Source organism: Pristis pectinata, chromosome 8 (assembly GCF_009764475.1).
Source record: "Pristis pectinata isolate sPriPec2 chromosome 8, sPriPec2.1.pri, whole genome shotgun sequence".
In the NCBI taxonomy this organism is placed as follows: Eukaryota; Metazoa; Chordata; class Chondrichthyes; order Rhinopristiformes; family Pristidae; genus Pristis; species Pristis pectinata.
The window spans coordinates 54,228,417-54,300,505 of record NC_067412.1 but is presented as its reverse complement, the minus strand read 5'-3'; the positions used below and the strand labels follow the sequence as shown (position 1 = coordinate 54,300,505).

Here is a 72,089-nt window from a genome sequence, read left to right as displayed (position 1 = left end):
CGGAGGAGACCCCTGTGGCCATACCCCTCTCAAGCAGATGGACTGTGTAGGACACAGTTGGGGGATGGCCCTTCATGGGAAAGCATCAATAGCAAAGTTTATGGATGTACAGAAGGTGAAGTAAAAGTTGATGTGAGCAAGAGTTATGGGGGACTCAATTATAAGGGGATCTTTCTCTATCCCCACATGATGGCACATTACACCCCTGGTACCAGGGTAAAAGATGTTACAGAAAGGCTTCAGGTCATTCTAAAAGGGAAGATAAGCATCTTAAAGTCATAACCCACATTGATATAAACATAAATATAAAGAGACGAATGCACAGCACAAATTCAGAGAGCTAAATCAAAGAGCAGGATCTCTAAGGTTGTAATCTCTTGATCACTTCTGGTGCTGGATGTAGTAAGTATAGGAATAAGAGGATAGATCAGAAGAATGTGTAGTTAAAGGGATGGTTTATAAGGGAGATATTTAGATTTCTGGACCACTGGGACCATTTCTGCAGAAGGCAGGACCTATGCAAGCAGGATGTGTTTCACCTGAACTAAAACTGGACGATCTTTGTTCTGGGAGAGTTTGGCCAGTTCAGTTGGAAATTGGCTAAGCTAATTCGGCGATGAAATATGGCACAGAGTATAGAAACAGTTGAAGGTCCGGTGCAGTCAAATGTTGAAGAAAAACTAAATCAGTCCAGTCGGCAGAACGGCATGAGAATGATGAGGCATGTGGGAAGAATGCAAGGCTAAATTGCATTTACTTCAGTGCAAGGAGTCTGACTTGTAGGGGAGATGAATTAAGCGTATTTGAGTGTAGGATATGATGCTGTTGCTTTCGCAGAGATATATTTGAAGTAAGGGCAGGATTGGCAGCTCAACATTGCTGGGCATAGCGTCTTAAGGCATAATCATGTTAGTGTGAAGGAAGGAGAGGGGGTGGAACTTTTACACTGCATGCCGGGGAACTCTGTGAGCCACTAATTAGATAATTCTATCAGACTAGGAACAGCACTAGATTTAGTCTCAGGGAATATAGGCAGGTAGGCATTTGAAGTTTAAGGTGGTGACCATTACGGAGATAATGGCCGTAAACTTGTAAGTTTTCAGGTAGTTATGGCAAAGACTGAGGATGGTTTGGAAGTTAAGGAAGTTTGGATTTTTGGAAGGCCAGTTCATAAGACAGGATCTGGGCAAAGGCAGACTGGGAGCAGGTTCTTGCAGACAGGTCTACAGCCGACGTGAGAGTCATTTAGAACTCGAATAGTGAGAGTTCAGGGGCAACGTATTCCAATAGCGAAGGTATAGAACAGCAAGTTCATGGAATCCTGGATGTCAAAGGATATCGAGGGATGGACTTAGAGAAAATAAAGAATGTGGCAGGTAGAAGGAAATGAAAACAGGAAGGCCCTTCAGATGTCTAGAAAATACAGCGGTGTACTGACCAGAACTTTCTGACATGGAATAACCTCAGTCTGTACCCAATTCTTCCACATATGGGAGTCTATGAAAATCCTAGCTGTCTTTAACTCCTTGTTGGATGCATAGAATACCGACCCCAACAGGTGATCCTGCAACGCCAGAGACCAGGATATCTATCTTCAACTTCCAGGTTCTAACAGTATCACAAATCCTCTTATGGCACTTCCGCATGAAACTGCAGACGTTGCTGAACTGTATTTCTGAGAGAGGTAGCGATTCACTCGATCTTCTAATGTAGTCAAATCCATTCGCAGTTTACAGTGTAGCCTCCTTGACAATAGTGAAGCCAAAATTATAGTTTACGTCATCTCTTTACAGAGCACCTGCTGTCATTCCACAGGGGTCACCCGGTGCTTTTGATAATTGCCATTTTTATTTACCATCCCATTCCAATTCTCAGTTTAGGACCTTCGATTTATAATGAAAGCTTGAGTAGCAACACCTGGGCATATTGCAGTTTTCTGCACTCAATATTGATTTTTCTAACTTCAGATAACTCGTTCTTTCTGTTGGTCTGTATCAGAACTGACCATATTTTCCTGTCACAATCCATGATTATGGTTCAGTCTTTCTCTCCCCATTAGTATATCACATGTCCTGTAACTAGAAACACATAATACAGACAAAAGCATAACCTTATTTTGACTACTGCATTATATTATTTGGCCTCACTCTTTTGAGATATTTCCTTGCTTTATCCTTCGCTCCCCAGCTTCTCTGCAAAAAAAAAAGTCAACTCATTTTTTAAAAAAAGATCTCTTTCCCAGTCCGAAAAGGGATCTCGGACTTGAAATATTAACTCTGTTTGCTTGTCTTCCCTTAGCCACCTGACCTGCTGAGTTTTCCCATCATTTTCTACTTTTATTTCAGATTTACAGAGTCTGCAGCTTTTTTCTTGCTTTTGTTTTCATTTAATGCTACAAAGGCACAGGAATGGACATTCTCTGACATTCCAGGATAAGCTACATATTTTCCTCGATAACAATGGAGTTAGGTTCGTAATGAACACTGTTGTGTGAAAATCATATCACTGGAGGTACAATAAGCCCCCACATTTGACGGTGGATGCCGGGTATAATAAGTAAAGGAGTTAGAGGCAAAGACAAGGCACTCCTTTTAATGCTGTAGTAAATTAAAAGCAAACACTGGCAAGCTTTTGACAAGCTAATCCCTACAGGTCATTTATTTTGTTATGTACCAGCAACAATAGAAGCACAATGAGCCATGTTTAAATGTTAGAATCTATTTATTAATAACTACTTGTAATAATAAGAGAAATAAAAACGTTCGATATCAGACACTGACCCCAAAATAAACCCGAAGTGTGTGTGTGGCACGTTCCCATACCCAAAGTCTAGGAATAGTTCTCAAAGTTCAGTTCAGCAAGTTGTGAAGTAGAACGATGAGCAAAGGCTTCTGAAAACCATAGTAGAATGCAGAAAGCATGTAGGGAGAATGTACAGAGAGGGAATTTACGAAATGCACAAGTTCCACGGTAGAACAATACGGCGCCTCAATCACCGAAGATCTCCATTGCTTTGTTCCGAAGTATCTGCCAAACCGAGGGCACTCGATACGTGGCCGTCCACAGATATACCTGCTTTCCAGTACAGGATAACGACAAAGTGGACTCCACAGATTGCTCCAAAAATCCATACATGGATTATATAGTGACAGTCACAACTATTGTGCTTCACTCGTAGATACAGAGACTGGCAATCTGTCCTACCAACTCTCTCTCTCTCTCTCTCTCCCTTCGTCTGTCTGTCTGTGCAATTGCCAGCACTTCCAGTTACAGTCGTTTTTTTTCACTCGCAGTAGTCAGATAAAGCCACGCACACTACAATTCAGGCATCTTAAAGGGACACTCATCAAGTAGCAACCTGGGCTTGTAACAATCTAAATGTCTTTGCATCAGATGGCAAAGTACAGGTCGTCAAGAGAGTTTCCTCTGATTTTTAGTTTAGTTTACAAACTCCGTCCCATCAACCTGACGAAAACGCATTTATCTAAATGTGACTTGATTTGAACGGAGCTGTGTTCAAAAGACAGTATCCCATTGCGTTCCCTGCCCTTCATTGTTGAAAACTGACCCCTTATGGAAATAACGTCGCAATAAATAAAGCGTATATTTTGTAGTGGAAATTCATTTAGTGAATCGGAGAACATTGCATTTCAAAGTCCTCCTGTGAACGGAATAGGTCCTGTAGTAATTTTGGGGGAATTTCGTATGGCGGGGTTTAGGAAGAGATATAGCATTTCTGCACTTCCTGTCTAGAGTGACATCAGTGAGTACGCAGACATCACCATCAACCTCCATTAGATCTGCAATACACAAGCAGTATTCCAAAAGGAGCTTTATGGATCTCATGAGCCCACTACAGAGGTCAATGTGAAGCCATCAATGTATTGTAGGAGGAGAGAGTACGCTACAGGACCTGCCGATCGTCCAGCCATACTAAATACCCTCCGCACTTCCATGTCTGCACTCTGTTCACGAGTCCCCGAAGGACATCGAAGACAGTGTAATAGAGCTTCTAGTCTCAGGATAGTGGGAACTGCATGTGTTAAGTTATTTATGAGCAGGCCAGACAGATATATTACTGAACACTGGATATTGGAAGAGGGGTTTTCTGTGACTGTGAATGAGACACATGGAAACCGGAGCTGAAGATGTAAAGTCTTTATTCGGCAAGACAAAGATATTCTGGAGAATCTCTCTGTTTGAGAAAATCTGCAGTACAGTGACTTCTTATACTCTTTGAACACAAAGACAACAACAGCTGATTAAATACAGATTGTAAGGTTATAATTACCAAAATCAACTTCAACATTTTGGTGTGGACAGGTAACTTTGTAGAATTAGATTTTTATAATGGAAACACATCTCAACTGACAAGGCACCTTTGAATATCTAAACACAAGTGGATGGTTCGAAGGGTTCTAAGGACAAAACAACCAACACTCAAACTAAAGTTCTTTCAATGTGGTTTTGCGATATGACCCTCATGGATATACAAACATAGAGAACATTAATTGACAAAGCAAAATTTAAACTATGTGTTAAATGGAAGTGGCATATCTTCAACTGTGAGTTATTATATGTGATAACCACTTAATATTTTACCCGGTCTTATCCTGGGAGTGTCAATGAGGGCTGATTAACATAAAAACTCAGTTATTGTCTTCCCTTAAGTAGTTACCATTGTGCAGAATCAAAATGCCCATGTATGTTTCAATTTCCTTAAAGTATTAACAGCTGTTACGTTGTGAACAGGTTGTTTTTGAATACAGATTCTCTTTTGTATTAACCGGCGGCTACACCTATTCCATTCCTAACAACCACAAACATGGCTAATCTGGGTCCACGATGATATTTCTCTAGACAAAAAACACAGAATGAGTGTATTTCTTCAAACACCCTTGGCCAGAGGAATTCCCCCAACCAGATGGTTTTCCACAATAAATAAATTGTTTGGGAGTAAGAGGACTTCGGTGTGGAGGGTCATTGGGATCTTCTTAACACAGGCCTTTTATTGGACCGCGTGATATTGGTGTCAATCACGTAGGTGAGTGGCGAATATCTTTACGTGTTATAGTTCATATACTGTGGGAAAAGTTTGGTTTACATTTCAAGGGTTTTTTATTCATTAAAACTCTGCTAGGTGAGCTCAGTCCTGTCTATTGCATGGCTTGTATCACAAAGGGATTCTGAATATCTCATGGAAATCTGGGTGATTTCAAGTGCAGGAGGCCCTCCAGCTTGATCTGTTTGAGTACGGGTTATAGAGCTTGAGCACCGCCTGGAGATACTACAGTGCATCGAGGAGACTGCAACTTCGGAGGATAGCACATTTTTAGAGGTGGTCACTAATACGTAGTCAAAACACGTCACGTAAAAGCAGTCAAGAAAGGAATGGATTACCACCAGGTCGAGGGAAGGAGGCAGGTCGGTGGTCACGAAAGTTTACGAGTGCATCTCATTGCATAACACTTCTTTGTGTCAGAAAACCGTGGGGGTGATTGTATTTCAGGGAAGACCTGCCGAAGCTAAGATCAGTGCACGACAGATGGCTCAGCTATATAATGTGAGAGGAGCATGAGTTCAAGGATAAACGATGCAGGCTATTCAGTAGTAGGCAGAACAGTCATGAATCCAGGATGGCATGTTGCCTCCCTAATACGAGGGTCAATGACATATAGATCGGTTAGAAGTCATTCTAAAGAGGAGGGTAAGCAAACAGAGGTCGTGATCCACATTAGTACTAACGAATGCAGGGTTCTGCAACATGAATTTAGGAAGTCAATAACATATTAAAAGGCAATACATCAACGGTTGTAATCTCTGGATTGTAGTAGAAACGGGAGGATAGGTTATATGAATGCGTGTATAAACATATGGGGTAGGAAAGAGGACTTTAGATTTCTGGATCACTCGGACCATTAATGGGGTAGGTAGAGCCGCACAGACTGGATGGATTGCACTTTTACTGAAATAGGTCCAACATCTCTGCAGGGAGGTTTGCTCGTGCTGTTGGAAGGGTTTAAACTAATCTGTAATGGGAATGCGATACATGGTAGATGGAAGTGCGGATGGAAGTGCAATCAAATACGAAAGAAGAATTAAGTAAGGTCAGGAGGATGATCAAATATGGACATTATGAAGCACTTGAAAGACACTCAAAACTACATAACATTTGTTTTGATACAAGGAGTCTGATTGGGAAAGCAATTGAAGTTTGGATTATCGATTTGTATACGGGAGTATTACAGTGATTACAATCACTGATATATGGTTGAAGAAATGGAATGAATGGCAACTAAACATTACGGAATATAAAATCTTCTGGTAAGCCCTGGGTGGCAGCGGTGGGAGGGGGTGGAAGAAGGGATGGGTGTTAAAGAGGAGGTGCCATTTCAATATGTATTCAGGAATCCATTACTGTGGTAAAGAGGTAGGATATCCTGGGAAACTCTTCCATTAAGACCAAATGAGTAGAATTTAGTAACAGTAGGGAGCACTCAGTTTGCTAAGGATATACTACAAGCTTTCTGACAAACAGCATGAGAGAATGGAGCAGAAATGTAGATAAATCATAGGGAGACCTAAAATAATAGGGCACTTTTGGCAGGGAGTTTCATCTCTTCCAATATAACTGGGCCTAGTGCAGTGTGAAAAGTGTAGGGCCAGGTGTGAAAACTTTAAAGCGTACTCGTGTGCTTTATGGAGTCTGGACGTAGATAGTCTGACCAGAGAAGGTACAGATCTGGCCTCATCTAAGGGTATGCAGCTGGACAAGTGGTTGATGTGTCAGTGAGAGAGCATTTCGGAGATGGTGTTCCTAAAGCCCTCAGTTTCAAGGTAGTTACGGAAAGCGAAAAGATGACCTTCATATCAAGGGTCCGGATTGGGGGAAGACTAAATACAATATTGTTGGAGAAAATCCTGCATAATTGGACCGGGACCTTTGAATATTTGAGGCAGTTCTACATCTGATAAATGTGGATATTCAAACGTAAATAATGAGAGTTCAAGGCCAACGTGTTTCTGTAAAGATGAAAGATACAGACAACATCTTCAAGGAACCATGGTTATGAAAGGATAATTGAGAGATAGATAAAGGAAACGGAAACACGGGAAGTGCAGATAAATACAAACAGGGAAGTCCGTTCAGGAGCACAGAAAATGTAGGGGACTACCTGCACAATTAGATGGGCAAAGATGGGGCATTAATTATCACTGGCAGTCAAGATTTCTGCAAACCCCAAAGCATTTTATAAATATATTGAGGGCAAAATGATGACCAGGGAAAAAGAAGGATCCATCAGGGATTAAAAGAACAATCTGTGCATGGAGCCAAATAATATAGATGATGACTTCTTTGTGTTCACTGAAGGGAAGGACATTATAGTTGGAGAATCCTGGGGCAGGGGTGGTTAAACTATGGAAATTATTACAACACAGGAGAAAGTATTAGATGTCTCATTAAAATTAAAGTTAGGTAAATCCCCAAGGCATGATGAGATGTATTTCGTGCTCCTTTGTAAGGCAAGTGAGGAGATTGACGAGGCTCTGAGGAAGATGTTTAAATCTTAACTGACTACAGGTGAGTGTCTGGATGGCTGGAGGACAATACATGTGTTACCCTTATTCAAGGTGGGCAGCAGGAATAAGCCAAGAAATTACAGGCCTATGGGTCTAACCTTAGTGGTGTTGCAGTAATTGGAAAACAATCTCAGGGACAGGATTAATATGCACTGGGAATGGCAGGAATTCATCAAAGATGATCAACTTAATTTTTTTGGGCAGGGACCCTGTTCGGCCAATTTCTTTCCTCCCACAGATGCTGCTAGATCCACTGAGTTATTCCAGCAGTTTGTTGCTTCTGTCTGACCAATTTGATTGGATATTTCGAAGAGTTAACAAAATGTGTTAATGAGGACACTGCGGTGGAATTAGTACAGATGGACTTTAGTAATGATTGGTCAAAATCCCAAATAGGAGTCTGGTCCAAAAGGTTAAAACCCCATGAGACACAAAGAAAGTTGGTAAATTGCAACCGAAATTGGCTTAGTAATAGGAAGAACAGGGTGATGGTGGATAGCTGTTTTTGTCATTGGAAGCTTGTGATCAGTGGTGTGCCACAGGAATCCGTTCTGGGACACTTCTCATTTTTCTGTATGTTCAAGAATTGCATATGCATGTAGGAGGTATGATTAATACGTTTTCAGATGACACTGAAGTCTGTTGACAGATGGAGAGTGACCAATTCATCTCCGCTTCTCACTGATTACAATCTCACGAATATGTATGGATTATTGTGGGTGTGCTGTCTGACAAACAAATTATGTGGCTGTTTCTCTCCATGTAAGTCCAATCTTTAAGCAACCCCTCACGCTTCACTGACTGTCACAGGGACACCTCCATGTAAGGAGCAGTGGGTAACACCGATTGACTGATATTTTTGCCCGAAGTCGTTAATGGACAGGAGGAGGAAATGTGGGTCGTGGCAGGAAAACAGGGAAAGGAATTCCGTGTGTATACTGTAATAACATAGAACAGTACAACACATGAACATGTCCATCAGCCCACGATGTCTGTGCCGTCCAGCTTGCAACTTTGCGATCTGCATGGATTTGAATATAGATCCCTCCATTCCCCGCCTGTTAATATGCCTATATAAATGCCTCTGAACCATGCTTTTACATCTGCTTCCACCACTTTCTCTGACAGTGGATTCCAGCACCCTTCCATTCTTTGTGTAAAAAAAAACTTGCCTAGTATATCTCCTTTAAACATTTTCCTCTCTCGCATTAAAGTTACCGTCTCCAGCATTCGATATTTCTGCCCGGGGAAATGTCTCCAAATATCAACCCGATCTTTAACTATCATAGTTTTATCTCCTTCTATCAGGTCGCCCCTCAGCCTCCGCGCTCCAGGTGAACAATTAAAGTTCGTACAAACTCTCCTTATTGCTAATAATTTGTAATCCAGGTAACATCCCAATGAACCTCTTCTGCATCCCTCCAGAACCTGCACATTCTTTCAGTAATGTGGCGACCAGAACTTCACACTGTACCCCAAAAGTGGCCGAACCAAGATTTTGCACAGCTGGAACATCACTTCCCGACTTTTATACTCAATACTCAAACTGATGAAGACAAATATGCCGGATGCCTTCTTTACTACCCAATCTACTTGTGTTGCCGCTTTCAGGGAACTATGGACTTGCTGTAAGATTACTCTTTACGATAATATTCTTAAGGATCAAGCCACGTAATGTATACGGCCCTCCTGCATTTTCCCTCTCAAAGTGAAACACCTTACACTTGTCCGGATTAAATTCTATCTGCTATTTCTCTGGCCACATTTCCAAACTAGTCTACATCCCACTTATTTTTGTTATCCTTCCTTACTATCCACATCCCCACTACTTTTTGTATTGTCTGAAAACTTATGAATCTACCCACCAAGATTTACAATTCAGATGCTTCTATGCTTTACCTTATAGCTCCAACTATCTGTAGACAATTGCATTATGCTTAAATTAGCTGTGCATTCCAGATTAAGTTTTAAACTATTACATTATACTGCAATTCAGTGTAGGGCTGTGATGCTCAACACCAACAAGACAGTCACAGTGATACACAAAAAGTGCTAGAGTAACTCAACAGGTCAGATAGCATCTATGGAGTATTAAGAGTCTAAGTTTTGGGTCCAGATCCTTCATCAGTCACAGTGACAATCCAAATCACTGAGATCCCAGGTAATATTTCCACTGGCACATTGATACAACACTGCATGTCTAAAATAGTGGATAGAGAACTGTGGCTTCCGCTCGACCAGTGGTCAGACCACGTGATCACACTTCATCTTTTTCTGCATCTTTGCTCTCATCCATTCTTCTCCGAGACAATGTGGTCCTATGATCCTCACCTTCTACCCCCGTCAGTCTCCGTGATCTGTTTTCGGAATTTTCACAGCACCAACAGAATTCCGCCACCAGATACACACTCCTGTCCCCTTTCTGCACATTAAAGAGATCGTTCCCTTTGCGTCTCCCTGGTCCACTCTTCTGTCCCAATCATTCAAGTGGCATAGTGGCAGATTTGGTAGAGTTGCCTCCTCCCAGCTCCAGAGACCTGAGTTCAATCCCGATCTCAGGTGCTGCCTGTGTGGAGTGTGAATGTACTCCTGGTGAACGTGTAGGTTTCACCCGGGTGTTCCCGTTTCCCCCTACATCCCAAAGACGTACTGATTGGTAGGTTAATTGGCCACTGTAAATGGACCGTAGTGTGTTGGTGAGCGGTAGAATCGGGGCAAGTTGATGGATATGTGGGAAGAAGAAAATAGGATTAGTGTAAATGTGTGTTTGATGCTCCTCATGGACTTGGTGGGCTGAAAGACCGCTTTCCATGCTGTATAACTCTACTACTCTCCACATACCTTAGCACTTCACTTTACCATTCAACTGCAGTAAAAGCTAAACCTGTCCTTTTAACTCTTTCCTTCCCACAATCCCGGACTCAAAAGTGATTTTAGGTAAAGCAGCGATTCACTTGCACTTCTTCCAGTCTGTGTGTACTGCATTCAGTGTTCACGTTGAACTCCTCTACATTGGAGGATCCTCTACAAAGGCAGATCAACTGATTGAGTTACAGAGCACGTGCTCACTCTGCAGGGGAAACACTGATTTTCCATTTGTCTGCCACTTGCACTTCGAGCTCTCTGTCTGTGGTCTCCTGAACTATGACAATGAGACGCAACATAAGTTTTAGGAATAATAACTCTTCTTCCACCTGGGAAGAAAACTCTAGTGAAAGCCCTGTGTCTATAGAATGGTCTATAACTCCATTGTTAACCAAAATGCGACGGTGTTCAATAAATTAAACTGCAGTAAAACCAGAGAATGCTGGAAATGACCAACTGGTCAGGTAGCATCTGTGAAGGACAAACAGGGTGAGCGCATCAAGTTGATGACCTTTTATCAGAGGGCCAGACGCCATGAAACATCTCCTCTGTTACTCTCTCACAATTGCTGCCGCACGTGAAGAGGGTTTCCTCCATTTTCTGTTTTCATGGCAGACTTGCACCACAGAAAAGATGGGAAAAATAGCTTGTGGAGAAAAATAGAGGAATGAAAGAAAACAATACCAAACAACTACTTTACAAAGGAGACACAAGAGACTGCAGATGCTGGAATTTGTTGAACCAAACAATCTGCTGGCGGAATTCACGGGGGTGTGCAGCATCTGTGTAAGGAAATCAGCTGTCGGCACTTAAATTCGAAACCCTGCATCATTACTGAGAGTGGAGAGGCGAAATGGCCAATGTAAAGCAGAAAAAGGGAGTGGTGAGACAGGAGACCGAAGTGATTGGTGAACTGAGCAGGAGGATATAAAGGAGGATATAGTATGCAAAACGATGGAGATGTTGTTCGTATTAAAACACCAGTCTGGGACATGTAACTCATGCAAGATTCTCAAGGAAACCTACTTCCCGTGATGCAGTCCCTGTCGGTAGAGAATGAATTTGTCTTTCTGTCGATTCTGAAATGGTTTGATTATGCCAGTGTGGGGTCACAGAGATTTGCCACAGATGTGTCAAGGGGTTCCTGACATGGCTGTCAGGGCACAGATAGTGGGTGTAGGGAAAGAATTACATTTTCTAAAAGAAATATTTGATTCCTCCTTAGTATGTGTAAAATTGTTGGTAGAAACGTAGCTTCTGAAATGGATTGCAATATCTGCTTGTCCTTGCTGGATATTGAATAATTGGTCAGTCCTGTACTATGCTGTATGCATTGTGATATTTTTCTAGGCCGAACGCGCACAGATATAAAAAGGTACCACCTGGAACCATTGAAAGGTACCAGGATAAGGGGTTTTACGGGTAGAAAAGGGGCAGGGGTACCTTCGCTTTAGGCTGGCCAGACTTGAGGGGAAAACTGAAAGAGGTAGAGGGTGTGTGTGTGTGTGTGTGTGTGTGTGTGTGTGTGTGTGTGTGTGTGTGTGTGTGTGTGTGTGTGTGTGAGAGAGAGAGAGAGAGAGAGATTTCTAAGTAGATCTTACATAATTCTAATAAACAATTTTTGTAACCTTTAACGCTTGTATAATTGCCTCCTTTGCGAATATATCTGCTGAATCAGAAGAACAAGGAAGGGATTTTAAAATATTTTTCGTTACAGTGGGTACCGTGGGCTGTTATTGTCATCTCACGTAGGTTTTGTGTGTTTTCAACTCAGGTACGGATGGTTGCAAATATCTGAGACCGGTCTTGGGACATGGATTCCAACAAGTGAAATCGGGCTACCAGTCTTTCCTTTTAATATTGTTCTTTTGCGACTTCCAATTAATTCGTTTTTAGTTATTCATTTTTGAGGCTTGGGTGGCACGACCAAAGCCAGCAGTTATTGTCAATCCATAATTGTATTTGAGAAGGTGTAGGGTGAGCTACCTTCTTCAATCATTGCAGTGCTTCTGGCGAAGATGCTTCTACACTGTTGACTTGCAGGGACTTCCAGGATTTAGACCCAATAATGATGAAGGAATGGCGATATACTTCCAGTTAAAACAGGTAGTAATGATCCCTTATGGCTGTTGCTTTTGTCCTTTTTGGTGGTAGAAGTAGCAGGTTTGAGTGGTTATAGACAAATTTGTCTGGGTGTGCAATTGCTGTTTCTTTTCAAATATGTACGCACTGCGGCCACCGAGTAATCTTGGTGTAGGAAATATATGTTTAGTATGGTGGTAGGAGTGGCAGTCAAACAGGCAGCTTTGTGCTGGATGGAATTAATGTCCTTGTGCTCTGTTGGAAATATTCAGGCAAGTGAGAATGTTTCATTCCACTCCTATCTTGTATCTTGTAGATGGTGGAGAGGTTTTCGGGGGTCAGGAGATGAGTCACTCACCTCGGGGTACCAAAACTCTGGACTGCTCTTGCAACGGGGCTTCTTATGTTTCTGTTCCAGTTGAGGTTCTGGTCAATGGTAACTCCCAGGATATTGATAATGAGAGATTCAGAAACATTAACGCAGTTAAATGTCAAGAAGAGGTGGTCATCAACCGCTCTCCCTCCACCCCCCTCCGTTGATGGAGCTAGTCATTGTTTTGCTACTTTATCTGCAGAAGTGTTACATCCATTTATCAGTCCATGTTTGTGTTGCCAAGGTCTTGATACATGCAGATATATTCACTTGTTCAGGAGTTGCAAATAGAATTGAACATTGTGCAGTCATCAGCGAACATCCCCAATTCTGACCTTCTGCTAGAAAGATGATCACTGATGAAGCAGCCAAAGATAGTTGGGCCGAGGATACTGCCCCATGGAACTCCTGGTGTAAGGTCCTGGGACTGTGGTCATTGACCATCAACGGCAGTCGCTGGAGTGTTTTCCCCATGATAACCATTGAGCTCAGTTTCACCAGGGTTGCGTAATGACACATTCGGTCAAATGCTGCCTTATTTTCACTCATGCCTCATTTCTGAAAATCTGCCTTGTGGTCTTGCAGAAGGTAACCCCAGAAAAATGTAATCTGGGCACAGCTGACCAGGTTATCAGTGAGTAACCACCACTATGATCACCACTATGACTGCATCGTCAATGCCACCTTCCAACACTTTGCTGATGATTGAGAGCAGACCCAATGGGGGCTAATTAGCCAGACTGGATTTGAGCTACTTTTTTTAGAAGAGTAATTTGGTAATTTTCCAAATTATCGGGCAGATTTCAGTGTTTTGTGCTGAGTTTTGGGTAGTTCTGGAGCGCAGGTCTTGATTACTACAGCTCGAATGTTGCCTCGTTTCTGTTAATATCTGAGAACACTGTAAGTGGGAATATCCTCTGGAGGGATCAGTTCTGGGAAGTGTGACCTTAACAGTGAAGCTCACAGCATCATGTACCCCTTCAGTCCAGTGTCCAGAGTAGAATTTGGGTCCAGTGACATGTATTGGGGATTTCAATAGGCTCTGTTTCAGAGCAAGGACAGCCAACGCTTAGAGCAAAGAGCACAACGTCCATGTAGAATATTTCCAATTCCACAATCGCCTGGGTGAAGTTATTCCTTAACCAATAACGTGTTAACAGTAATGGAAGGGCCTCAGTTAAAGAACCGATGGAGTCACTGATTGGGGATAAAAAAGTGAAATAAGCAACTGCTCAAGAAAATTCGGGAGAAAACAAGTCACTCTTGTTGCAAAATGTCTGTAGTTCCAGGAACTTGAGACCATCACCTGGCTTTCACTAAAGGAAAACCACATCGGGCCTTGGCTGTCGCATGGTGCGGCTCGCTTCACTTTACTGGATGAGGTGAGGTCCCATTTGCTTTTGAGGTGGGTGTGAATGGCCTCATGTGAGAGGCAGTGGAGACATCCCAGTATCTTCTCCAACATTTGTCCGTCAGGAATAGATTCTCCGGTATTCACCTGAACAGGTCTTCTCTTAGGGTTTTCTGTGCTAATGTTATTTCCTGTGGTTGTGAACGTTACAAGAACAACTGGGCTTCAAAAGTAATTCAACAGCTGGAAAACGATTTAGACGGTTCTGAAGATGTGAATTGTGTTATTTCTTTCTGTTTAGTAACTGGAAAAAAAGTATTGAACAAACTCAACAGGTCAAAGAGTATCAGTGAAGAAAGCGGCAGGGATAAAGATTTAAGTCAATGAACTGTCACGTCCTGTTGCAGTCATCAACCTGAAACCTTAGCTCTGCTTCTCTCCCTATAGATGCTGCCTGACCTGCTATGTACCTTCAACATTTTATGTTTTTGTGTCAGATTTCCAACATCTGCAGGGTTTTGTTTGCTTTTTTCATTTTTTATATGATTATTAATTTCTATTATCTCAGTGATCTGATGTTTTAATGTGAACAATTTTAATCAGTGTCAAACGCAGTGTCCACCACTCTCTGTGCGTTCTTCGCAAATTCGCTCAGTATATCATTTAGGAGATTTTCAGTTATTTTCTGTGATTTTCCTAATTGATATCTGGGACCAATGATTGGTATTTTTTTCAAGAAAGGCATATTATCTGCAGTGTCAACATAACGGGAACGTAGTAACATGCTTTTGACAAGATCTTTATTTATTTCACCTGCGAGAGAGGTTTTCACTTCTGACTTCAGAACTTCCACAGGTTTCCCCGTCACGTTGGCCAGTCTTTGAAGAGAGGCATCATCCAGACCGAAAAATTCACGGAATTCTTCTATTGCTGTGACTAGCATCCCAAGGTCGCAGACAATGTCCATTCCAGGAATTGGCACCGCTCCCAGCGATACTGCATGTGCTGCCAAGATCCAGGTTCGGTTCTTCAGCTGATCTCGTTTCTGTTCCACAAACTTCGATGTTGTGCTTGGGAGTGTTCTGAGGAAAATATCTTTTCTTATGTCATCAAGGTTATTTGCAAGAGTTTCCTTTAATTCTGGAAAGTCAAAATCATTCACTTGAAAGCTTGATATCAGGAAAACTTTGGGTTCTGAAATCCCTGCTTTCCTCAACCCATCAGTGCAGTAATCCCTGATCTTGGTCAGTTCTGCATCGTTGTTAGCCTGAGCATGACTGAGTTGATGAGCACGGAGATCATTGTCAATTTTAGATCGTACAAAGTAGAAATTCTTCCTCAGGGATTTAATATTCTGAGCGATACTTGCATCATTTTTAGTGAATCGACCACTCGAGATAATGATAAAAAAGTTGTATAGTTCAAACTTCATTTTGCTGAAGTATTGTTCAAACGGAATTTTTGTTGTTCCAATTCCTGGAAGGTCCCAGAAAGAAACTTCATCGAAGTTGGGATGTTTGTATTGGGTCGGCTTCATTGTGCGCTCCGTGTTTCCAGATTTAGCTGCTCCCTCATCGCTGCTTCTGAGCCCTCTGAAAGCATTGATGAAAGTAGATTTCCCTACGCCCGCTTCTCCTGTCACTGCGATGTGAAGCTCCGTGCTCTTCAGATTGTTTACCTTCTCCTGAATCAGGGAGTTGATCTCTTCTATTGCACCCAATTCAAAAGCACACTCAAGATCCTTTAATTCTTGCGGACTAAAGAACATGGGGTTTGAGAGCGGGCCTATTTCTTCTCTGTAGAAAAAGTGAAGATTTTATACTAATAACATTTCTGTAATTTGTTCGACTGATGTTGAAGGGAAACTACAATCAGAAGTTTTTGATTAAATCAGAAATCATGTGATTCGTGTCTCGCAATTTCAGAGACAGAAAGAAGCACTGAGCAGAAGACGAAAGGAATTGTCACTCAACAAGATCACTAACTCCTCTCTCCCCACTCCTCATTCCTGATTCCAATGCTCCTTAGACACTGCTACATAGGTAGCCTGGCCTTCGAGCATTTGGGTTCACCCTGCTGTATTAAAGTGGATTGTAAACTTGGGTTGTGGCTTGAGTACTACAGGGAAATATTAGTATTTAATGTAGATTTACCTCACCTGGCTATTTATTTCAGAATTTTCATGCTGGGGCAGAGAGAGCTGATGGGTTGGTAGAGTGCAGGGTGATGTGTGGTTGTACTGTGTGGGGAGCAGGAGCGGAGGAAAGGACTTTTGTTCTGTAAATGGGACAGAAAGTCAGTGTTGGCAGAAGCAGACTTTCCTGGCAGGAATTATTGACAATTTCATAATTCCCCCGAAGAGTCACTTTCTTTAGTGTACCGGTGGGAATGGTATGCATAGAGAAATGAATAGATGGCCAGGAAGAGAACGAAGAAGTCAGCGAAGGCGGAACGAGAAGGGAAACAAAGAGGCGATGGCTTGCTTCGGGTGTGGAGCGATGAGGGAAATTAAGGCTATAAAGTTAAAACAAAGGCAAGAATGAACAGATCACCGAGGACGAGGAGCTTCCATTAACGGAAGCTCCTAATATGAAGTGAAGAACTTAACCCGACTTGTCTCCCATATTCCGACACAAGTCTGTCAGCAGAACAGGAGATTTAGATGGAAGAGTGGCCCAATGAGCCTTATTGCTTGTTCTGATATTCAAAATATCTGACTCTTTACCTCAAACACCGTCTTTTACTCTGTTCCCAAGTGTCTTGACACTTTTAAGGCAACAACATATCTCAATCTGTTTTGAAGGCACACAGCAACTGAATCCCCTTGGCGAATTTCACTCATTCGTTGCAATATGAGTGGGGAAATTTTTCCTTATCTCTGTCCTAACTGGTCTAATTCTGGTTCTGCGCCCCATGGGTTGAGACTCGTCCCCCAGAGGGAAACCTCTTCCAAGCATCTAGCTTGTCCAGTCTCGTAGGAATATTGCATTTTGCAGTGATATCATCTCCCTGTTTCTAAACTCCAGAGAATAGAATCTTAGTCTACTCAGCTTCTCCTCACATGACGGACCCGCCACCCTAGGTATCTGGAGAATTTTCACTGCACTCATTCCACAGCAAATTCCTTCTTCGGAGAAGGAAACTGAAAGTGTGGACAATGCTACAGGTGCGGTCTCACAGGGGCCGTGGATAATTTCAGGAAGCTAACTTTACCCTTGGCAGGTTGAATATGCTCTTGTTTGTTTACCTTTTCATGATGTCGTGAAGTGTTTAAGGAAAACGAATAGCTAAATTATGATCTACGTGTAATCTGAGCAAACGCTTGCCTACTGATTGCATCAGAGACAAGAATTCTAGTTGTCAGCAGAAAGTTGGAGAACTAACATGTTACCCATCACTGGAGCTATAACGATGATTGGAGCTACGGGGATGGCAGGGTGATGGAATCCAGGATGTAAAAGCCCAATACCGCTGGATGAACAGACTCCAAAGGAACACACAGAGCAACATTAAACATGAGAGTTAATCGGGCTCAATGTGTGCAAACATATGCTATCTTCAGAAACCCGACCGATGAGAACAATGGGTTTGGAGGGATGTGGAGGAGTGTATGGGATTTTCCAGCCAGGACACTAACCATTATCCTGTTCAGGGCAGCTCCGGCCAAGGTTAACAGTAGAACCTCACCTGATTTCTCGTTAAGTTAGTGCTAGCAGCAGACTGAAAAACTGGTCAACTTATAAGGAGGAAGCAAGTGGAGGACAGGTGGGTCGGGCACATGGCTAGGTAATGGGGGTGTGACGATGAGGCCCGTGTTCGGGAAAATAGGTGAATTGCAAATCAGTAATGGGAAACGAGCTACTGCTCTTCGGCTTACGGTCTGTAGAGAGGAGGGCTACCAGAGGTGCTTCTGCTGCAAGTGTTATCCCTTACAATGAGAAAACTGAGCACTGGCCATGAATTGCGCTGACAGGTTATTCTTGAGAAGGAGGAGCTGAGGGGACGCGATGTAACAAACCTGGAGTTTGATCCTCCCATTCTTGTTCTCTGTCTCTCGTTTTCCGATCCGCGTAACGATCTAGTGATTCCAGAGTTTCCTTCTCAGCAGGCCGGGGCAGATGTCGAGAGCTTGTGAGTTTGAAATGTCTAGAGAAAAGTAAAGGAAGTGAGTGGTAGTTCTTTACCGGCGTGCCAGACTTGAGACTCTCGAACATCTCCGAGGTGTCGGCCTGGAAAAGACTCAAGAGACTGCAGGTACTGTAACCTGGAGCCGAAGAAATGTTGGAGAATCTCAACGGGTCAGGCAGCAACTAGAAGGAAATGAATGGTCGACGTTTCGGTTCGGGTCCGGCTGCAGAGTCCTCAGTCCTGCCAATTGCCAGCCTCCCTCACTGCTCCACTTCGTAAACCTCGTCCCTCTCACTGGATATCTGTCCTGTGACACCCTCCAGCACTGACGCGCCACAAGATCACCTGCAATCATGTGCGTTTGTATTTCTCTGATTGTCTCTCATGAAAACCCTTATTAAATATTTCCAGAGTGTCAGAAGGACAATACTTCATTCACCCTCCTAACAATTTCATGACCTTACCATTTCCATCAGCATTGACCACATCCACCTGCCCAATGTGAGTCTAATACTAAGGATAGTTTCCCACATCACAGGCCCGAAAATGACCGTCTTTTTAATGTCAAATGTAAACATTTATAAAATATATACAGGAAATATAATACAATCTGCACATACCCTCCTTTGCTCTCATTCAACAAATCAACATATTCATTGTGTATCGAACCAACAGATTTAATTTACAATGTATCAAAAACATTAATATTTGCTCTTTCACTGATACAGCTATCTAGTGTTTCAGACGTTCTTACACAGAACCCAGCTGTGTAACTGCAACTCCGGGTATTTGCATGGAGCAAATCCCTATCGGGAATTTATCAGTGAAGTGGAAGCTGGTCTGACACGTGACCTTCTCAGTCCAGTGTCGGTGCTGCTATTTCAATGCTGGCATTGCCTGGGAGGATTGGGTACACTAGCCACATTATTGATTGGTCTGGTACCACACCCCTTTGGAGAGACTTGCAATATTCCTGTCGATAGTACATTGAAACTGGTGTTGGGAGCGGTCTCTCGTTATTAAGAAATAAATTTAAGAAGAGGGATACCGAGCATCTGAAGTTAAACCAGCCTCCAGTTAAACCAACCTCCCCAGTCCCCAGAAGGCATGGGAACAGGAGATATTTCACGATATAAAGATTTTAAAAACAAATCCTGTACAATTTGAACGGGAGTGCGAAACAGCGAAGAGATGTGGAATTAATTGTATAAATTAGAGAGGATCGGGAGCTGCGATACTGAAGCAGAAGTCAAGTGATCCACCGCCGTAATCTTTGGCAAGAGCGGGGCTGGTAATGTTGAGAAAAGTGGAAAAGCAGGAACATGGAGTAGAACCAAAGGGATATGCACTGTACGTGGTGGTTTCAAGTTCGCAGACAGGGGAAAAGCAGAGTAGCTTTGGAAGTGATAGCCCTGAGCTCCTACTATATATTCAGTCCTGTGTCCTGGACAGATCTGGTTAGTCCTGCAAATTTCTAAACCAGCAACAATCTGGCATTGATGAAAAATCGGACTCTAGGGAACCGAGTGCTTCATATTCTCCATTTATTTCCAATTACATGATACAACACAACAAACTGTCGAATTGGAATTGTCTCCAGTGTGCTACATTCCCGAGACAGAGAGACTATATAAATAATCTTTCAATGCCCAGCTTAATCTTTGGGAAATGCTGAACGAGCTGGAATGCTTCAACCTTGGCTCCTCCAGGTCTGGCTTCTTGCTCAAACGGTTTTGGAAACGTTAATGTTCAGGCTGCTGCTGGAATAAATCCCAATATCAACCCTTCAAATTGATGATACACCCGGAACTCTTTAAATCAAACCAGCTTTGTGTGATAATAGTCAAACATCAGCCAGACTGACATTTGGTCAAGGATAGTGAACTGACTCATTAAGCCGACCAACTCGTAGATTTATAATCGATAGCTAGGATGTTTGAAGAAAGATATGCAGTCAGAAGAATATTTAAAACATGAAATAGAAACTAATCTATTCCAATGTAAATATAAGGCTAACACAGGACAAAGCACGCGGTTTGAGATGGAATTTTCTATCATCAAGACTATCTGGTCTGGAGAATTATATGTTGAGCTCAGATAAAATTCTGTTCGATAAGAAAGGTGAGGTTCTGGTGAAACATCATATTTTACATTTCCTCACAAGATGTAAAGAAGCCATTTGGCCCATCGAGACTATACTCTTAAAAGAATTCCAAATCAACTATTTCTCCAAGAGTTTGCAAGTAACCCATTCTTTTTCTCATTTCTATCAATTCTCAATATTGTCCCACCACCCACATACACATTATGGACAATATTCAATGAGCAATTGATCTGCCAATTTGCAAGCCCTTTTGATGTGGGTAGAGACCGGAGAAGCCACAGGAAACCCATGCCGCCAACATTGAACTCCACACAGAAAGCATTGGAGGGCCAGACTGAACCGTGGTTTTGCCGGAGCTGAAAGTGCACAGCACTACCTGCAGTGCTGTTATGCTACCCACACTAGCTTAAAATGGCCAGAGGAGTTTGGCTTAAAAGAAAGCACAAACTATGAGAAACTGAAGTCAGTGAAAGGTCACTTCGCCAGTCCGTAGAATATACACATCATATCAGTAGATTGACAACAGAGACGGTCATTGTACGCAGAGATAAATTCACAACGGAGAGAGAGAGAGACAGAGAGAGATAGTAGATTGGTGCTTGTAGTGCAAATTCCATGTTAACCTACTCTAAACACTCAAATAAATGTAGATCATCACCAAATAAGTCGTTCTGCTTTGTATCATTTATTCAAACTCACATTGAGTTCTTTGTTTTAGAAAAGTAATAGTTCAACTCCATAGGTTTCAGGGAGGTACTTTTTCCAACAATACTCAGCAGACAACAGCATTTGTGGAGAGAGAACCAGAGTTCAAGTTTCACCTTCATGAACTTTCGTCAGAACTGAAAAACTTTAAAATCAAACATGTAGATAGAACGAACGCCTGTGGACAGAAAGAATGAATGACATCAGTGGCAGTGGTGTAGGCTGAGGGAGAAAGTTGAATGATTATTAACCTCCCTGGAAGGGAAGAAAATAGGAGATGAAAGAAAAGATACAGGAGAGAAAGGAATCCTTCGAACAGTGAGGTACAAAATGCTGAATATGCTGGAAAGCCAAATGAAATGAGCATGCTGAAATACTCAGCAGGTCAGAGCATACCTATGGAGAAGAAATAGCAGACTTAATGTTACAGGTCAATGGCGTCACATTGGAACTGGCCAGTTTTGATATAAACTGCAAAAATGCTGGCTATCTGAAATAGTTGAATTTATTATTATGTTCCGAGGGTTCCAATACTCTGGTTAAAAGATGGGATGTTTTTCCTTGAGTTTACATTGAATTTCACGGAATACTGCAAACAGCCAAAATCTGAGAGTTCAGAGTGGGAATGAGGTTGAAAATGAAACCGACTGGAAATTCAGGATCATCTGATACTATCGATTTAACCCACTCATGCTATTTTACAGCACAAAGTAAGTATACAGTATTTCATATCGCCAATACCAAGCATGTACACGGGAAACAATCAAGACCACATTTCCCTTGCAAGTTCCAAAGTTTTGCCCGAACCCTCCTTATTCATCCTGACAAATCTAACCTCACTCCCTTTGATTGTTTTATCTTTATGTTACCTGTTTTAATTCATGGCCGATTGAGAGAACGATTCCATTGTCATCAAGATGTCATTCCATTTGATGTTTGACCACAATCACAACAGCGATGTTCTAAAAATGATGAAATTTCGGCTGATCAGCATTCTGAAAGATTGGTGACTCGTTTTATTCCAGTGATATTCTGACGTTTACCACTTTCAAAGGCTGTTGAGGATAACACAGACTTGATGGGACCGTTGTGGTTACATGTGTTGACATGCAAATCTTATTGATTACCAGCCCAAAATTGGATGACGGAAACAGAATATCAAATTCCAACTAACCACGGCACTGTGAGGTCCGAATACTGCGTTGTCGACCTGTTAAACCACTTTCTCTGGGAGCATGTTCCAGATAACGATCACTCCTTGTGTGAAAAACCTGCCACTCGTGTCCCTTCTAAATATTTTCCCTTTCACCGTAAACCTATGCCTTTTACCATTAAACCCAACCCGCCCACCCCCCACCCAACCCTGGGAACATTCACCTTATCCATGGCCCTTAAAACAATGAGGGGCATGGATAAGGCGATGTTTACAGTCGATCTATAATATTAACCCTCAATCTCCTTCGCTCCGGGGTACAGCTCCAGTCTATCCCATCTCTCCTTGCAACTCTAATAACATTCTTGTAACACCTTTTTGCACAATTTTGTGCTTGATGACATCCTTTCTATGGCTAGGTGACGAGAAATGCACACAGTATTGCAAGTGTGGTATGACCAACATATTGTACCGTTGCAATACGACATCCCAACTCTTCTACTCAATACCCTGACCAATGAAGCAAGTATGCTAAACTCTTTATTCACTACTCTGTCTACCTGTGTCACCGCTTTCAGAGATCTAGGATTTGTATCCTTCGGTGAGTCTGTTCTACAAAATTCCCCACGGACCTGCCATTTACTGCCCTGGTTTAACCTCCCGAAATGCAACACTTCACACTTTTTTGAATGAAATTCCATCTGCCATTTCCTGGCCCACTTTCATAGTTGATTCAGATCCTATTGGAATATCAGATAACCTTCTTCACAGTCCAATATACCACCAATTTCGCTGTCATCCGCAAACGTACTAACCACACCACTCACATTCTCAACCAAACCATTAATATACATCTCAAATAAGAGGGTCAGAGCACGGATCCCTGTGGCACACCACTGGTAACAAGCCTCCGATCCGAGAAGAGAACCCTCCAATACCACCCTCTGACTTCTACCACCAAGTCAATTCTGTTCCCAACTGGCTAGCTCACCCAGGATCTCATGTTTTCCAACTTACCATGAAGAACCTTCACAAAGTCCGTGTAGATAACCTATACGGCCTGCCTATGTCAGTCCACTTGGGTACCTCTTCAAAGACGCAATGAAATTCGGGAAACGTGATTTCCCACTGCCAAAGCCATGCTGACTATATCTAATTCGTATTTGCCTTTCCAAACCAGTAAGATCCTCTCTCTCAGAATCACTGTCGTTAACTTTTCACCACAGATGTTAGACCGACTGCCCATTTGTTCCTGGTCTTTCCTTGGAGTCCTTATTAAATAAAGGCTACAACTTTAGCCACCTTCCAGTCTTCCTGTATTTTATCCGTGGCTAACCATATTATAGATATCTAGGCCAGGACCTCATGAATGTATTTACAGGCCCCCTCAATGTTTTCGGGTACATTTGGCCATGCTCTGTGTATTTATCCACTTTTGTTCCTCCTAATACCACAAGCACCTGCTCTTTTGTAATGAGGATTTGTTCCAAGATATAACTCTTTATTTCCCTTAATTCCTTACCTTCCATGACTTTCTCCACAGTAAATACAGATGAGAAATATTCATTTAAGACTTCACCCATCTCTCCTGCCTCCACACGTAGATGACCACACTGATCCGTAAGGGGGGCTATTCTACCCTTAGTTGTCCTTTTGTTCTTAATATACTTAAAGAATCTCTTAGGATTCTCCTCTACCTTGTCTGCCCAAACTATCTTATGTCCTCCTTTTGCCCTCCTGATTTTTCAGTCAAGTGTACTTCTACATCCCTTTAACTCCTCAAGTGATTCGTCTTTTCCCAGGTCTTTATACCTGAAGTGTGCTTCCTTCAGTTTCATGACCAGAGGCTCAATATCCCTCGTCAACTATGGTATCCCAGTACTTCCAGCCGTGGTCTTTACTCTCGCCCTGCACTCATCGAGGATATTATGATCTTCAGAATATTATGTATTGTTGCCCGCCATTCATGAGAGTGGTACCATTTCCCTTTTTTCGTAATTGTCCCACCGCCAACCCCTGTGCACCCACACTCAGATAATCAAGTGGCAAAAACAGTGTTCGCAACAACAGTCCGGCTTCTGACCTTTCTCACTGGTACTCAACATTCTGTATAGCTCCTCGCTGTGTTCTTTAAGCCAATCGAACCCCAACTCCCATCCCGATGTTTGTGTTGCTCAACTGTTTGCCTTGTTGCAAAACAGGGAAAAATAAGTTATTTTTGTTCTATTCTGATTATGTCAACAAGATTCAGTGGAAATGCAGCCGAGACAAAAGCGGACACAGCAAGAAACTAAAGTTACAGGTTCGGAGGGATTGTCTCCGCTCAGCAGTGAATCTGTTGCTGTCAGATAAAAAAAGGCTATGACAGTGATGTTGTTGGACAAAGAAATTGACCACATCACTATCACTTGTTAGAGCTAAACATATTTCCAGCCAAATGGAAACGTGTCTTCTTTGCGCTTAATGAATGGGATTTCTCTTTGCAGCATTGGGAATTGTATGGGATATTCTATAATTTCCACTCTTGATGTCCTTCCCAATGTTGCATACAGACAAACCCTCTCATCAAGCGGCATTCCCTGACGACGCAGGCCCATTGGAAACAAGAGACAGAGATAGCGACATATCTCTGACTTGCTCCTTCATTCAATATTGTGGCTGATACTCTACCTGCTCTCCACATTGTCCATCTATTCCCGCATTTGTTGATTCCCTCACTGCCCAGTTATACGCTGACCCTAGTCCTGAACACATTTGAGATTCTGTTCTCAGTCCGAAAAGTTCGACTGTTTATCCTGAGACAAGAATATTTTGTGAAAATATAGAAGATCGAACAGCACAGCGCAAGAACAGGCCCTTCGGCCCACTATATCCGTGCCATGCAAATATGAGCTGATTTCATTTGTTTGCACATGGTCTATATCCATTCATTCCCTGCTTGTTAATGTGTCTACCTCAATGCCCATTAAACATTGCTTTCGTATTTAATTCAGCCACCTCCCCTGGCAGCGCTTTCCAGGCACCTACCACTCTCTATGTAAACAAAAACTTGCCTCGTACATCTCCTTTAAACCCCAACGCTCCCTGCAGCGTAAACCCATGTCCTCTAGTATTTGACATTTCCACTCTGGGAAAACGACTCTCACTTATCTATGCCTCTGATAATTTATATACTTCGATTAGATCAACCCTCATCCTCCTAATCTCCAGTGAAAACAATCAAATTTGTCGAAAGGAGACACAAGAAATTGCAAATGCTGAGTTCTTGAGCAGTAAACAAATTGCTGGATCGGCTGCTTTGATGTTGTTCCAATGCTCTTAAACATCTCCGCTAATGGTCCCCTTAATCACCTTCATTACTTATCAGATTACAGCACTGTTAGCATGTGCGTTCTCGCTCATCATCCTCCTACCTCTCTCCACCTTCACCTTCCCTTCCCATCACCTGGCTCTATCCGCCTTTTTTGTTCTTGTATGCTTCCACCCATAACTGGCCTACCTCTGTCTCTCACCTCCATCCCTCCCCTTCTCTAACATGGCTCCATTTGCAACAGAAGTTTCCTATTTTCCAGTGAGAATAAACCAAGCCTGTCCAATCTCTCTTTGTCACACATTCTTCATATCATGTGGCAACCAGCACTGTACAAAATAGTCTGCATGGGGCCTGACCAATATTTTGTAAAGCCGAAACATAATGTCCCAAATCTAATATTCAATGCGTTTGCCTATGAAAGCAAGCATGCCGAATAGTATATGACACCCGTTAGGATATGACGTCCCGAAGTTCATTATCCAGCCAGGGAACATCCTCTCAACATTAAACTTGTCCAGCCTATTAATCAGTTTACACAATGACATTACTTCTCATGCTTAAAAGTTTCACAGAATTACTGACGTGCTTGACATACCTGCCCTCATAAGATAATATTCCAAGGGCATGAATCAATGTGATCACCCTTTATTTAAGTTCCCACCAATTCATGCCTGCCCAACCTTCCCCCGCCGCCGCTTCAATTCACATCACAATTGTAAGATGACCATGATATACTAAAGCATGATGACCAACGCTATACTGAGTCCCACAGTTTGGCTCCATATAAATCCACCAAAATGTCAAAACACTGTAAAGCGCTTCACTGAAATAGGTGAAGAACATTTCCAGGTGTTAACGCAGCAAAATAGCAATAGCATAGGGTAGAATCCCCATGGGATTTGGTGTTTGAAATTTTAAAATACCAATTCTTGCGTGAACTCACTGGATTTACATTTGTGCAGACCATTTAATAAATCTCAAACGCAATCTTCACAACCCCCTCCACGATCTCCATAAACCCCCTTCAGTCTTTCTCTCAATATTTGCGAGGTCAGGAGAAATTATGCTCCTTTTCATAAAAGTTGAATCAATAACTGGAACGATGTCAAGTGTGAAATGTCATCAGCAACCTCACAGCACTTTTGCTTCTCAGAGGCAAGGAAGTCATCGGGAAATGGAATTGTTCTCACCTCTCTCGAACCATTAGCAAGATCCAAACGAGTCGTCAGTACTTCACCCCTCTTGAAAACAATTTCCATATTCACGTTCAAAAATGGAAAGCTGAATGCACTTTTGTTTCATTCTGAAGGACACCTTCCAGCGTTTCATTTAACCAACTGAAATCATGCTGCTTCTCATCAAATATCATTATGAGGAAGACACTGGGGACCAGAATAATTCCTTCTCTGAACTTTCTCAAACAGTCCCTCTGGATCTCCTTCAGTTGTTCTTCAGTATATTTCCTGTGTTGCTTCCTCACCAAATCAATATCACGCCGGTGTAAATCAAACAATACAAAACTTCTTTGCCAGCTGTTTGATCCCTTCGATGAGTTTATCATCAATTTATAGGGGCATAGAATCATACAGAACAGCTGGCTTTCTGCCCAACTTGTCCATGCCGAAGGTAATGCCTATCCTACGCTATTCTCGTTTTTTTTTGCAAACGGCCTGTATCCCTTTACTCCTTTCCTATCGAAGTACACATGCCAAATACGTTTTGCATTTTAATTGCATCCGCCTCTACCACTTATTTTCGCAACTCATTCTATATACCCATTACCCACTGTGTGGAAAACTGTTCCTCATCTTCTTTAGATTTCTTTCTTCTCTAAAACATAAGTGTTTAAGTACATAGATCCCTCAAATTTTCCGCGCAAGTTGATAGAGTGGTTAAAAAAGGTGTAGGGTGTGCTGGCCTTTATTAGCCGGGTGATGGAGTTCAAGAGCCGAGAGGCAATGTTGCAGCTCCATGCGACCCTGGTTAGACTACTTTTGGAATATTGTGTTCAGTTCTGGTCCTGACATTGTAGGATGGATGTGGAAGCTTTGGAGATGGTGCAGAGGAGATTTACAATAATACTGCATGCATTGGAGAACATGTCTTGTGTGGAGAGGTTGAGCAAGTTAGGCCTTTTCTCTTTCGAGCGGGGGAGGATCAGAGGAGAATTGATAGATGTATATAAGATTATGGGAGGCATAGACAGAGTGGATAGCCAGCATCTTTTCTCCAGGGCGGCAATGGCCAAAGCCAGAGGTCAGTCGTTTAAGGTGCGCAGAGCAAAGTTCAGGGGTGACGTAGGAAGTAGTTTTTTACACAGAGAGTGGTCGGTGCCTGGAATAAACTGCCGGGGGGAAGGGGTGGTGTAGGGGTGGTAGGGGCTATGATACGGTAATTTACGAGACTCTTAGACAGGCACATGGATGATAGAAAAATAGAGGGTTATGGGAGGTGACGTAGAGAGGGGGATAGATAGAATGTGGATAAGGTTTATATAAGTCGGCACAATATCGTGGACCGAAGGGCCGGTACTGTGCTGTACTGCTCTATGTTCTATGTTCTGTGTGTGCTTTTGTCGTATATCACCCTACCTTCGGAAAATATCTGTCCTAACTGTGCCCCCATGATATTATGAACTTCTATAAAGTCACCCCTCAACCTCCTATGATCCAGTAAGAATAAGCAGAGCCGATCCATCTCTCCGTATAAGTTTTCCATTCCACGCAACTTCCCGACCAACCTCTTCTACACTTTTCCTAAAGATGCTCCCACATCTTTCTTGAAATGTGGCAACCTTAACTGCATACAATACTCCAAGTTCAGTCTGATCAATGTTTCACAAACATGCAACATGATTTCCTAACACTTCTCAGTGCCTCGGTCTGTAAATACAAGTATGCAGAGTTCGTATTTCACCACCTTTTCTACCCATATCGCCTTTTCTAGGCAACTATGAACTTTCACCCCGAGTTCCCACTGTACATTAATAGCCCTGATGCCCTGTCATTTACTGAATGTATCCTTCTCGCACTTGCCGTCCCAAAACGCATTATCTCGCACTTGTATTGAATCCACCCGTCACCGTTTCCATCCACCGCCCCCCTCCGCCCCATATATCCAAGTGACCTATCTCCTTCGGTATATTTTCACAACTCTTTGCTATCTACTATTCAGTAAATTACTATTCTGTCCAGCAGCCTTCTCATCCAATTTATTTGTACACATGACAAACAACAATGTTCCCAACATTGATCCTTGCGGTACAACACTTATTGCAGTCTTCCAGTCAGAAATCCACCTTGAACCTCTACTGTCTGCCCTATTATCAAGCCAATTTTGAATCCAATTTGCCAACGTATCTTGGATCTTGGATCTCATGTACCCTAATCTTCCAGAAATGCTACCGTGCGGGATTTTGACAAAATATTTTCTAAAATCCATGTAAACCATGCTCACCGTGCTGTCTTGATCAAATTCCTTAGTTTATGTGGATGACAGTGGAAGGATCTGATTTATCGTTTTTTTAAACAAAGATATTTCGGTCGGGTACGTACATACTAGGAATTATTTTATTACAATTCTCGGCAGGTCCCAGAGCAAACACGGTGCTGGTTGGAATGTAAGAATATAAAGCAGGGTCCATTGTAATTTCTGTGGTCCCAACTTTAGCTACCCTCTTATGTTCCAAAATCCTCTCATAGCATTGATTTTGGAGCATTCCCCTACACCTGTTAATCCTGCCACTGAATTGGTGGGCTTTGTATTGCCCACTGAGTTATTTTCTTCCGAATGACCGGTTTGTCTTTGTGCAGATTAAGATACTCCATGATTATTTGTCGGCACTTGTAGCATGACAATTTAATCTTTCGTTTTCTACCCTGCCCTATGTTACCAATACCGTGCAGGGTAGTAGACATTTCCCACATCTGTTTTCGATTTCTCGCTGTTTCTTAATTCCACGATAACTGAAGCTACCTCTGATCTGAGTTCCTTCCTTTCTACTGCCTTTATCCCATTCCTTTAAATCATAACTATCTGAATCCTTGTCCATTGCCACTTCGCCTTCTAATGCTGGAGTATCTTGGAATATTTACCGCTCATCTATCGTCGTTATACGAGTTTGCCCTGGTAATTATGATGAGATCCCACCCTTGTAATTCAGTCTGTGCTAATGATTCACCTGCCTTGATGTGAAATCATTGTGCCTTAAGATAACAAGCTTGCAAATGAATAAACGGCTGCAATCTTCACCCGAGAGACTTCACACTCTTAAGTTTCAGACACATTAAAAGGAATACGATAAGAAATTAGTTATCGTTAGGTGATGTCATACTTAAACACAAAAATAATTTATTCACTTCAGCAAATCTTGGTAATGTTACAGTACAGAGGGAGGCCATTCAGCACATAGCTCCCCTGCCATTACTCTGTGGAGCAATCCCATCAATCCCAGCACCACTCATTCCTCACATTCCTGCAAATGATTCCCCACCAGTGCCAATCCTATTCCCGGTGAAAGCCCGAACTGAACTGCCTGAAACTTCAGCTATACAATCTGGAACAATCCACTCCAGAACTGAGTTTGATAACATACCGCGTTCCATCGACAAAAGCAAGTTAACGTCACCTAGTAGAGAACGAAGGAAAACGCTGATTCAGGCCTGTCTTCCCGGTGTTAAGCTCGCTGCAGGTCTCATGCTCTCGTTATTTAAACTCTAAAACCACAGAAGTACGTGACCATTGTGTGTGTGAACAGTGAGCCATTCAATTTCCCATCATGTTGTACTATCGTGAAACACATAGTTAGCTAGCATAATTGCACAGGAAACTTATTGAGACCACATTTCTTACTGCTGACAGCAGGGGATATTTGTCCATATACTTCTGCATTTGTGCAGAGCTGGTCCTGATCTGAACAATTTGCCAATGGTCACACAATCAGAACACTGCAGGTTCATAAGCTTTTCTGCTGACAACAGAATCAACAAATTCTCATTCATCTAAATTCCAGTAAATATGTTCTCACTCTCTCCTCATGGAACAGCCCACTCATCAAGGGAATACACCTAATGAATCTCCGTTGCCTACCTTTCAGCCAGAAATCTTATGCCTGAGCTGTGAAGGCCCGAATTGAACACAACGCTCAAAATATGGTTGTATCAAACCCTGTCAAATTGCAGCATAAGTTATTTATCCTTCAGTGCAATTCACATGCAATAATGGGCGACCTACCAGTTACCTTTTCAATTTCTTGCTGCAGCGACGTAAAGTTCCCTTGTTTCAGATACATGGACACGCAACAATTTTTTGATAACGTAATTTCAAAATGTCTCACCAAATAATTTGGATGTGAATGCACAAGTGTTGATCAATAAGTTTGTGGATGATATTAAATTATGAGGTGTTGTTGATAGTGAAGAATGTTATCCTAGAATACTGGGGGGGGGCTTGATTAGTTAGGAAATGGGCGGAAGAGTAGTGAATGGATTTAAATACAGATAAGTGGGAGGTGATGCAATTTAGAAAGTCAGACCAGTGTATGAATGGCAGAGCACTCGGGAATGGAATGGGACAGAGGGACTTAGGAGTACAAGTGCATAGTTCCTTTAAAACGGCGTCGTAGTTAGGGTGAAATAGTGGTGAAAAATGTGTTTAACACGCCGAGCTTCATCAGTCAGGGCATTGGGTACCGGGGTTGAGACAGCATGTTACAGTTGTATAAGTCATTGGTGAGGCCACACTTGGCGCACAGTGTACAGGTTTGATCACCCTGTTATAGTAAAACATGGTGAAATTGCAAGGAATGCAGAAAAAAGTTTCCGAGGACTAGAGGGCCTGAGTTATAAGGAGAGGTTGGCCAGTCTACGTCTTATTTCCTTGGAACGTACGAGAATGAGGGGTGACCTTATAGAAGTGTTTAAAATTATGAAACGCATAGATAAGTTGGATGGCTACAAGTCTTTTCCCCAGGTTTTGGGAGTCAAAAACTAGGGGGCATAGACTTTGAACGAGAGAGGTAAGATTTAAAAGGGACTGGAGTGGCAACTTTGTCACGCAGAGGACGGTAATTGTATAGAAAGATCTGCCTGAGTAAGTGGTTGAGGGAGGTACAATAGTATCATTTAGGAAGCACATGGATAGGTAACTGGGCGGGGGGGGGGGGGGCGCAGGGCTTAGAGGGATATAGTCCGAACGTAGAACATTGACGGGGTAGCTGGTTGGGCACCATGGTCAACTAGAATTGGTTGGGCCGAATGGCCTGCATTCCTGCTGTATTGCTCTATGACTCCACTATCTACAGGACAGTTTTTCATATTAAGTTAAAGGTGAATGATTGACCTTTCTCAATACTACACTCCAGCCTCCGAGCTCTTCGCTCAAGGGGGTGAGTAGTGGTTGGGAACGACATTTATTTCAGCGAGGAGGAGGCAAGATTATATTCAAGGTGGACTTATAACAAGACTGGCCTCCCCAAGGTACAGGCAGACATCAACTGCATTGGGATTCTATTCTCAGTTGTCCTAATCACCAAAGATATTTCATGGCTCCTGATTACCCGTTTTCTCTTTGGATTTTATTTATTCTTCATAAGCCTTGTCCGACTTCAGCCTCCTAAACCTCACATATGCTTCATTTTTTTTCTGTTTTGACTTAATTTGGAACAATTCTCGTCATCCAAAAATCCTGAACCTTGCCATCCTTTTCTTTCTTCTTATCAGGAACATGTTGGTCCTATATTCTGACCAGCTGCATTTAAACATGTCAGATGTGGACTTCTCCACTAACTATTTGCTCCATCTCCTGACTAGTACTGTTACATGTGGCCTTTCCCCAGTTTAACACTTCGCCCGAGGTCTAGCCTGTTCCAATCTGAAAACTTACGTAGTTATGATCAGTATTTCCATGATGTCCTCCCACTGAAACTGTGATCACCTGACAGGCACATTTCCCAATGCAAAGTCTAGTGTGGCCCCTTCCTTGATTAGATCAGTATATCCCGTGTCAACTTCCCCTCCTGGATAAACCTAACACATTCTGCCCCATCTAAGCCTCTAGCATTAAGGGAATACCAATCAATATTTTGGAGGCTTTGTTGCAGTCTCCTGCATTCTCCATAACCTGGCTAACAAATGGCCACATCCCTTGCCTAGGGAAGGCCAGCCAGGTGATAAGTCTCTAGAGGGTGAAGATACCAGGAGGAAGAGCGGTAGGAGCGAGCGACGAGGATGAGAATGAGTCAGAAAGGAGTTCATGTCTCTTGATAAGACACACTATACAACATCAAGAGTGGAATAGTCTCATCTAAGTGCAGGGCGATGCAATATAAAAGTCCATCATTAAGGATGGCCAAGTAGCCAGGATATTCCTCTTAGCACCCAGCACTATGGTAAATTGTGCCCTCAAAATCCTTCAGTCTCTGTTCCTCTCGTGTCCATTCTCCAACTGAACATTGGCCAAAGACCTGAGTAATCTTGGATAAGGCACCACTTCCCTCACACGCTGGGCAGATGCACGCACTGCTAAAGACACGTGAAAGAGTTAATGGCTCCTGACATCTCCCACACGTCTTACAATGGCATCTAGCTCAAGCTGACGCAGAGACTGGAAAACTCTCACTCACACACAGTTCACATTCTTCTCTCTGGACCCACTTTGTTCAAGTTACCATAGGTCAAAGGTCGGAAAATTTTGTCTCGCCGGCTACAGGAATGTTGACAGAGGAGGAGGAAAACCCAGCATCATACTGTTGTGTGGCAGAACAGAAGGGGTAACTACTGGAATTACGAATTATTTTGGACAACATAAACCCATGTCATAAAACACGGAGAGATCAAGACAGATAGCTTGGATTTGTTGAGGGAAACTCGTATCTGATTAACACGTTTGTATTCCTTTAGGACGTAACAAGGAGGGTCAATTTTTGATGCAGTCCCCACAGACTTTAGCAAGGGTTTAACAAGGTCCACCACGGCAACAGATCGAGTAGGTAAAGGCTTACAGGATCCAAGGAGGATTAGCACAATGGTTTAAAGTTTATGTCACACAGCCCATGATGTATGTACTGGACGTTAATGAGCCCCTGTCTTTATGCGACATTCCAGCAACGGGTCCGTAGCCCTGCAGGTCACAGCATTTCAAGTACACTCCCACGTACTGGTTACCGGTAATCAGTGTTTGTGCTTCTCCTCCTTTCCGGTCGTGAGTTCCAGATCCTCTGGGTGAAATATTACCTGATCTCTCCTCTCATCTTTCCACGAATCTCTGCCATAAACCTCCGTCGCCTGTTATGTGAGCACTTTGCTGAAGACAATGTATTACACCTTGCTCCCTCATAATTCTATCCACCTCACTTAAGTCTCCCCTCTGCCTCTGATGCTCCAAACAGGACAACCCCCGCCTACCTAATCTTTCTTTATTTCCACAATTTTCCAGTTTCAGCAACGTACCTGTACATCTCCGTTGTATTCTCTGCAGTGGAATCACATCTTTCCTGCAATTTGATGTCAGAACTGTGCACAGTATTCAATGTGTGGTCTAACGGTGTTGTGTATGGTTCCTGCATCTCCCCAACTCTTCCACAATCCTTCGATAATGCAGTAAAGCATCCTGTTTTCATTTTTAACCACTTTATAGATCGGTCCTATTTGTGTGAAGGAAATGTGGACGTACTCTCGAAGATCCACCCCTGTTCACCCTCGACACTCAATGTCTTCCTGTTAATTCTACCTTCTCCTGACAGACAATCCATTTAATCAAATACACTCATAGTCATAGAGCCATTAGAGATACAGCACAGAAACAGTTCAATAGAGTCCTCACTTACCACCAAGCGCCAACTAATATTAAAATAAAACAACAAATAATCCAGGAAAGGAGTGGGATAGTTATTGGAACATTATCTTATTGGAGATTAGGTTAAAGTGAATATAGCAGGAAAAGAAATTGTTATAAGTAACCTCTCACAGCTCATCTGGTGTGAATCCACAGATTTCCTGGGCAGAATTAGGGTCAGGACGTGGCTGAAGTGGGAGTGGTCTTTTGGATTTTAGAGGAGGACGATGGGTCATTGCGCTATTGAAGACGGGATAGAGAAAATAATTGTCTCGAGACTGCTACAAAACAAAGCGGGGGGAGAGGTTACATGAAGCATCGCAGTGGGGACGATTCAATAGTCCTCTGCAGTGTGAACACAGAACATAAAACAGTACAGCACAGAACAGGCCTTTCGGCCCACAATGTTGTGCCAACATAGCTAATTCCTTCTACCTGCAGAAATTCTATCTCCCTCAATTTTCCTCTCATTCATGTGGCCATCCAAGCCCCACTTAAAAGGCCCCAATGAATTTGCTTCCACAACCCAATCAGTTACCGCATTCCCGGCATCCACCAATCTCTGGGTAAAAAACGTGGCCCTGACGTCTGTTCTGATCCTACGCCCTCTCACCTTAAATGCATCCCTCAATAATGGGACAAGATATTGTTTGTCCACCCTATCTAAGCTGCTCAAAATTTTATACGCTTCCAACAGATCACCCTCAGCTTCCGCCGCTCAAGATAAAAGAGCCCAAGTTTGTCCAGCCTCTCCTGATAGCACATGCCCTCTAATCCAGGTGGAATATTAGTAAACCTCCTCTGTATCCTCTCTAAAGCCTCGACATCCTTCCTGCAGTGAGGTGACCAGAATTGTACACAATACTCTAAATGCGGCCTAAACAGAGTTATACAGAGAAGCATCATAACTTCTTGACTCCTGTAGGCAATGCCTTGATTAACGAAAGCAAGCATTCCATAAGCCTTCTTTACCACTTTATCTACCTGTAAGCCATGGATTTGAATCCGAAGGTCTCTTTGCTCTTCAATACTATTAAGGGTCTTCACCTTTAGGGTGCACTGCCTCTTGACATTAGTCCCACAAAGGTGCAACACCTCACATTTAACCGGGTTAAACTCCATCTGCCATTTCGCTGCTCACACCTGCAACTGATCTATATCACGTTGTATCCGTCGCCAGTCGTGTGTGTGTGTATATATATATGCACACACACCGATGGAGGAAGTCAGTGTAATTGCTGCTGTTCTAGACCCCACCTCAACCAGGTGCTACCAAGGGTTTGGTCGTACATTGAGAGAAACAAACACAGTATTTGCCTTTTAGACGGCTCCCTCAAAATAAGACCAGGTAGACTTGTAACAGAATTCGATGATGGATCAACAGCGATGACCCAAAGGTTCTTTAATCGAGTGTAGGGGTCGTTTTCCTAATGCGAGGGTATCTGACAGTAATTCACTACCCCTACAGTCCTTTAAATGCTTTGCTGTTGTCAGCAAGCATCCCAGACTGCTGCAATTCGTGGTGAGAAGGTACGTTGCAAAAATATGTATTGTAGCCCATGTTGCAAAAGGTCATCTCTAAGGCTGACGTTGTTCTTCCTGCGTAGCCCTACCTTTCAACAGCGTTGGGAATTCCCTCTGTTGTAACAGGGGAAAATGAAGGCAATGCAGAAGATGGGAGCAGAGGGAATGCTCGTTGGTGTTTGAACGATGGTGGTCATAGTTTGATGAAATACGGTTTAGGTGCCAAAGTAAATGTTTATTGAAAGCTCTGATAATAAAAAAACAGACACTGAGGCAAAGACAGAGAATGACAGAAATGCTCACCAGGTCCGGCAGCAATTGTGGAGAGACAAACAGGTTTAATATTTCACGTTGATGGTCTTCCACTGAAAATTTCTCTCTTACATCTATTCTGGCATGAACTGGGAAACAGCGTTGCTGCGGTCGGTGGAACTAATAGGGGCAGCATGGTTGATGGGTCAATGGGGAGCGGAAGGTTCAATCTAAAATGAGGATTCAAGGTCATGGAACAGTGGAGCAATGTCAGAAATATTAAACAGAATGTGATAGAAAGGGAGAAAATTTAGCATTCAGGAAGAATGCGTGAACATAGTCTGATAATAGAAATGTGGTAAATGCCAATATTACTGTTATTTTTGGTTAATAGAATGCAGAAAGCAAAGAATGCACCAGACAACTTGAGATTTTCTAGTAGATATCAAACCATTGAAAGGTGTCCTTTGGGGAAGAGTGATGAGAATATGAGCGATCATCACAACGGCAGAGATTTTGCAGAGTGGGGATATTGTCAGCAATCACTGTGACAATCCATTATTTCCCCACAAATCTGCCTCAATTTCTGGATTTTGGAGAGCGTGTAAAGAAATGAGGCTATGTGAGATTTCCTCGACAATAACATCTTGGTAATTTTCAGTGAGTGACCAGGACCACGGGAAGTTACTTGTCATTCACATTACCACTGTCCAATGGTACTGCTCCGTCTCCATGTGCGTATACGAGAGCTTTCCTGCTGGCTTTGGAGTGTATATCCGACCTATATCCGAGCGGGCAGGTTACAGCCTTCTAAAATGAACAAATTCCATAATTATAAACTATAACCGGGAACAACGAAGAGACGGGGATGTTGTATAAACATTTACTTTCCGCCCTCACAGCGGAACTCAGTTCGCCATGAAATGAAGTGGGCCAGGGGCAGGTCAACATGAGGAGCTGAAAAGCATGAATCTTAGCGGAGAAAAGCAGTACTGGAGAAATGTGCGGATCTGAAGGTCCGAAGATCACACTGATGGCAATATCTCAGTGAGCTCACTGCAGACGGCAATGCAGCAGCTATGGTCTCCTGGAATTCAGGGAATGTGCAGAGGAAAGTAGCAAATATGATATGGTTATTCAGTGAAGGAAAGAGAGAGGGAATGGAAAATACCGGCAGTCATATCTAATCAATTCTGAGGAGAATATCCTGGTTTGTTATTGAGGAAGTTGAACGTGAGAATTGGAAGTGACAATATGATTTTCCAAAGCTATATTCAGAGCACAAAAGGTCACTCTGTGTGTGTGTGTGTGTGTGTGTGTGTGTGTGTGTGTGTGTGTGTGTGTGTGTGTGTGACGGTGTCGGATGGGATCCTTCTGAAATGATCACAATAATGGTTGCAACAGACTGTATGACAATGCTCCCATGCTTACGGTGAAAAACAACGTGTTATTTCGCTGGCGGCGCATGCCTGGGCGGAAATATCCAAAATTCTATTCAACTAATCATTAATACGAGATGAGTCTATTTTTGTTCATTCAAGGGATGTCGGCTTCGCAAGCTGGATCAGTATTTCATTGCCCGTCTCCAATTGCTATGAAGAAGGTGGTGGTGAGCTGCCTTCTTGCAGTTCTTGAGGTCTGGGTACACTGCTCAGGACCTAGTTCCAAGTTTCGACGCAGCGATGCCGAAAGAACTCGACATATTTCCAAGTCAGAATGGTGTGTGACCTGGAGGGCAAATTCCAGGTGGTGGTTTTCCATTGCTTTTGTCCTTTTAGCTGGTAGAGGTGGTGGCTTTCGAAGTTTCTATCGAAGGACTCTTGGTAAGTTGTTGCCGTGCATCCTGTAGATGGTGCAAAATGCTGCTTACGTGCGTCACTGGTGGAGTGGGTGAATGGTAATGAATGGCGTGACTGTATGGTGTAGAACCTCCTAAGTGTTGTTGAAGCTTCACTCATCCAGGCAAGTGGAGACTATTCCATCACACCTCTGAAATGAGACTTGAAACTGGTGAACAGGCTTTGAGGAAGTAGGAGGCGTGTTACTCGTCGCAGGATTTCTAGCCCCGACCTACTCTTGCACGCACATTGTATATATGGCTACCCTAATTCAGTTTTTCGTCAACGGTAAACCTCTATGATTTTGATAGTAGGGGATTTAGTGATGGTAATGCTATTGAATGACATGAGCGAAAACTGGATTTTTTAAAATATCGACATTTCCTGGCATTTGAGTGGTGCGAATGTTATTTTACCACCTATCAGCCCAGGCCTGGATATGATCCACGTCTTGCTTCATTTGGATGTGGACTGATTCATTATTTGCGCAGTCATGAATGCTGCTGAACATCCCTACTTCTGACCTTGAAATTAAGGCAAGGTCACTGTTGAAGCAGCTAAATAAGGTTGGGACTAGGTCACTTCTTTGTGGAACTCCTGCATATATGTCCTGTGGCTGATATGTTTGACCTATAACGACCACTTCCATCTTCCTTTGTGCTTGGTATGATTCTATTATGGATCTGAATGATCTGCTAGGGACTTATGACTTAAAGTTCTTTCAAGTACTTTGGCTTTCTCTTTTGCGCTGATGTGCCGGGTTCTCCCGTGGTTGAGAATGGGGATATATGTGGAACTCCTCCTTCAATGCGCTAATTATGCGCCATCTTCAGGACTGGATGTGGACGGTTGCAGAGCTCATATCTGATATGTTCGGTGTGGGATCTATCAACTCTATCAATTACATGTCATTTATGTTGCTGGCATGGAAGCAACCAGTCATGCAGCTTCACCAGGTTGGTGACTTATTCAGAGATATGCTCTTCCAGGCATACCCTCCTGCGCTGTCCATTGAAACAGAGTTCCCTGGCTTGATGGTGGTGATGAAGCGTGGAATATGCCCGGCCAAGACATTGTAGTATGTGACTGATTACAATTTTGCTGCTACCAATGGCCCGCAGCGCCTCATGGCTGCCCAGTCACGAGTTGCGAGATCTGTTTGCAATCTGCCCCATTTAGTCGAGTGGGGTGCCACACCACAAGATGAAATGTATTTTCACTAGGAGGACGGGATTTCATTTCACAAGCACTGTATGGCAGTCACTCCTATCAATAATATCGTGGACAGATGCTGAGTACAAATGTAAGGAGGTTATGCTTCGGTTCTTTGGGCTATTGTTGGGATCGCATCAAAATATCTGCTAGAGGAACTCAGCGGGTCGAGCTTTATCTGGGGGAGGAAAGACATTTTCGACGTTTCGGCCTGAAACCCTTCATCAGAACCGATTTTCCACAATTCCTCCATCCTCCAGATGCTGCTTGACCCGCTGAGTTCCTCCAACAGGTTGTTTGTTGCTTCATATGCCAACATCCACAGTCTTGTGTGTCTCCTTTGATGGGACCTCATTTCAAGTATTGTGTACAGCATTGGTCTCTGTTTATGGAAGGGCGTGAAAGCGTTGCAAGCATATCAGAGAAGGTTTACTAACACCTCGAATGGGTGGGTTGCTGTGAGGAAATATCGGACAGGCTTGGCTCTTAACCCAAGGAGTTCAGAAGAGTGAGAAGGTCCTTGATTGAAACATAGGAAGATAGTGAGGTGTCTTTGCATGGTGGATATGGATAATATGTTTCTTCTAGAGGGTAAAACTCGAACTGGGGATAATTGCATAACATGTTTTCTCATGAAAGACACAGTGTAGGTGATATTACCTTTTTCTCGAGAGTGACGAGTCTTTGGAACTCTCTTCCTCACGAATTATATGAATATCGTAAATTCACATTTTGTTTAATGAAGGAGGTCAAGTTGGAGCAGACATGAACGTACTGAATGACAAAGTAAATTCAAGAGCCTAGTGGCCTTCTTCTGCTCCTAATTCATCTGTTTATATGATGCTGATTTTTAACGGTGAATAGGCAGGGCTTTCGCTCTTAAAGACACAGCATATGGATGTTGATAACACTAAGGCAAACTCAAAGGCAGAACACATTCTTTCTCTCACTTGTACACACACGCACGCATGTGCAGGAAAGAGCACTCAGGTTATTAGAGAAAGACCCGCATAATGTAGTCCAGAGATAGGGGGCACGAGGGCGATATTGGCAACATTATAAATCTCAGAACACTGGGCATGGTTCTGGCTAAGTGGTTAAGTTAGCAGACCGCAATCCAAGGACCTGGACGAACAATTCAAAGACCTAAATTCAAATTGTACTGAAGGCTGCAGGAATAACAATCTAAAAAAAAAATGCCCACCTAATCTCTGGATTGTTGTAAGAACTCATTTGGTTCCATAATGCCCTTCAAAGGAGGAAAATATGACTCAACCTCAAATGTTCTTTAAAATTACCTGCAAGCCATTCAGTTATAGTATTTCGAAGAGATAAGGAATAAATCTAGTCGGGTTACCAGGCATCGACTTAGGGAATGAGTTAAGACAGGACACTCTCACTCACTTGCCAAGTCTTCCTTAACATCTGGGGACTGGTGTCAAAATGAGCAGACATGTCTCATATTCTAGTCAAGCAATAGCCTGACATAGTCGTACTCACGTAATCAAACCTGAAAGACAATGTGACAAGACTGCACCTTCGCAATCCCTGCAAGGAAACGCCCTAATGATTCCCATCCATTGTCCTCCGTCAGCCGAAGAATCAGGGCTCCTCCATGTTGAACAACACTTAGAAGAAGCAGTTGAGCAACTAAGATACTGTGCAGGGAACAGCAATCCCTTGGGAGCACCATCACAGACCAAAAGAATCAAACTTCCAGAGAAACTCAGCAGGTCTAACATCATCTGTGGGAGACGAAATCGTCCACCCTACTGGCCCCTGTCTCACCCCTCCCACTCTCCTCTGTATACTGGCTATCTTCCATCTCCACTCTCCATCCGGAAACAGGTTCTCGACCCGAAACTTCGACAATTCCTATCCCCCACGGATGTTGCTCAGTGAGGTCATCCACCAGTTTATTTCTCCAGATTCCAGCATTTGTAGTCTCTTGTGTCTCCATCAGAAACCAAGCTGGTTGAATACCGAAGGACACTGTTGGCTGACTGGGTCTGCCGTACGTAAACGATAAGCCTACATGTGGGCTAGACCATACTTGTAGCAGATGCTCTTCCTCATGACAGGAGTGGTAGAATTGACCACTGCAGTGTTCACGTCGAGAAAAAAAATATTTCGTCTTCTCACAAACAACATTCTCTGTTTTTCTTGTGTGTCGCTACAACCATGCTGAACGGGATAGTAAGCGAAGATCTAGCAGCACAAAATTGGACAACTATGAACCATCAGCGGAAGCATAAACGTGTAGCTTCACAGTCTATAACTTCTTGGCTCGGCATACCCCTCACTCCCTAATTACTATGAACCTGGTACCACGAGGAGTCCATAGGGCATACTGGTAATAGCATCAGGAGTACGTATACATATGGTGCCCAGTAGTGAAGCTGCAATACAGGATTATATTTGTGCTAAGCAGAAAATCTGGCAGACAACAGAGAGCAAAGCAATCCCAGAACCAATGGAACAATTTTATCTTTGCAGTCTGAGTACATTTAGTCATGAATGACGCTGGGAAATTAAACAACCAACGACAGGAGGAGGCTCCACGAAAATCCTATTCTCACAGTGTTTACATGGCACAAGGTATGACAAGGCTGCAGCATTTTCAGCCATGTTTAGCCAGAAATGCCCAAGTTGGTTCCCCCCTGAGATCCCCACTATCGCAGAGGCTAGTCTTCAGTCAATTCACCTTACAAGATTTCAAGTAATGGCTGAGAGCAATGGATACAATGAATGCCATATCACCAGCCGACACACCTGCTGCAGATATGTCCCCATAGTTATCTGTACTTCCAGCCAAGAAGCTACAGCACTGTTATCTACAGCAGAATATAGATCAGTTGGAAATGTGGGCAGAGAAATGCCAAATTGAGTTTAATCCTGAACTGTGAGCTGTTGCATTTTGGGAGATCAAGTACAAAAGCAAAATAGACAGTAAAATGCAGGACCCTTAAGAGAATTAATGTACAGAAGGATCCCGGGTTGAAGTACATAGCTCGATGAAAGTGACAACACAAGTGGATAGAGTGGTAACGAAGGTGCACGACATACTTGCTTTCATTCGTGTGAAAGTCGGGAAGTAACTTTGCAGATGAAGAAAACTTTGGTTGGGCCATTTTTCGAGTAATGCTTGCAGTTCTGGTCGCCGCATTATAGGAGGGGCGTGGAGGCTTTGAAGAGAGCGCAGAAGAGGTTCACCAGGATGTTGCCTAGATCAGAGAGTATTACAAATAAGGAGAGTTTGTACAAACTTAGATTGTTTTAACTGGAGCGTCGGAGGCTTAGGGGCGTCCTGGCAGAAGTACATAAAATTATGGAGGGCACAGTGATAGGGTAGCTAATCATAATCTTTGTTACCAGGGTGTAAAAGTCAAACACTAGCTTCAAGGCGAGAAAGGAGAACTTTAAAGGACATCTACACAAAAACTCTGAGGTGCCTGATATGCGCTGTCACTGGAAATGTTGAAGGCAGATACAAAAGCAAAGCTCAAGAAGCATATAGACAGCTGCCTGTAGAGGTATGGAAGGAGGTATATGGACCATGTGCCGACCGATGTGCATTTTAAATTGGCATTATGTCGGGACAAAAATCGTGGGCCGAAGGGCCTTTTCCGGTGCTGTACTGTTCTATGTTCTGGCGTGGAATACACATCTGTAACACAGCATACTTAGTTGATATTCACAGGTATTTGGTGTCCTTATACCTGAAACATAGTAAGTTAATGTGCGTGTGAAACAAGCAGTTAAGAAGGTACTGGTAGGTTGCTCCATATGATGAGTCATTCCGGAGCAAACGTGAAAAGAATTTGGTGCACTTGCACAGCCTTTAGTGAAACCATACCTCGAGCACTGTGTTCAGTAACTCAGGCAACACAACCTTGGCTTTGGAGCAGGCGATGGAGATTCATGAGGTGGAATCCCAGAATGAGAGGTTTGTCCAATGAGGAGAGAGTCGAACCGTATTCACTGTAATTTTTAAGAAGGAGAAATTATCTGATTGGAAGCTCAAAATTTATGGGATGTGTGGCGGGATGACAGGGTCAATGCTGAGATATTTCTTCCTCTGCGTGGAGAACTGAGAACTGGAGATCCAGTCGAAGGTGTTAATTCTGGTGCCAATGGAAAAGTTTTGCACCGGCGGTGTTCTGACTATGTTCTGACATCGTGAGCTTGCTTAGATAAGGAGAAGCTCAGCGCAAATGCAGAAGTGTTTGATCGAGTATTGTCTGCTGTCAACACTGACCGACGTCGGCTCAAGGAGTTTCCTGTGTTATGTTAGCTCATTTTATGTTTCTGGATAATGCAGCGTGATGGGAAATTGTATGTTTCACTGTTAACACAGCCCCAATGGTCACGTACATTTGTGGTTTTAGAGTTTAAATAGCGAGACGACGAGACTCCCAGTGAGCTTAGCCAAGACGGAAACTGACTACAAACCTGGATAACTGCTACATATCGCTCTCCAGTAGGTAACATAAACTTGTTTTTATAACTGGCATACCGTGTATGTGATAAAACTCAGGGCTGGATTGACTTAACCGAGATTCTCAAGCCGAAGTCTTTTCAGGTAATAAAAACAAAGGGTAGAAAGAACCTAAAGCTGAAAATGTGAGGTCTAACCATTTGTAAGTATTACGGGATAAGGCAGAGATGGCTTTCCAATGTCCCTGGATGTAATACGCTCCATGAAGAGCTAGTTGTGTAATGAGGTGGGGAATGTGGTACTTCCGCCCCAAGCTTAGACTAGTGGTTGGTATTGGTCGTCTTGAGGCAAAGGTTGAGAGTGAATTAGATAGAGGTGGGCGGTGTTGTGCCGAGTTTAGAGAGCGTAATTACAGAGAAGTAGATTCACTACAGAATGGTTCAACGACCAGGGATCATCCGTGTGAAATGATGGGTAACACCTACAGGAGGGATTTGAGGAAACACCTCGGTGGTACTCTAAACTGCAGTAATCTGGAACTTGCTGCCTGTAGGGGCAGAAGCAGACTCATTCCGGGCCTTCATCCGGAATGCTATCGGTAGTGGAGGGAAAATCATTTGCACTCTATCGGGAATTAACGGAGGCTAGGACTGATGGGATTGCTGTACAAAGGTATGGCATGGACCCTATAGTTTGAACACCCTCCCTCTGTACTGTAAGAATTTTATTGTTTGCTTCTGTGAATAAACGTTATTCTTATATATTTGACGTCACTGAACAAGACCATGACCAGCTTCTCCCTGTTTTCTCTTGAATCTGTCTGACCAAGTGTGTGGAACCAGACAGGTGAAAAATGCGACCTTTTCTTCTACTGGAAGCTCTTTATGTGAATGCGCATGGGTTTCACACAAAAGCAGGAGAATTGATGGCACAGATTGAAGTACATAGGTGCGATCGCATTACCGTTACCATTATCAGGATAAGGTTGCAGAGAGACCAAGGGTTGGAAATAAATATTCTAGGATATTCGCTTGTAGAAGAGAGAGGGAGAATGGGTAAAGAGTTAAGTAGTCTTGATTTTACAGTCTGGGATAAATACCGTAGAAAGGCTGGATTTTAGTCTAGAAGCGGAATCAGTTTGGGTTGAATTAAGAAACATTGAGGACCGGAAAACAATGGTGGTCTGCTTTCACCGCTGCAATTATTGAGTCAATTTTTTTCCCAACAAATTTTATCTATGCTCTGGTGGTTTCACATTGTTCCTTGATGTCCAGGGGACGCATTCGTTGACAGTCCCTTTCTTCTTTACCATCCTGTATCTCCAACCCTCATACCCATTGCTTCCGCCGTGGGGCGAAGGAAGGGACAGCAGGAGCACACTGTGCCGCTGAAGTGAAATTGGCGTCCTGGAGGTTGTGACGCCCTTCTGAGTATATTCCACCTCCTAGCAGACATAATACTGTACTCCATATAGATGTTTTTGGCTGTCTCCTGAAAATATCCACTGAAAATTCCCTTCAAATCTCCTCCCTTGCAGTGAATGAATGGAATGCAAGCAGTTTGATGTAATTTGTCCAACATTAAAGTACAAAATTAAACAAATTTGTTCACATTGCCAGCTCGAGATAACCCGGGCTAAACAAAGATTTTAACGTCTGAGGGATAAAAGACATAGTACGAGCCTCCAAGTGGATCTGTCAGCCCCATCCCTGCAATGTTACTCTTTTTATATCCAGTTGCCACCGTTATAACAGAAAGGACGTTGGCTTATTTTCAAGTAATGAATGCTCTTCCTCTCCTCTTTCCGATCAGCGACAGGTCACTAGAAAATCAGTCTCTCCCACGTTCAACATACTGAGCTCCAGGAGCTTTCATTCTTATCTATGATGCACTGTTTTCCACCAGTCCGAAAAGGCTTGCAGTGAGTCAACAGACTCTGCATGCTCGAACTCCTGCGACAGCTGTGCACAGATGCATACATGGAAGAGGGGCAGGTAGTCAGTTCAGATGGGCCCTTCCATGACCCATTTCTTGTACCTGTGAGTGAACACTATGTCCAGGCCTAAAGGAAGAGCGTAGAAGATGTTCCCTGACAGGTATACATAACCGTCCTTCCACAACGACTGCCCAATGATCATGAGCCCAAGGATGATGTGCAACCAGAACTTGAGGACCATCCCCTTCAAACATTTGAACAGAGACTGCAAAGTCTACATTCTGTATATGCACAAAACACGGACTCTTCCAGGTCTCACAACTGTTAGGTAGCCAGGAGCTCGTGAACAAACTTACGAACCTGCTGCACGGCACTGCCCTGTACAACACATTCCACTTATTGTCCCTGATATGAACGAAGGAGACTCCTACATGGAGACTTCCAGTGAAAATCCCTCTCACTGCCTATGGCTAAATAGAGTGCCACAGCGTGTACGAATGGCAGCCAAGGACGAGGAAGTGGAGAATGTGCGGGAGCAACCCATACACAAAACACCACTGCTTGGTATGAAAAGGTACGGAGCGCATGTCAGAGAGACAGCTCACGTTGTGTAGAACTGACTCCAATGAGGCTTTCTATACGGGGGCACCTCACTTCCACGAGTCTTCTTGACACTCTATGTGATGGGATTGCCGGAGGCTTCATCCATGAATTTCAGTGGCGTGAAGCTCGTTCCTCCAGTATTCAGTCCATCCCTTGATGCAGCTGACAAGACATCCAGAGTACTTCGCTGTACCAGCGAGGAAGCACGCTCACTGAAGGAGACCACGTTCCAGATTCTAAGAAGGTCCTACTTCAATACAGGCGAATCCTGCAATGCAGCACGGCACTGATATGCAGTGATACTTGCCAGTGTGAACTACGTGTCTTCTTGAAAGCAGTGCCATGGCGGAAAAAAAAGTTACATCACCAGAGCACACCATCTGAAAGGATGCTCAACGTTCCGAGTCGGTCTGTTCTTCTCAATCAGGAGACTCAGAACCACAGAAGACACCTACTGGCCTCAAATTAAATCCACTACCTTCTTCTGGATCTTTGAAACAAAGGCAGGGCCGGAAACAAATTGACCAACCAGTACCTGCTGGTTTATGACCCTTCACCCCGGATGTAGTTAAAATGTTTAAAAGCCATTTGCACTGTGACTTGGATTGCAAAGGATTAGAGGAACACAGACCTAATGTAGGCAAACGGAATCAGCATGGGTAGGTATCACAGTCGGCATGGACGTGGTGGGCTGAAAGGTCCGTTTCTGTGCTGTACGTTTCTGTGATTTTATGATTCTATGAAGAGTTTGGTACATTCTCCCATTGATACATGTGAGGAGGCCCCTAAAAGACCCGATGGCAGTCGCGCATCCTCCACTGATCAAATTGATTTGTCATTATGAGGAGCATATCATCCGTGGAATCCGAGAGGACGCGGTCCATGCCTGGCCGACATAGAGTCAGAACTACCAAACTCCTCTGAAAAGGATACAGGACTAGCTCCACGCAGATGGAATACAGCTGTCCATTCGTGGGATATCCCTGACGCACTCCTCTTCGAAGGCGGAAGGGCACTCTCATAGACTGTTACCGTTCACCGGACGCTCTGTTGCAGCAACAACAGCCAGTGAAATGTTGTCTTTGTCTAAACACGTACAAAGTCCCAAAACGGTATTTGTGATCCACTCTGCCGAATGCCTTCGTCCGTTCTGGAGAAATGGATGTTGTCCTGAATGGATTGGCTTGAGCCTGTATAGGACTGATCGGGATGGACTGGGTCTTCACTGAGCCCAGACGGTCAAAGATCTTGACGGCCGTGCTGAAGACAAAGGCAGGGCACCGGTTTCTTGTAAAATGGAGACAGCCCCACTTCGAAAGCAGGACAATGAATGACCTACGCCATGAGGGACATTTCCGCCTTCTCAGGCTCCACCGTCCCACCACCACCCGGAATATTCAAGAAAGCCCTGAGAAACTCCATGATTATTCGGTGAACTCTGAGGGCCTTGTCTCTTCAGAGCTGGTGGTGTGCACAAGTCAACTCCGCCAACGTTAGCAAGATGTCCAGTTGATCCGCGCCTTGCGGTCTGACCTTCGGAAGGTCCGCCATAAAACCCGACAGCTCTTTGCTGGATGGATCCTGAGCGAACAGGTCCCATTAACAGCGGAGCTTGCGTATATTCTCTCCGGTTCTGTGATGGAGGAGCTGTTGTCGACCATCAGCTCCTCAAACCTCTTAAAGACCACCCCCGCCATTTTTCCAGCGGGTAGATGGGAGCAGCGGGGTTCAAATCTTGCAATCTGGCCTTGCAAATTTGCAAACGCACTGGGAACCCCTTGATCTGCAGGTCATTATGCATATCCCTCTTTTATTCATGCACCTGCCGGAGAGCCAGTCCTCACTGGCTTAACCTAGAGAGGACTCCAAGTTGAGTACCTTGTTGGCAAGGATCCTGATCTCGGACTTGACCTAGGATGTGAAAATTTACCTCTTCCTCTGCGTTCAGGGTATGTGGGACATGGTAGGGTAACAGTACCTCCCTGTACCACCGAGAAGGGATTAACAGCCTAGAAGCTGGGATAGTTTTCTGAAAATACCCCACCACCTCAAAGGCATGCGGCCACGCTCCGTAGGAAGTCCACAAGGCGAGATAGACCATCCCCTGAAATTGACAATTGAATCGGTCCCTCCATGTCCTCGTGCAACGCCAGCTGCATAAACAGCTGGTGGAGGAAAGGGAAGACTTGGCAGAGACTGTTCTCTGAAGCTCAAATGGATTGAGGCAAAAGAGGCTACAGAGTTAGACAAAGACTGAAGCTCCCTCCATACTCTTCCCATCACGAATTGCCGTGATTCAGCGTGAGAGACTGTGTGCTGAGAGGGGTTCCTTCATCATTAGGCCCTCAAAAGCTCCTTTGCTCCTCTTTTCCATGAGCAAAAGCAAGCAGTTGGAAATATAATTCCAACTCCTCTCAGCACACAGTCTCTCACGCTGAAGCGCTCCACTCTAATTGGTGTCGGCGCACTCAGTCCCAGTTATTGTCCCGAGCACGGCAATTCGTGATGGGAAGAGTATGGAGGGAGCTTCAGTCTTTGTCTAACTCTGTAGCCTCTTTTGCCTCAATCCATTTGAGCTTCAGAGAACAGTCTCTGCCAAGTCTTCCCTTTCCTCCACCAGCTGTTTATGCAGCTGGCGTTGCACGAGGACATGGAGGGATCGATTCAGTTGTCAATTTCAGGGGATGGTCTATCTCGCCTTGTGGACTTCTTACGGAGTCTGTGACGCGACGATGTAGAGAGAGCTTCACTCTGCCTCTAGCTCTTGCTCTGGGAGTGTGTGACAGGACAGTGCGGAGGGAGCTTTACTCCGTGTCCAATGCAGCTGCCATTGCCTGGATAGAGACAATGGAAACCTAACTTCCGTGAAGAATAGAAACAACCCAGATAGCGTCTGTGGAAAGAGGAACAGAGTTAACTTTTCAGATCAAATACTCTTCATCAGAACCTGGAAAGGTAAAAAAAAACGTTAGTTTTAAGTAACAGAGAAGGTTGGGGGGGGGGGATCTATCAGAGGAAGGAATTCTATCTTTAATAGTGTGGGGACAGGGAAACTGAGGGAATACGTCCTTAATGAGACATTTGGAGGGTTACAAATCACTGTGTTATGTTGCAAACACCAGGCCAGGTTGAGTTAATGGAGGAGAAGAGAAAACTAAAATAAGCCAATATCACAGTTGGATGACTTACAGCAAAAGTGTCCAGTTCTGATACAGACAGAGCAAGAAAATTTACTAATTTTGAGAGTTTAATATTGAGTCCTGAAGTCTGCAAAGTGCCCAGCCAAACAAATGGGGTGTATTTCCTCAAGCTTGTGGTGGGTCTCCTTGTAACAGTGCAGGATGCTACAGACAGAATGGTCAGAATAGGAGTGGGATGATGAATTAAAGTGACAGGCAATTAGAATCTTAGGATCACCCCTGTGAACCGAGTACTTGTGCTTCACAAAGGGATCACTCAATTTATTTGTTTGGTTTCTCCAACGCAGAGGAGGCCACATTGTGAACACCGAACACAGTACACTATATTGGAAGAAATGCCAAGGAATTGCTGCTTATCTGAAATGACGGTTTGGGTCTCTAAATGTGGGAAGGGAAGAGGTTAAAGGGAAGAGAAGAGATAAAAGGGCAGGTATTTCACTTTGCGTAGAAAAATGCCATACCGTAGAAACTGGAAGGCGGGAATGAAAGAACGAACCGGGAGTAGTGAAAGAACAGTCCCTTCGAAGTGGTGAAACTTGAAGGGAGAGAATCGGTCGGCGGTGGAGGTGGGGGGGGGGGGGGGGGGGGGGGGAGGTGGATACTGATGTGGGAGAAAGTCCTTGTATGACAAGCGATGTGAAGTGAGACTGGTTCAGGTGTAACAACCGTCTTACTGTGACAAGGAGGTTGGTGGAATCGGGTTCTGTTGTGATGGGATCTGCTGGCTCAGGATCCTGCTGTAAAAGGGCGTATTGGTGTGACAAAGCGGGCAAGGTATTGGTGTCACAGGAGTTTTAGAATTTCTGTTAGAATATTAACTGCTCCTGAGCTCTTGTAATTTTTTTTCTGCTTGAATGTGCTTTATTGACTATTTATTTGACAGGAGTGGCGGTAATACTGGCCCAGATTGGCTGTTGTGGGATGGAATCAAACCATTCATGTTGAAGCCAAGAGTGCCCTTGAAGATGTCGTTCCAGCAGATGTCAACTGCTTCTCCATCCTTGATGAGTCCTTCACATTCTTGTCTCTCTCTGGGGTGGTGACTTGGGCATTTGGGCTGTCAACGGTGTTTACAGTGCCACACAACCAATGCAGTCAGCCTTTCAGTACATTTCTCTCTTTCTCTCTCTTTCTCTTTTTCTTTTCCCTTGACAAAAGGTAGAGCTTATAATCCAGAAAAGCCAACAGTTTCGGCACGGATGAATTTAGTGAATTTCATATCATTCCATGATCTGTGGACAAGGTGGCTGCTGCAGACTGGAATTGATGGGTGCATGTGAGGTATTCTTTGAGAAGAGCTGGTTTTGTGGGGAATTTGAGGAGAATAGAACGATATACGTGTAAATTTGTTGAAAATGGGTGGACGATGGACAGTGCTGACTTTATAAGGTGCATAGAGTTATACAGCACGGAAGTAGACCCATCGGCCAAAGTAGTTCATGTCTACCAAGACGACCCACTCAAGCTAGTCGCATTTGCTTGCGTTTGACCCATAACCTTCTAAACATTTCCAATCTATGTACCTGTCTTTTCAAAGTTGTTATTTTACTTGCCTCAACGACTTCCTCTGGCAGCTCATTCCGCATACATATCACCCTTTGTGTAAAACAGTTTCCTATTAAGTTACTATTCCTCTCTCACCTTAATACGATACCATCCGGTTCTTGATTCCCGAAACCTCAGAGAAAGACTGAGTGCATTCAACCTATCCGCGCCCCTCATGATTTTATAAACCTCTATAAGATCACCTCTCAGTCTCCTACGCTCCAAGGAATTAAGACCTAACCTGTCCAAACACTCCCAAGAACTCAGTCCCTCAAGTCCTGGCACCATCTTTGTAAATCTTTTCTGCACTCCCTCCAGTGTAATAACATCTTTTGTAGAGCAGGGCGGCCACCAATTGCGGCCTCACCAGCATCCGCTACAACCGAACTTGTGAACTTTCATACTCAATACCTTCACTTCTGAAGGACTTCAAGCCAAAAGCTGTTACTCAGCTGATTATGATCCTCCTGTAATTTTCGATAACCTTATTAATTGTCCACTTTGCCACATATTTTAGTGCCATCTACAAACATAATAACCATACTTTGTACATAATTATACAAATCGTTGATATAGATGAAAAACAACAATGAGCCTAGCACCGACCCCTGAGGCACACAACTAGTCACGGGCCTCCAGTCCGAGAAACAACCCTACAGCATTACCCTTTCCTTTCTACCAACAAGCCAATTGGGTATCCAATTAACCAAGTCTCCCTGGATTCCATGGGGTCGAACTCTCCAGAGTAGTCTCCCATGTGGTATCTTATCAAAGGCCATATAACCCACGTTTACCGTCCTGCCCTATTCACATTTCTTGGTCACATCATCAAAATACTCATGCAGGTTCTTGATGAGTTGATGGGCTGAAGGGCCTCCTCAGGTACTGTATGACTGTCGTTATTTGATATAATAGAGCAGATTAGGTGGTGGAAAACCAGAAATTACTGGTGTCTGTCATGGCGCAGGTGATATGAATCTCTTATTGGTCCTTTGCTTTTATATCCTATAATCCAACAAATGCCAGTGTTTGGACTGTGTGACGTCTTGTCCACCTACCTCTGATAAACGCCGTGTCTGTTATGAGAGCGTGTTCCAAGGATTTGTCAGAAGAAACACGTTGTTGAAATAAGCCTTTCTTACGTTTTATTTGCCAAGCATACAGCATGTCGCTTCCTACTCTGGCATTGCATTCATCTGGAGGATGTTTGTTTACTTTTGGGAAGTAGATCAGATTATTTCATAGTCAGAGGAGATATCCTCCTTGGCCTCAGATGAAATTTGCAGGGCCGGGACGTATGTTGGTTCCAGGTTAAAATCAGCCGGAGTGTTACAATCTGTTTGATAATTCCGCAGGTGGATGCATTGATATGCCACATATAGAACAAGATTCAATCAGCAAAGGAGGAGGAGTGGCGGAGAGAATAAAGAGGGGTCTGCGACAGGATGGGCAGCAAGAAAGGATGAATGAGGCAAGTGGAGGTGTCGGCTAACAGAGGAAGCTGAAGCTAGTGGATGAAGGAAAATATCTCAGGAGAGGACGTGGATCATGGGAGGTGAATTGAAACTGAAATTCCTTGGAAGAACGAAAACAGAAACTGGATTATGGGAATTTTAGGAACAGGGAGGGTGGGGGGGGGTGCGGTTATCATCCAAAAACTGTTGACTGGTGAGACTTGGGCAACACATCCAGTCAGAAGATGAGAAGCCGTTCCTTAAGCTTATGTGGATTTTCGGTGGAACCCTGCAGTTGGCCAAGTGAATGAAGCCCATGGTGGGGTGGGATGGAAAATTAAAGTGACAGGTGACGGGCATTCCAAAACGGTCACCCAATCTGTGTTTGGTTTCTGCAATGCAGAGGAGACCACGTTGACAAATACCCAGTAGAATACTTGATTGGAGGAAGTAACAGTGATTTGCTGCTTGGAATTCCTTTTGTATTCTGAACATTGCTTCAATCTCTCTTTGTTCTCCTATGTGCTCAAAACTCAACAAATTTTCATTTAATTTCTAGCCTCGTTTCCTCTCCCTGTCACAATCACCTCAGATGATCCCAGACTGGATACCAGTTACTACTTTGTGCCAGGCTAACCAGACGATTGATATCCTCCTCGCTTAACCCCACCGTCATTTCTGGCATCATTAGCAAACTTGCTGACCAGGTACAAACTTTTAAGTCTTGATCACTCCTGCAGACCATAAACGGCAAGAGTCCAAGAGCTACGCCCATGGAGCCCCACTATACATAACCTTATGCGTCATTAGGCCTTCCAGCAATCATTTTTGCCCATATTGCATCAAACTTACCTCTATCCTGAGATCTTCCGGGTTTTAATTTGTCTGATTAACCATGGGCAACTTTTTCAAACGTATTCTTCACTAAATACAATACCACTACTGGCACTCCTCAGTAGATTACCAAAACAACATTCAAGCATGTCGAAACAACACACACAAAATGCTGGAGGAACTCAGTAGGTCAGGCAGCATCTATGGAGTGAACTAAACTGTCGACTTCCTAATGACGGGTCTCGGCCCGAAACGTCGACTGTTTATTTCACTCCATAGATGTTGCCTGGCCTGCTGAGTTCCTCCAGAATTTTGTGTGTGTTGCTCCGGATTCCAGCAACTGCAGAATCTTTTGTGTCTAATTCAAACATAGTAGCTGTACAGAATCTTCCCGTAAAAAAAAATACTGGCAATCTTTGACTCATCTAAGCTTTCTGAATGAAGGTACTCCTGTTCCTCAGAGTGGATTCCTATAACTTCGAAACTGAAGGTAAACACTTCGTCCTGCGATTACTCAGTTTATCACACTCCCTTTAAACAGCACCGCAACCTTAGCTTATCTGCTTCCTGTAACCACGGTGGCGAAATCAGTGGGTCAACATTTTAACCAGTGTTATCTCTGACAGGGTAGTTTTCCTGTGAACAAGCAGCAGTGTGCATGGAGTTGGTGTGCTTAATTAACCTAAATAACAGTCACCCAATCTTGAATATTTCCTACGCATTTCTGCACATTTCCACAGACTCCTCCATCTCCAACGAATAGAACTCCAACGACTTCACAGAGCTCTCAGTGATATCAGTGGCTCCCTTGTTAGCAGCACAGAGAGAGACTGCCTTGTCAGCCTCGCTGCCTTCCCGCCCCTTCCATATCTTCTATTCTCTCTCGTTAACTTCCACTCCTCTTCCGCCTCCCTCCTTCCTCTTTTTCCAACACTTCATCCGCCTCAGTTGCCAGATACAAAATTAGTTGTAGATACAAAATTAGTTGTAAGTGTCAACAATGAATTGTGAGTCCCTGTCTGCCCCACACTGCAAGATGAACTCTGGACGGTCCTGCGATCAGAATAATTCATCATGATATCTACATCTGGCCACAGAGTTATCACTATTTAAGCAGTTTTCTGTTTATGTGTGTTTTGGGAATGCAAGGAGCCTGGTCACCCAGCGATATCTTTTAGCCTGATGGTGGCAGAATTAGTTTTACCACAAACTGTTGCAGGATAAACAAGACATATCCCTGGTATTTGGCGTGAACTGTCATTAATACGTGGATATTGTTGCAGAGAGTAAGGATATGTCCACCATAGGACGTTGGAGATACACCCCATTGTCTCCGTGCATTATGGAGATACCTGTAACCAGGGAAAATTGCAGCTCTCGCCTCTCTGCTATTTTGTGCTCAGGGAGTGGTGGGTGAATTTGTCTGTACGTACGCAGCGAACCTCCACTAAATTTTAAAACACTGGTATGCCACAAACTGAATGAGGTAAGTGATGTCTCCAAGCAGAGAATTACGAAAAGATGAAACATTCCTGCAGATGGCTATCACTGCCACGAGTAAGTCGGATTTGTTCAGGTCACAGTTTGCAATCCCTCCAAGAAAGGAGCAGCGACTCCTTGCACGTTCCACCTCGCAGAGGCAGATGTTAGAGAGTGTTCCAAGAATCCCAACTGCGAATTGACCTCCAACTGAGCACAGCCACCTCCCACTTCCCCTCCTGCTTCTGTCAGCTCACCCTGTTCTGAGGGCTGTCTCTGCAGCCTCCCTCTCTTGAGAGTTGTGGCCAGAAATGACCGTTTTAGCTGGCTGTGGGACTAGACTCTAAGTAAGTGCATTTTCAGTCACAAGAATGCCCCTCGGGAATTCTGACACCCCAGAATTGGCTGACGAACCCTCCACGTATTACCCTGCTTATCCTGTGGCTCCAGATGTTCACAATCTAAATTTAGCTGAGGAACCAAGTCTAACATACCAAGGCTGTGGTTATACAAACCTGAGCCTCAGCGAGGTTCATGTGTTGGATGTAGAGAATTGTCAAGAAAAAGGTTGAGGGCACGGCAGATGGAGTATCATGTGGCAAAATGTCAGGTGGCGAAAGAAAAACACAGATTCTTCAAAATATTAGTAAGTTGCAAGGAGTCATTGTTCAGAGTGAGCATCAAAAAGATTCTGGAGGAACTCAGCGGGCTAGGCAGCATCTATGGAGGGGAATGGCAGTCTATATTTCGGGTCTAAACCCTTCATCTGGTCTGAAAGATAGAGGGGAGATAGCCAGTACTTTGAGGCGAAGGAAAGGGATGAAACAGCACCTAGCAACCCAGTTAAGTAGGGATGATGAGCAGATAGGGGGGGGGGGGGAGAGAAGTCGAAAATGCGCTAGAGGCTGGGAAGGTTAGGTGGAGGCTAAAAAGGGCAGCACGTGATATAATCAGAAAGGAAAGGAATGTGGAGCATGGAATCAAATAATACAGCCTGGGCAGACGGGAAGAGTAAGGCAAGAGACCCAATGGTAGGAGTGTGTGGGCGATAGAGAGATGGAGCGTGTGGAGGAGGGGAAATAAAGCGGGTGATGGGGACTGGGGCGAGTGTACGAGGGACTGAGTAGATCAAAAGGAGAGAAAAAATGGACAGAGGGGAAGCAGATTACTTCATCTGGAGAATTCAATACCGATGCCGTCGGGTTTCACTACCCAGGCGGAATGTGGGGTGTTTTCCTTCTAGTTCACGTTTAACCTCACCCAGGCAGTAGTGAGGCCCTTTAGCTGGAAGAATAATATCTGATTTCATCGAAACATACAAACCACAAAAATATATGGACAGAATGGATACGCGGAAGATGGTTCCTCTCTCAAGAGTTTAGAAAGCTTCCTCAGACTGTCGTGGAGAATGTTACAGCTGCGTGAGGTGTAAAATGTTTCCTCTGGTTGGTCTGTTGGATATATACTCTGACTGGTGTGTAGAATGTTTCCTCTGGCTGGAGTGTAGGATGTTTCGTCTGACGAGAGTGTAGAATGTTTCTCTATCTGGGCGTGGATTGTTTCCTGGGGTCTAATATGTTCCATCTGGTTGGGGTCTGTTAGGCTTTTCTCCTTGGGTATAGTATGTTTCCACTGGCTGCAGTCTAGAATGACTCTTCTGACAGGAGCATATGATGTTTCCTCTGATTGGGCCTTAATGCCAGTGGAATCAATGGATATGGGGTAAGTGGAAGTAAAGTGGTGAAAGATCAGATATTGAATGGTGGATCTGTCTCGACTGGCCAAATGTCCCCAAACTGCATGTTCTTTCCCTCTGCCAACTATCACTACAAACCCGGGCGAACCCTATAATCCCAGCAGGTGATGGGGTGGTCTCTCCATGCTGTGACCTCAGGTTATCTGGAAATGCTTCTGACAGTCGGTCCATTATTTTTCTGCCGTGGCACCGCATTAGTTTCGCCTTGTACTGCTGTCTACATAGGTCGACTTTACATATTTCCGACATGCCGAGCCCTTCCCGTGCTCGCGTGCCCAAAATGCAACGGACAGCCCGAGTCACCCTCAGTGTATGAACACACAACACAATGAGCGACTGAGTCAAATCAGCGCCAGTAGCAGCCAAACCAAGGTGTCTTAGAGCTGCGTCCCAGCCTCATGTCTCAATGCCTCGGCCCATCACTGTCCCAATTCCCCTTGCTGCTTGACCTTACTGTGCCGAGAGCAGCAACTCCTCTAAATAGGAATTTCCCGAAAGTTCACAGACCAGGAGGAATGAAAGGCCAAGGTTTTGTGAGGGGTCAGGTTTGTGAACCAGGCAGTTATTGATGTTAGTGCGTTGTGACCTCTCTCCGACCCGGGGCATCCTGATAAAACATACAGTGCTGCAGGCTTATCTTGTGGTGTCAGCAGTCGGAGATGTGGTCTCAGAGCTTCCTGCTTTTTCTCGTTTCAGTTCGAACAGCCTGTGTCTCTCCTGAGGAATGTACGTGTCAGGAGAATGCAATGTTGACTGTCAGTTACAACAAACCCTTTCACTAATCACATCTGGCTGAGTATTATTCTGATGTTGATATATTCATTATCACCCACCACTCCAATTCAGGTTATTTGCAGATACTGAGAGCTGGAGTAGTTGTTCTCAGTGAAACCATTCTGAACAATTTATTGCAGTGCAGTGGGATCTTCTTTTGTATTTACTTTTAGGATGCGGGTTCACTGCCACTCAATGGCCGTATGAGGGTAGCAGTAAACAGAACTGCACTCCCCGTGGGGAGAGTGATCTGATGCAGTTCCGGCTTCCTGATGATCCCGGATCACGCTGAATATGGATAAACACGCAGTAATTGAAGGATAGTACACAATAGAGCATGGTGCCCTGTGGTTAATAGAAGGGTGGTATACACTCCGAGTTATGCACTGGTTGTGGAGAGAGAGAGGGAATACAAACCAAGGCATGGTACACTGTTGGCGCTTCTGTCCTACATGAAGTTTCTTCAATGTTGGAGCAGCCGCTTCTATCCAGTCCCCTAGATATAGAGCTCCCTTTTGCTGGTGATGCTGATTGCCTGGTTCTTGGGCTTACAACCTTTTTTGCCACTTGTCACCCCAAGCCTTCACGGGCCCCATCACGGGCTCCTTCGATCACTGATGAGCAGCGACTTGATTCAAACTTCACTGAAATCTTAGTGTTATCAGTGGCTCCCTGATTGCCCAACCGGCCCTCATCCCCATCCTCACATCATCCACCTCTCCCCTGTCTTCTACTCCACTTCCTCCTTCCTCCTCCTCCTTCCTCCTTCCTCCAGTTTCTGCAGAAGGAATTTGTGAAGAAGGGAAACGAAGCAGGAAGTGTGCTGGGAATTTGGGTATGTGACTTCCACGGGCGTCGATTGGGGCAGCTGTTTGGACACATCAGAAAATTAGTGAAGGACAGAATAATACCGTAAATTTTCCCTCCTTCTTTACCAGTGCACCATGCCGTTCTGTGAACCATCACCCTCCTTTCCGTTTCCCTTCTCTCCTTCCTTTCACTACCACTTCCTCCTGCTTTCAATATTCCCCAGCTACTTAAACATTTTGACTCGTCATGTATTGCAAATATCTGCCAACATTGAAAGCATCAGCCTTGGTCTTTTTCTTTATGGGGTTTCCTCTTGAGCCTAGTCGTCAGACGGGTCGAAGGAACTTAGTATTTAGTTGATATCATTCATTCATTTTTAACATTGGAAAAAGTGGGCTGATTCACCTGAAACCGCGACAGTCCTTCTACGAAGGTTCTCCCACATGTTGTTGGGGAGAGATCTTCAGGACTTGGACCCACCGATGAAGATTGATGAACAATATATTTGCATGTCAGCATGTCAATATTATCTGCAATTGAAAGGAGTAGCCCTGCTCCTGTTATTATTGTTCTCCTGGTTGTGGGTTTGAAAGGTGCTATTTTAGTATCACCAGTGAGTAACTGCTGCACATTTTTATATGGTGCGCAATACAGCCACTCCTAACTGGTGGTGGAGGAAATTCATATGTAGAGTGGTTGATGGTAGTAATCTTCGTGTGCTACCTTGCCCTGCATGCAGATGAACATCTTGAGAGTTATTGAACCTGCACTCATCCAAATAATTGGTGAGTATTTCATTTGAATTCTCACTTGTTCCTTGTATATGGTGGAAATATTCTGAGGCGTCAGCAGCTGGGTCACATCGCAGGATACCCCGTTTCTCATCTGCACTTGCAACCACGGTATTTCTGTAGCAGCGTCAGTTTCTGATCACCGTGATGCCAGGATCTTGATGGTGTGGGACTTGGTGATGGTAATACAACTGAATGTCCAGGCTCGGTGATCGGATTATCTCTTGTTAGAAGTGGTCATTACATGGCATTTCTGGTGTGTATCTGAACAACCAACGCTCCTTCTAATCAGCCAGCAACAAAACTGCAGGTGTAAATGATCCCTTAAATGCAGATTTTTTGGAGGAATGGGGTACTTCCTGGTGATAAACACATGGGCTAATTGCGATTGTGTCCCTGATGTCTGAGTTGGGAGTATAGGCCTTTGATCAGTGCGGAGACCGGTTTATCTCCCAGTTTGCCTGCTCTTCATGTTTCTGACTTACCGTTGGGAGACGGGGGAAGTGGGACTCGGAGCACCAGGTGAGAAACTGAAGGGATTGGCAGGAAGGTAGATGTCGTGACTAGTAAGTCTGTAAGGAAGGACAGCCAGGAGCAAGGTAATAGACATGATGGGAAGGACGGATTTTAGTGTGTTTATTTTAACGCGAGGAGTATTAAGGATAAGGGTGGTGAAGTTAGAGCATGAATCAGTACGTGGAACTATGACGTTGTGGCCATTACAGAGACGTGGTTGAATGCAACAAGGGACAAGATTAAATGCTTATTGGTCCAGGGTTTCGATGTTTTAGAAAAGACAGAAAGGGAGGTAAAAAATATAGAAAAGAAGGTAAATTGCACTATTAATATCACAGTTACACTCAGTGGGTACATGATGGAGGGCTTATCCCTGATATGGTAGAACTCAAAATTAAGAAAAGTGAAATCACACTGATTGGAGTATGCCGCAGACCCCCACAACAGCTACTGGGACATTGCTAAACAGATATGCAGGTAGATTAGGGAAAGGTGTACAAACAACAGGGTTGTTGTCGTAGCTGACTTCAACTTCTCCAACATCGACTGGGACCTCCTTAGTACAAGAGGTTTAGACGGGGCAGAATTTGTTACGTGAATCCATTCGAGTTTATTAAATTTGTATGTAGATAGTCTAACGAAATGAGGTGTCATACAGGATCTGCTGTTGGGAAATGAGCCTGGGCCGGTGACTGATCTTTCAGTGGGAGAATATTTTGGAAACAGTAACCACAACTCCTTAAGTTTTAAGATTGGCATAAATAAGAATAAGTATGGACTTTGCGGGAGAATATTAAATTGGAGCAGAGCAAATTACAGGAGTATAAGGCAGGAACAAGGAAGAGTTATCTAGGGACATTCATCTTTGGGCAAGTCCACATCTGACGTGTTGAAGGTGTTTGAAGACCAACTGCACAGAGTAAAGAACAGGTATGTTCCAGTAAGAACGAAGGACAAAGATGGCAATGTAAGGGAACTTTCGATGACGAGAGAGGTGGAGAATTTAGTCCACAACAAAAAGAAAGTGCATGTAAGGTCCAGGAAGCGGAAGTTAAAAGGAGCCTTTGATTATAAAGAAGCTAGAACAGAACTCAAGAAGGGAATTAGGAGAGTCAGGAGGGGACATGAAAAGTCCTTGGCAAGTAGGATTGAAGAGAATCCCAAGGCATTCTACACATACGTCAAAAACAAGAGGTTAACTTGGTAGATGGTAGAACTACTCAAAGGTAAAGGGGAACATGTGCTTGGAGACAGAGGATGTGGGCAAGGTCCTAAATGAGTACTTTCCATCAGTATTTACCAGGGAGAAGAACCTGAAAGATAGTGAGATCAGTGTGAAGTGTGCTAACATGCCAGGGCTTTTTGAAATAAAGAAGGAGATTGTGTTGGGTCTCTTAAAGAATATAATGGTGAATAAGTCACCAGATTCTGATGGGATATACCCAATGATATTGAAAGATGCAAGAGATGAGATTGCTGGGGCCTTGACCAAGATATCTGTATCCATTCTGGCCACAGGTGAGGTCCCGGAAAACTAGCAAGTAACTAAAATTTTTCCATTATTCAAGAAGGGAAATAGGGATAATCCTGGAAACGGTAGACCAGTGAGTTTTGCGTCAGTGCTAGGGACCGTATTGGAGAGGATTCTGAGGGATAGGATTTATGTGCATTTGGTAAACTATGGTCTAATTAGCAACAGTCAGCATGGCTTTGCGCAGGGCAAGTCGTACCTTACTAACTCTATTTAGTTCTTAGAGAAGGCGATGGAGATGATTGAAGGTACGGTTGTGGATGTTGTCCACATGGATTTTAATAAGCTGTTTTCAAGATACCTCATGGAAAGCTCATCCAGAAGATTAAGATACAAGGGATCCACTGTGACCTGACCGTTTGGATTCATAATCAGCTTGCCCATAGAAGACAGAAGTATTGGTCGATTGGATATGTTCTGACTGAAGGTCCATGGCATATGAAACGGTGGATGGATGGGTTAGTATGTCCACAGACGATACAAAGATTGGTGGTGTTGTGGATAGAGTAGACGATTGCCATAGGATACAGCGGGATATAAATGAGCTGCAGATATGAGCTGATATATGGCAGATGGGGTTTAATCCCGTCAAATGCGAGGCGATGTTCTTTGGGTGATCACATTAACAGTGTTGATGTACAGAGGAAACTTGGTGTCCAAGTCCATAGCTCTCTGAAAGTGGCTAAATAGGTTGATAATGTGGTAAAGAAAGCGTTTGCTGTGCTTGCCTTTATTAGTCGAGGCACTGAATTTAAGAGACAGGAAGTTATGTTGCAGCTTTACAAAACTCTGGTTAGGCTGCTTCTGCATTATTGCACTCAATACTGTTCGGCCCATTATATGAAATATGTGGATGCTTTGGAGACAGTGCAGAAGAGGTTTGCCAAGATGCTGCATGGAATAGAGGGCATGTGCCATAAGAAAAGGTTGGACAAAAATGGGTTGTTTTCTGTGGAGTGGCTGAGGCCGAAGGGAGACCTGACAAAAGTTTATTAGATTATGAGCTGCATAGACAGAGTAAACCAATACATTTTTTCCCAGAGTCAAAATATCTAATACTATAGGAGTTGCCATTCAGGTGTGAAGGAGTATGTTCAAAGGAGATGAGCAACGCATTATTTTTACACAGAGAGTGATGGCTGGCTGGAATGCGCTTCCAGGGGTCTTTGTGGAGGCAAATACAAAAGAGTCGTATAAGAGGCTCTTAGGCGCATGGTTATGCAGAAAATGGAAAGATATGGACATTGAATAGGTAGATGGGATTTGTTAGGCATTTAATTACCAGTTGAACTAGTTCAGTGCAACATCGTGGGCCGAAAGGCCTGTTACTGTGCTGTACTGTTCTAACTTTTATGTTAACTGCGACCCTTCAGAATGTTGCAAGCAGTGTGAGTCGCTTCCAAAGTGTGCAAGTGAGTTGCACACAAGAAACTTCATCCAAATTGACGACAATCGTATTGAAATATCAAGGGCTAAAGAGTCCGATCTGACCTGTGCCCTGTTATCGTCACCACTTCATTTACCATTGTCAATGCTAATTCCAGCCTGCTTAAAGCTCAAAGTTTCATGATCGGAAACTTTCTCCCGAGTTCAAGAAAAAAGCAAAACTTTCTTCTGGAAAACTCTGTGTTACAAACAGAGAAAGTCTGAATATAATGAATGAACTCACTAAATGCCAGAGCAGAATTGGATTAAGCTTCTTGTGCTCTCGGCATTGGGCGTGTAGTGGCACCGATCTTCTGGTGATGTTGCATGGAGCATGCTTCTCCCTGCGTATTGCCCACAATCAAAGCAAACGGTCTGTAGGTTCATATTCCTCATGCTGAGATAGTGAGATTCCAAGGATTTTATATTGTAAAGAGGACATTTGACGGGTCTATTCGCTTGTTACTGGCTTTCAGGAGTATCTGTGCTTAATGTGTCATACCTCGCCTCGATGCAAAGAGCGGAGCGGGGCTTGGATCGCCGAAAGAAGGTTGAGGGGCTGAGGGAGATTGGGTGTTGGAGAGCTGAAAGTGTGTCTGGGTTGCAGTGTATGACATAAGAAGTATTTTGATTTTGTAAAGGAAAGCAAACACCGTGACAACAGGAACAGGATATTCAGCTATTTTCTCCATGAAGTAATGTATCAAGATACCTCAGAACATTTCCTAAAGATGAATTCCTTCAGACATAAATCGAAATCATGAAGAGTGGCAGAAAATTGGGATATGTAACGAGCTGCAAATTGCAGTGTGATCACGGAGGTGAAACTCTCATGGAATGGACGGAACCTGCAGAAATATTCCAATGCAACAAAGTGTAACTCCCATCTGATGAGGGACCTCTGCAGTTAGATACAGTGAAAGTACGTTAAGTTGGTATCCGGTGAAGAGTGATCACTTCAACCATATTTCTCACTGTTTGAAATCTCACAATTCTGTCTAGTCTTGTTTTAGGGATATGGCCTGACGAATACAGAGTGTGGTTGTTTCTCTCAATGTAGGTCCAAGCTGGATTCATCTGGGGGGGGGGGGGGGCCAGTAGCAACAGCAGGCACTTTACTGATTGCCTACACAGGGGCACCTCCGGGTAACACTGATTTATTTGCCCAAAGTCATTAATATAGGGGGATAGTGTGAATATGGGTGGAGGCAGGAGACGGGGGAAATGAATTTCTCGTGCAGCAGTTATGGGATAAGTGTTCAGGTGAGAATGAGAAGCTGAAGAATAGTACGATAGAAGTTAGCGAAACAGAAGTTATAAAGCAACCAGGGCCAAATAATCCAAGCCACAGACTTTAAAATTACATGGATGCAAAGAAATCCGATGTTTTGATCATCATCTTACAAACTTCCAAAGAGTTTGGGATTATTCCTGTGGGTTGGAGGGGAGCGAATGTGACACCACATTTAAGAGTGGAGGCTGAGAGAAAACAGGAAATTATCTGTTAGTCTTACATCCGTAGTGAGGAAATACTGGAATCTGTAATGAAAAAATGTAATAATAGAAAGGAAAATAAGATTACAAAGATAGAAGGACGTTGGGAAATAAATATAATGCCTGAATAATCTACTGGAATTCTTTGAGGTTTCACTATAAGAATAGATTAGGGAGTACCAGTGAATTAGATGTATTTGCATTTCTGTAAAGTTCTTCATTTGATCTCTCGCGGGATGTTGTTCAGCAATGTGAGAGCACATGGATTTGTGATAATGTATTGACATGAATTGAAAATTGGTTATCAGACACGAAGTACTGTGTATATATAAACTGTTCATTCTAAGGTTGGCAGGCTATGACCAGTAGAGTACTGCAGGCATCAGTGCTCTGGTCCAAACTATTGACAATTTTTGTTAACGCTTTCGTTAATGGGACCAAATGTCATTTGTCCGGGTTTGCTTATGAGACCAAATTAAGTTGGATTTTGAGTAGGGAGGAAGATGTAAGGAGACCTAAGAGAAAAATGAACAAGCTGGATGATTAGTAAGAACATGGCAGATGGAATATAATAAGGAAAAATGTGAAGTTATCCACTTTGGCGCACGTAACCAAAAGTAGATTACTTATAAATGGTCAAGGAATGGGCAATGTTGGTATTCAAAGGGAAAAGGTATCCTTGTACACAAGTTACTGAAGGTCAACATGATCGTGAAGTAAGCAATCAGCGTACAAATGGTATATTGCCTTTTATTGCATAAGTTTTGAATCGAAAATTAAATATATTTTGCTGCATTTATACTGAGCCTGGAAGAGGCTGCAGGTGAAGTCTTGTGAACAATTCTGGTCACTTTATCTAAGAACGAATGTACTTGTCATGAAGAGAACCCAGTGAAGTTTCGGTAACCTGGCTCGATGGATGGCATGTTCCCCATATGAGGAAAGGTTGAAAAGACTTTTTGCATTCTCCAACATGAGAGGAAATCTCATTGAATTAAAATTCCTTCAACGCATGAAAAGGTTAGGGTTCCCTGACTGAGGAATCTAGAACCGGGAACAGAGAAAGACGCCACTTAGAACTCAGATCAGGGGAAATTGTTTGACTTAGATGGTTGTGTATCTTTGGATAATTCTGCCCCGGAGGGCTGGGAAGCACAGCCATTGTGTTCATTCAGAGATCGATAGATTTCTGGATATTAAAGGCTAGAGTTTATTGAGACAGAAAGGACTGCCAAATCTCTCACCGCGAGTCAAGAAATTGTGACTTGGACATGAGGGTTTGGAGTGGGATGGTTCTTTGTGTATGATGTTTTGCACATATGATTGAAAGGGCTTGATGGGCATCACTAGATCGAAGTTTCTATGAATGGGTCGAGGAAGGGGGAACGGACTGAATAACTGTCGGGGTCTAATGTTCACACAGAAGGAGAAGCTGAGGCCTGTAATGGAACAGAGAAGCAGGCCATAACTGTTTAGTTGGGGTATGCTGCTGAATGTCTGTGGTCCTGAAATCCACGGGGCTAAGATGCACCAGTGGCGTTTGTGCAAGAGGTCCCAGAACGTGCCTTCACGCAGTCCGACGTCAGAGTGTTTACCCACCAGTTGCTGCTGGAGCTAAAAATCACTGCCAGGTTTTAACTTAAATTCCAGAGAGTCGTTGCGCTGTATGAAGAGTTTCTCCCCCCCAGGTGTCTCTGCATGCTATGTGCAAATTGCTATGTTTTTTTTTTCAATATTTCTCCCGTGTCTATGCCCCAAATCACCATTGGCACTGAAGCCATATAAACATATTGATTCATCGAGTCAAACATAGACAGCACAGAACACGAACAGGCCCTGCGGCCCATCTTGCCAATCCAAAGTAATACCTTCTGCCTGCGCCTGGTCCGTATCTCACCATTCCCTCCCTGTTTATGTGCCTTTCTAAGTACGTCTCAAATTTGCTATTGCATCTGCTTCCAGCACTTCCCATCGAAACGTGTGCTAGGCGCCAACTAATTTCTGTGTAAAACTACTTGTCTCGTAAATCTCCTATAAGCTTTTCTCACCCCACCCCCACTTAAAGCTATGCCCTCTATTATTTGATTTTTCAGCCCTCGGGAAAGAAGACTCTCTCTATCTACCCTATTTATGTCTCAAATAATTGTATATACTTCTGTCAAGTCGCCCCTCTGCCTCCGAGGCTCCAGAGAAAGCAATACAAGTTTGTCAAACAACTCCTTATAGTTAATATCCTCGGAATCAGGCAACATGCCGTCGAACCGCTTCTGCTCCCTGTCCAAACCCTCCACATCCTTCCTGTCATTCGGCTACCAGAACAATACACAATACTCAAAATGTGGCCTAACCACGGTCTTATACTGCTGCAGATTGACTCCCCGATTTTACACTAAATGCCCCGACTGATGAATGAGTATGCCATACGCCTTCTTTACCACTCAGCTTGTCTTGCCACTTCCAGAGAGAAGTGCACTTGCACCTCAAGATCCCTCTGTATATTATTAGAACTTAGGTTCCTAGAATTTATCGTATAAATCCCTTTTGCATTTCACCTCCCAAAGTGCAACACACCACACTCGTCCGGATTAAACTCTGCCACTTCTCTGCCCACATTTTGAACTAGTGTATATACTGGTGAATCCTTTGACAATCTTCCTCACAACTCCAGCAATTTTATTGTCGTCTGTCGTATTACTCAGCAGCCCACATGCATTTTGGTCCAACTCATTTACACATATCACAAATAAGAGAGGTCTCATCAGTGATCTTTGTGGAACACCACTGGTCACAATACACCGCCACACCTACTCTTTGTATTCGATGGCCAAGCCAATTTTGAATCCAATTTACAGGATCTGAAAAATCCAATATGCCTTAACCTTCCTGATCAGCCTATCCCGAGTGATCTCATCGAATTTTTAATTGTCCATGTATACAACATTCACTCACTAACCCTCACCAATCCTATTGTTCACCTCCTCAAAGAACTCTACCATTTGCTAGACTTGACCTCCCCCGAACAAATTCATACTGACTATCCTTAATAAGTCTATGCTTTTCAAGATGTGCGTAGAACATGTACAAATGAATCTTTTCCAATAGTTTCCCCACCACTGACATATGTTTCTACAGCCTATAATACTTCGGTTTTTCTCTATAGTTTTCTTAAACAGAAGAGGAACTCCAGCCCTCTGGGACCACGCCTGTGATTAAACAGGATAAAATCTGTGACGTTAACCCCAATATCCCCTCTTGCCTCTCTAAATAAAATAGAATAGATCCCACCAGGCCTTAAGGACACCCACCTTAATGTTCTTCAAGAGCCTCAACACCTCCTCCATCTTGATATCAATAATACCCCAGAATATCAACATATTGCGATGCTGATGCAAGGAAGTTCTTCATTGCACCTGTGCATACATGTACCTGTGTATATGTCAATGAACCCGACTTTCAATTTTATTCCTCCCTGATCTCACTATCCTACACTTCCTTCTCCTTGGTGAATACTGATGCAAAGTATTCATTTCGTACCATCGCCCCACTTCATCTTACTCCAGGCATAAATTTTCTCGTTTATCATTAATTTTCTCGTTCTACACTTTCACTAGTTACCTCTTGTTTTTAATGTATGTAAAAATTGTCTTGGGAATTGTATAATCTTACTTGCCAAAGAGATTTCATGGCTTCCTTTATCCCTCCTGATTCTTGGTTTAACTTCTCTCCTGTTTCGTTTTTCTTCTTCGAAGTCCCTGTTCGGTATCAGCTTCCTAAACCTTACATATGGTTTTGAGTTTCTTTTTTCACTGACATCTCTCGTCATCCAACTGTCCCAAACCTTGTCATCGTTGTCTTTCATGTCGGTCCCGAATTCTGATCAGCTGAATTTTCGATTCCCACATGTCAGGTGTGTATTTACGCAACAACAAATACTCGCAGTCTACTCTCTGATATATACAGCAGGAACACAGATCCTTTGCCCCAACTTGTCCACGCCAACCAACCTGCCTAACTGAGAGAGTCTGCATTGCCTGCATTTGTTCCATGTCCCTCTAAACGATTCTTATCCATGTAGCTATCCAAATGTCTTTTGAACATTGTAATTGTACTCGCCTCTACCACTTGCTCTGGCAGCATGTCCCATACAGCTGCAAACTTCTGTGTGAGAAACTTGCTCCTCATGTACGCTTTAAGTCCTTCCTCTCTTATCTTAAACCTATGCCCTCCAGTTTTGGACTCCCATACTCTGGGTTAAATACTGTAACCATTCACCTTATCTATGCCCCTCATGATTTTATATACCTCTTTAAGGTCACCACTCAGTTTATAGAACCTCATTTTATAACTCATGCCATCCAGTCCCAGCAACATCCATGTGAATCTTTTCTGCACACTTTCCAGCTTAATGATTTCCTTTATATAGGTAGGCGACTAGAACGGCACACAATACTCCAAGTGCTGCCTCACAAACCTCTTGTACAGCTGCAACATGACGTCCCAACTCCTGCACTCAATGCACTGACCGATGAAGACAACCATGCCAAATGTCTCTTTAACCACCCTGTCTACCTCTTTCACCATTTTCAGCGAACTGTGTACTCGTACCACACGGCCTCTTTGTTCTACAACATCCTCCTAGGCCCTATCATTTACATTTAATTCCTGTCTGGTTTCGATTCCCACAATGCAGTACTTCACACACGTCCAAGTCAAATTCCATCCACCATTCCGAGCTCACTTTTCCACTCCATCTCGATCCTGTTGTAGTCTTCTGTACTTTTAACTATTCCAACGATATTTGTGTCATCTGTAAATTTACGAACCATGCCACCTATATTCTCATCCAAATCATTAATATAGATGAAAAACAACTGTGGGCGCAGCATCAAACCGTGTGGCATACTACTGTTTGCATGAGGTTAATCGGAAAAAAATAATCCTCTACCACACTCTGGCTCCTACCGCCAAGCGGATTACGTATCCACTTGGCTAACTCACCATGGATACCATGTGATATAACTTTCTGGACCAGCCTACCATGCGGACCTTGTCAAGGACCTTGTTAAGGTCTATGTAAACAATGTCTACCAGCCTGACCTCGACAGTCCTCTTGGTCATATCTTCAAAAATCTTAATCAAAGTCGTAAGACACATTTTCCCACGCACAAACCCATGCTGACTTTCTTAATCAGTCCTTACTTTTCCAAATGTTGGTAGATCTTATCGTCCAGAGTCTTCCCCAATACTTTTCCCACCATTAATCTTAGGCTCACTGGTCTGTAGTTCCCTGGCTTGTCCTTGCGTCCCTTCTTACATGAAGGCAAAACATTAGTCGCCCATCAGTCTTCCTGTGCCTCTGGGTCAGCTGGCTAAATGCGAATCTTCCTTCTGTTTTCCTCCTCTAAATCCACACTCCGCTTTTACTGAACTTTCCTCTTGCTGTATCACGGAGCTCGAGAATTAACACCTCGAATGTTACTAGTGTCACTGTGATATTTGTTTTTTTTTAAACTCAGGGATAAAATGGCCCCGTCTGTCTTGTCCAAGTACTTCAGCCATGAGGAAGCCAAACGCCTAAAATTCATGTACTGTAGAGGCGAAGTGGTAGCGGTGATTCTTCATATGAAGCAGAAGGCAGATGATTTACCCGGTATGAACATCAACATTGCAGTGCTGGGTGATGTGAGCTCCGGGAAATCCACCTTCATCAACGCGATGAGAGGTCTTCGGAGTGACGATCCCGGAGCTGCTCCAACTGGTACTGATGAACTCAGCACGGTGCCAACCAAATATCGCTATCCATCTCTGCCCAATGTTCATCTCTGGGATCTTCCTGGAACAAACTCCTTTGGTTTTGAAATGAACAGTTACCTGAAGCAAGTGCAGTTTGAAAGCTATGACTTTTATATTATTGTGTCTCAGTCGCGATTCAGAGAGTGCGATGGCGAACTCTCCAAAAAAATTCAAGAACAGCAAAAAGAGTTCTACTACATCCGGTCAAAAATCGACAATGACACCTATTCCATGCAGATGCAAGGCATTGACTTTAGTGAAGGGCAGAGGAAAATCCATGAGGATTCGATCGACAACTTCCGAAGCCTCAGCGTTAAACCACCACCCATTTTCCTGATATCAAGTTTGGAAGTGAAAGAATATGATTTCCCGAAATTAAAATCTACTCTTGCCAATGATATCCAGAGTATAAGATTAAATATCTTCTCTGTCATGGTCGAAAAGATGATCATGGAAATTCAAGGACCCAAATACAAGTTACTGATATGGTGCATCTTGCTGTTGGCCCTCCTTTCTGCGGCACTAGGCTCAGTGCGAGCACCAGGCTTACCTTTCGCCACTGTTATTGGCTGTACCTCTGCGGGGTGGATATTCCTGTGGATACAGGAGGGTGTTAGTGACCAGGTGCTGCGAAGCTTGTCCAGCAGACTTGCCAAACCTGTGTCGTTTCTGAAAACTGAAATGGCCCATCAATCGCCCCGCAGGTGGCCTTCAGTACTTGTCAAGACACTGCTGGGAACCCTCGTTGTGGGCTGTACCATAGCTGGGTTCACAGGCAGCTTCCACCCATTGGCACGCTCTGTCTGTGGGGCAGTGTTCTCCTTTCCTTTTACTTACCTGGTTCTGAAGGATTCACTGGATGACCGGCTGCGAACTGTACAAAACCTGGCGAAGACTGTACTTCGCCCAAACTGCAGTAGCTGCCTTTAAGTCGCTACTGTCTCAGATTACTGCCGCAGGTCCAGAATGTTGCGGGTTGCCATGCGTTAGCCTGAAAGCTGTCAAACTCATTTTCTGCGGCGTACCATCCGATACCTTCACAGATTTACGCATTATAAAAGTATTTACGTAGAAGTAACTGGGTATGAACCGTTGATACGGTTCTGTATCTTGCTTTTATTAACTGCCGCCTGATGTCCCGTGATATTGGCGCTTCATTGTATGAATATCCATTGTAACATTTGCAGCAACTTCATGGCCCGAGCTCTCTCTTAGATAAACACACCGGGTCACTACAGAGCTGGTGGTCCAACCGTCTTATTCTGAGCGTCGTTCCCATTAGAGTTATAACTCGGTGTGATGGCATTTTCCTTGTTCGGTGTTCTAAATAAACTTACATTTAATCATATAGCTCAGTGTTGTGATCCATTTAATTGCCCGCCTTCTGTTGACCCTACCCTCCCTTTCACTATGTTAAAGTATCGTCTTCTATCCTCCAGGAATGTGTGGAGTATAAAAACAGGCGGGGCTTAATAGGACAGGAACTCAGGACAGGGCTGACACCTATCGCGCTACTTTTAGAGCCAGTTGCACCAAATTGACTTCCTGTGTTCCTGAACTGTTTCGGACCACATCTGAATGCCTCAGTGACCTTTAGATTTAAATTGACTACAGTAACGCATCATAGGGTCATTATTTCCTTATCGGCTGCAGTGGAGAGAAAACCTGGGATTAGAGTAGGGGAGAAGAGCCCTTCCTTCCCGAACCCATATCTACAGGCTTTGTGACCTTAAATCCTATATAAACTCTCTCAGTTCAGAATTTTATCCTGGATCATTCGGTGAGCTCTGCGTTCCCCATTCTGTGTGATAATTGGCAGGGCGAGCGATCTGCGTCATTTGCGGCATCACAGTGACCATTCACACCACCTCTCGGACGCATTAGATTACTCACACAACCTGAATTAAGGTTCGCTGTTCAGGATCGGGGTTAGAAAATGGAGTCACTGAGTAAGTAGTCTGGGCTGGTGCTGGAAGTTAATGTTATACGATTAGGTTTATGATCATACTAGACACATTGTCAACGTCGACAACCTTTTTATTTATTTTACGTTTTTATATTAAACAGCGAAGATGACGAAAGTTCTTCGACTTGAATTTCCTTCCACAGTTTGAACTCGGCACTCAGTTCTTTCTTTGGGCTGTTCCTCTGTCTGCCATTTCTGGTTAGTGCTGGTGAACCAGACTCCGGCCTATTTAAACTTTACCGCCCCTTCCTTCAAAGGTCAGACAGCTCCTGATTCATTAGATGCTGAGCTCCACACGGAGGAGTGGCACCCTACGGCGGAGAGAGTGAGGACAGTTGTAGGACGGCGTCAGCTGTACGTCAAACGTAATGGAATTAAGACGAGAGGTGACATAACGGACAGTAGAGTGGCTCTGGCCCAATATAGAAGCT

General features: G+C 43.7%; 2 protein-coding genes across 2 annotated transcripts; one reads left to right on the top strand and one right to left on the bottom strand.

The window, feature by feature from the left end:
- Window positions 1-14,847: 14,847 nt before the first annotated feature.
- LOC127573788 (interferon-inducible GTPase 5-like) lies at window positions 14,848-22,170 on the bottom strand. The gene is made up of 3 exons (XM_052022293.1): window positions 22,059-22,170; window positions 18,271-18,398; window positions 14,848-16,048 (listed from the first exon to the last, which is right to left on the bottom strand). The coding sequence occupies exons 2-3, from the start codon at window positions 18,288-18,290 to the stop codon at window positions 14,848-14,850; spliced, it is 1,221 nt and encodes a 406-aa protein (XP_051878253.1). The 5' UTR covers window positions 18,291-18,398; window positions 22,059-22,170.
- A 21,514-nt stretch (window positions 22,171-43,684) lies between these two features.
- On the top strand, window positions 43,685-70,981 carry LOC127573651 (T-cell-specific guanine nucleotide triphosphate-binding protein 2-like). The gene is made up of 2 exons (XM_052022061.1): window positions 43,685-43,793; window positions 69,416-70,981. Exon 2 carries the CDS (start codon window positions 69,423-69,425, stop codon window positions 70,620-70,622), a length of 1,200 nt encoding a protein of 399 aa, XP_051878021.1. The 5' UTR covers window positions 43,685-43,793; window positions 69,416-69,422; the 3' UTR covers window positions 70,623-70,981.
- Window positions 70,982-72,089: the final 1,108 nt, after the last annotated feature.

Coding starts and splice junctions, on each gene's coding strand:
- LOC127573788 (XM_052022293.1), bottom strand. CDS start 18,290: ATGGGAGGATCAAACTCCAG. Junction 16,049..18,270: donor ATGGGAGGATCAAACTCCAG/GTTTGTTACATC, acceptor CTTTTTCTACAG/AGAAGAAATAGGCCCGCTCT.
- LOC127573651 (XM_052022061.1), top strand. CDS start 69,423: ATGGCCCCGTCTGTCTTGTCCAAGTACTTCAGCCATGAGGAAGCCAAA.